Here is a 72,089-nt window from a genome sequence, read left to right on the forward strand (position 1 = left end):
CCGGGCCCCGGGCCACGCCGAGTGCGGCTCTCGGGCCACGGGCAACGCCGAGTGCGGCTCCCGTGCCCCGGGCCACGCCGAGTGCGGCTCTGTTGCCCTGAGTCAGAGCCACCGGGTCCGGCACCAGCAACCCCGGGGGCAGACCCTCCCCCACACCAGGAAAACAACAACTTGCATTTGTACGGCAGACCCAGCAATTCCCAGCCGCTCTGTATCAGGGTGGTCGCTGGATTGTGGAAGTGGCTCACTGGCCTCCTGTGTGGGTCTGTTTGTTACATCAGTTTGAGCTCGATGGAGAGGGGGGGAGAAGCTGGAGGGTTTCACCCCCAGTACTTCTGGGCCCAGTGGGACCAACAATTTCCCATATGGGCCTGTCGAGAGAGGTGGGTTCCCTTCCCTGAAGGACAGCAGTGACTCAGATGTGTTCTTATGACAATCTGGCAGCTTTCATGGTCACTTTTTTCTAGTGCCAGCGAGTTCACACTGGGGAGAAGGCGTTCACCTGCTCAGAGTGTGGGAAGGGATTCACTCGATCATCCCACCTGCTGACACACCAGCGAGTTCACACTGGGGAGAGACCATTCACCTGCTCCGACTGTGGGAATTAATTCACTACATTATCCAGCCTGCTGACACACCAGCGAGTTCACACTGGGGAGAGACCGTTCATCTGCTCCGAAAGTAGGAAGAAATTCACTACATCATCCGACCTGCGGACACACCAGCGAGTTCACACTGGTGAGAGGCCATTCACCTGCTCCGACTGTGGGAAGGGATTCACTGCCTCATCCAGCCTGTGGACACACCAGCGAGTTCACACCGAGAAGAGACCTTTTAAATGTTCAGACTGTGAGAAGAGTTTTAAAGGAAAACAGCACCAGCTGATACATCAGCGAGTACACACTGGGGAGAGACCATTTAAATGTTCTGACTTTGAGAAGAGTTTTAAACGAAAACAGCAGCTGCTGAGACACGAGCGAGTTCACACTGGGGAGAGGCCGTTCACCTGCTCTGACTGTCGGAAGGGATTCACTCTGTCATACCGCCTGCAGAGACACCAGCGAGTTTACACTGGGGAGTGGCCGTTCACCTGCTCCTACTGTGGGAAGGGATTCACTACTTCATACCACCTGCTGAGACACCAACGAGTTCATGAGAGGCCGTTCACCTGTTCTGATGTGGGAAGGGATTCACGCAGTTATCCAACTTGCTAACACACCAGCGAATTCACACTGGGGAGAGACCGTTCACCTGCTCTGAGTGTCGGAAGGGATTCATTCGGTCATCCCACCTGCTGAGACACCAGCGAGTTCACATGTGACTGCAGGGTTAGGATTCTGTTGTTATTGCTGCTGTTAATCACATCCCGGACTGAATCGTGTTCATTCTGATAGTTGGAGTTTGTAACTCCTGTAACGCTGATGGTAATAACTCCTGTAACTGGACTGGAGTTTAATTTTGGGATATAGACACATAAATTAGTGATACTTTCAACACATTGCTGTGGATTTTTGTCTTTCCCACCTGAGTGTTTAGCATCACCTGGCTGGAGCTGAGAAAGGACAATCTGTGCGGAGGATCTTACAGGGGGAACAGAACATCAGCCTGGACACAGTCCTTCAGGGCCACACAGAGATCACCTCATTCTTCTGAACTCCAATGTGTATAGGCCCAACCTACTCAACCTATCGTCATATGTCAAACCCCACATCTCTGGAATCTACTCCAGAATCTGCAACAGACATGAGCAAGGACCTGAGGCTTATTAAATGACACATATTTAATTACAGACAAGGTTACACTGGGAGAAATGTTCAGTTACAACATAAGAACATAAGAAATAGTAGCAGGAGTAGGCCATTTGGCCCCTCGGGCCTGCTCCGCCATTCAATAAGATCATGGCTGATCTGATCATGGACTCAGTTTCACGTCCCTGCCCGCCCCCCATAATCCTTTACTCCCTTAATCGCTCAACAATCTGTCGATCTCCGCCTTAAAAATATTCAAAGACCCAGCCTCCACAGCTCTTTTGGGCAGAGAATTCCACAGATTTAGAACCCTCAGAGAAGAAATTCCACGTGCAGTTTTAAATGAGTGGCCCCTTATTCTAAGACTATGCCCCTCGTTTTAGTTACCCGTATAAGTGGAAATATCCTCTCTGCATCCACCTTGTCGAGCCCCTCATTATCGTATGTTTCAATAAAATCACCTCTAATTCTTCTGAACTCCATTGTGTTTAGACCCAATCTACTCGACCTATCTTCATAAGTCAACCCCCTCATCTCCGGAATCAACCTAGTGAACCTTCTCTGAACAGCTTCCAATGCAAGTATATCCTTTCGTAATTATGGAGACCAAAATACGGAGTCCATTACAGGCCAAATGCCAATCAAACCAGCAGCACACTGGCACCTTAACAGTGTCTTATCGGCCTACAGGCTTTTCGTAAATAGATTTGCTGAGTGGATATAAACTTAAACCAGGTTTACAAGCGTGATGCTCTATTCACATATTGAAGGTAGAAGAGATGCTGTGGGGCACATGCTAAGTCCAGTAGCTGAAAGTGATTAATAGACTGGGTTTTGTGTTTACTGATCCCAGGCGTGTTACCAATACCAGCAAAATCGTAACCCGTGGAATAACGGGGAGTGGCAGCATGGATATGAAAGTGGCTAAGTGATACAAACAGAGTAGTGGTGAACGGCTGTTTTTCAGACTGGATGAAGTGGTGTTCCCCACGGGTCGGTACTGGGACCACTGCTTTTCCTGATCTATATTAATGACTTCGACTTGGGTGTACAGGGCACAATTTCCAAATTTGCAGATGATACAAAACTTGGAAGTACAGTGAACAGTGAGGAGGTAGTGATAGACTTCAGAAAGACATAGACACGCTGCTGGAATTGGCGGAAATGTGGCAGATGAAACTTAACGTAGAAAAGTTTAAAAGTGATACATTTTGGTAGGAAGAAAGAGTAGCGGAAATATAAACTGTAGGGTACAATTGTAAAGGGGTGCGTGAACAGAGAGACCCAGGAGTGTATGTGCACCATTTGCTGAAGGTGGCAGCGCTGGTTGAGTAAGTAGTTACAAAGAATTAGCGGATCCTAGGCTTCATGAATAGAGGTATAGAGTACAGAAGTGTGGATATTAGGATGAACCTGCATAAATTACTGGTTCGGCCTCAACTGGAGTATTGTGTCCAAATCTGGGTCACCATCATCATCATAGAAACAAGGAAACATAGAAAATAGGTGCAGGACTAGGCCATTCGGCCCCTTGAGCATTCAATAAGATCATGGCTGATCATGCAACTTCAGCACCTCATTCCTGCTATCTCTCCATACACTTTGATCCGTTTAGCTATAAGGGCCACATCTAACTCCCTTTTGAATATAATCTAACGAATTGACATCAACAACTTTCTGTGGAAGAGAATTCCACATGTTCACAACTCTCTGAGTGAAGAGGTTTCGCCTCATCTCGGTCCTAAATGTCCTACCCTTTTTCCATAGACTATGACCCCTGGATCGGGACTTCCTCAACGTCGGGAATATGCTTCCTGCATCTAACCTGTCCAATTCCATCAGAATTTTACATGTTTCTCTGAGATCCCCTCTCATTCTTCTAAATTCCAGTGAATATAAGCCCAGTCAATCCAATCTCTCCTCATATGTAAGTCATGCCATCTCGGAAATCAGTCTGGTGAACCTTCGCTGCATTGCCTCAATAGCAAGAATGACCTTCCTCAGACTAGGAGACCAAAACTGCACCCAACATTCAAGGTGTGGCCTCCCCAAGGCCCTGTACAACAGCAGCAAGACCTCCTGCTCCTATACTCAAGTCCTCTCACTAAAAATGCCAACATGCAATTTGCCTTCTTCACCACCTGCTGTACCTGCATACCAAATTTCAGTGACTGATGTACCATGACACCCAGGTCTCGATGCACCTCTCTTTTGCCTGATCTGTCACCATTCAGATAATATTCTGACTCCCTGTTTTTGCCACCAAAGTGGATAATCTCACATTTATCCATATTACACTGCATCCGCCATGCATTTGGCCACTCACCAAACCTGTCCAAGTCACCCTGCAGCCTCTTAGCATCCTCCTCAAGGCACACACTGCCATCCAGCTTAGTGTCATCTACAAACTTGGAGATATTACATTCAATTCCTTCGTCCAAATCATTAATGTATATTGTAAATAACTGGGATCCCAGCACTAAACCTTGCGGCACCCCACTAGTCACTGCCTGCCATTCTGAAAAGGACCCGTTTAGTCCTACTCTTTGCTTCCTGTCTGCCAACCAGTTCTCTATCCACGTCAATATTTTACCCCCAATACCATGTGCTTTTATTTTGCACACTAATCTCTTGTGTGGGACCTTGTCAAAAGCCTTTTGAAAGACCAAATACACCCCATCCACTGGTTCTCCCTTGTCCACTCTACTCGTTACATCCTCAAAAACTTCGAGAAGGTTTGTCAAGCTTGATTTCCTTTTCAGATATCCATGCTGACTTGGACCGATCCTGTCACTGCTTTCCAAATGCGCTGCTATTAAGTATTTTATAATTGATTCCAACATTTTCCCCACTGCCGCTGTCAGGCCAACTGGTCCAAAATTCCCGGCTTTCTCTCCCACCTTTTTTAAAAAGTGGAGTTACATTCTCTACACTCCAATCCATAGGAACTGATTCCGAGCCTATAGAATGTAGGAAAATGACCACTAATACATCCACTATTTCGAGAGCCACTACCGTAAGTACTATGGCATGCACACTATCAGGCCCAGGAGATTTATCAGCCTTCCATCCCATCAATTTCCATAACTCAATTCCCAGACTAATAAGGATTTCCTTCAGTTCCTCCTTCTTGCTAGACCCTCGGTCCCATAGTATTTCCTGAAGGTTATTTGTGTCTTCCTTAGTGAAGAAAGAACCAAAGTATTTGTTCAATTGGTCTGCCATTTCTTTGTTCTCCATTATAAATTCACCTGATTCTGGCTGCGAGGGACCTATAGAAGCTTTTGCAATCCGCTTTTATGTTCCCTCCAAGCTTACTCTCATACTCTATTTTCCCCCTCCTAATTAAACCCTTTGTCCTCCTCTGCTGAATTCTAAATTTCTCCCAGTCCTCAGGTTTGCTGCTTTTTCTGGCCACTTTATATGCCTCTTCCGTGGATTTAACACTATCCCTAATTTCCCTTGTTCATGACAGTTGAACCAACTTCACCGTTTTATTTTTACGCCAGACAGAGATGTACAATTATTGAAATTCATCCAGGCGATCTTTTAATGCCTGCCATTGCTTATCTACCGTCAACCCTTTAAGTATCATTTTCCACTCTATCCTAGCCAATTCACGTCTCATACCATCGAAGTTACCTTTCTTTAATTTCGGGACCCTAGTCTCTGAATTAACTGTGTCACTCTCCATCTTAATGAAGAATTCTACCATATTATGGTCACTCTTGCCCAAGGTGCCTCGCACAATAAGATTGCTAATTAATCCTCTCTCATTACACAAGACCCAGTCGAGAATGGCCGGCTCTCTAGTGCATTCGTCGACATGTTGGTCCAGAAAACCATCCCTTATACACTCCAAAAAATCCACCGTTTTGTAACAAGTTAGGTTAGCACAATGTATATGTAGATTAAAGTCTCTCATGATAACTGCTGTACCTTTATTGCACACATCCCTAATTTCCTGGTTGATGCCATCCCCAACCTCACTACTACAGTGGTGGTCTGTACACAAATCCCACTAGCGTTTTCTGCCCTTTGGTGTTCCGCAGCTCTACCCATACAGTTTCAACATCCAAGCTAATGTCCTTCCTTACTGTTGCATTAGTCTCCTCTTTAACCAGCAACGGTACCCCACCTCCTGTTCCTTTCTGTCTATCCTTCCTGAATATTGATTAACCCTGGATGTTGAGTTCACAGTCTTGGTCGCTTTAGAGCTGTGTCTTAGTAATCCCATTTACAATATATCCGTTAACAGCTATCTGCGCATATATTCATTACCATATTATGAATGCTCCTCGCATTGAGACACAGAGCCTTCAGGCTTGATTTTTGAACACTCTTTTTCCTTTAAGAATTATGTTCTAATGTGGCCCTTTATGATTTTTACCTTTGATTTCTCTGGCCTCCTCCTTTCCTTATCTCCTTTTTACCTTTTGCTTCTGTCCCCATTTTTCTTCCATCTGTCTCCCTTAATAGATTCCCATCCCCCTGCCATATTAGTTTAAAACCTCCCCAATAGCACGAGCAAACATTCCCCTTAGGTCATTGGTTCCAGTCCTGCCCAGGTGCAGACTGTCTGGTTTGGGCTGGTCCTACCTCCCCCAGAACCGGTTCCAATGTCCCAGGAAGTTGAATTCCTCCCTCTTGTACCATTCATCAAGCCACATATTCTTCTTAACTCTCCGGCTATTTCTACTCTGAATAGCACGTGGCATTTGTAGCAATCCTGAGATTACTACCTTTGAGTTCCTACTTTTTAATTTAACTCCTAGCTCCCTAAATTCATCTTGTAGGACCTCATCCCATTCTTTACCTTTATCATTGGTACCTATATGCACCACGACAACTGGCTGTTCTCCCTCCCCCTCCAAAATGACCTGAAGCCGCTCTGAGACATCCTTGACCCTTGCACCAAGGAGGCAACATATCATCCTGGAGTCTCGGTTGCAGCCGCAGAAACGCCAATCTCTTCCCCTTACAATTGAATCCCCTACCACTATAGCTCTCCAATTCTTTTTCCTGCCCTCCTGTGCAGCACAGCCACCCATGGTGCCATGAACTTGGCTGCTGCTGCACTCCCCTGATGAGCCATCGCCCCCAACCGTACCCAATACGGTGTATCTGTTTTGGAGGGAGATTACCACCGGGGGCCCCTGCACTACCTTCCTTCCACTGCTCTGCCTGATGGTCACCCATTCCCTATCTGCCTGATTAACCTTTACCTGTGGTGTGACCAACTCACTAAACATGCTATTCACGACATCCTCAGCATCGCGGATGCTCCAGAGTGAATCCATTTGCAGCTTCAGTGCTGCAATGCGGGCTGTCAGGAGCTGCAGCTGGATACTCTTCCTGCACACATAGTAGTCAGGGACACTGGAAACGTCCACATAGCACAGGAGGAGCATGACACTGGTCTGTGCTCCCCTGTTGTTACTTAACCTCTGAATTAATTTAATTTGTCAACAATTGCAAGGTTTCTTACTGCTAAGGATATAAAAAGCAAAAGAAAGATTAAATACTTACCAGTCAACCAGACAATCACTTACCCGCTTGACTGTGACGTCATACTTCGATTTCTTTTTGCTTCTTTGTTTATCTTCTGCCCCTGCACCAGCTGGCCTCCTCCGATCTGTCACCGCTCCCACTCGCTGTCACCGCTCCCACTCGCTGTCACCGCTCCCACTCGCTGCCACCGCCCTTTATCCTCCTGCATTGCCCGCTCTCGCGATGCTGGCCTCCTCCGATCCGCCACCGCTCCCACTCGCTGTCACCGCTCCCACTCGCTGCCAACGCCCTTTATCCTCCTGCGCCGCCTGCTCTTGTGATGCTGGCCTCCTCCGATCTACCGCTGCTCCCATTCGCTACCACCATCCTTTTTCCTCCTGTGCCGCCCGCTCTCTCGATGCTGGCCTCCTCACCATAGGCAGTCCCTCAGAATCGATAAAGACTTGCTTCCACTCTAAAAATGAGTCGTTAGGTAGCTGAACACTCCAATATGAGAGCCACAGACCCTGTCACAGGTGTGACAGATAGTCATTGAGGGAAAGGGTGTGTGGGACTGGTTTGCCGCACGCCCCTTCCGCTGCCTGCGCTTGATATATGCATGCTCTTGGCGGTGAGACTCGAGGTGCTCAGCTCCCTCCGGATACACTTCCTCCACTTAGGGCATTCTTTGGCCAGGGACTCCCAGGTGTCAGGGCGGATATTGCACTTTATCAGAGAGGCTTTGTGAGTGTCCTTGTAACGTTTCCTGTGCCCATCTTTGGCTCATTTGTCGAGCAGGTGTTCCGACCAGAGCACTTGCTTTGGGAGTCTCGTATCTGGCAAACAATGTGCCCTTCCCAGCAGAGCTGATCAAGCCTGGACTGTGCTTCAATGCTGGGGATGTTGGCCTGTTCAACGACGCTAATGTTGGCGCGTCTGTCCTCCCAGGGGATTTGTAGGATCTCGTGGAGGCATTGATAAAAATTGATTCTTTTCCCTCAATCTGGTTCAGCGAAATTACTGAGTCGAATACCATTTCTGCCTTAAACAAAACAAGCTTTTATTTCAAAGCAAGTCTCGATCGGGGTCGGGGTCAGCCATGATCTTATTGAATGGTGGTGCAGGCTCGATGGGCTAAATGGCCTACTCCTGCACCTATTTTCTCTGTGTCTATGAACCCAGCCAGATTCAGCACCTTTAGGGGAGCGGAACCAGTGAGTGTAGGACTGAACCCAGCCAGAGTCAGCACCTTAATGAGAGGGGAACCAGTGAGTGTAGAACAGAACCCAGTCAGTCAGCACCTTCAGGGGAGGAGCGGGAGGGGAACCAGTGAGTGTAGAATTTTAACCGAACCAGAGTCAGCACCTTTAGGGGAGGGGAACCAGTGAGTATAGAACTGAACCCAGCCGAGTCAGACCTTCAGGGGAGGGGAACCAGTGAGTGTAGAACTGAACCCAGCCAGAGTCAGCATCTTAATGAGAGGGGAATCAGTGAGTGTAGAACTGAACCCAGTCAGTCAGCACCTTCAGGGGAGGAAAGGGAGGGGAACCAGTGAGTGTACAAATGAACCCAGCCAGAGTTGGTGATGATAATTGGGAGCGGAGGACAAGCTGCCTTCAAACGTGCGAAATGTTTGAATTTCAAGACAGGCAGAGGGAAGTGTATGGGACGGGGATTTACTGCTTTGGGACGAACAAGAGAGCAAAGAATGTTCCATAGAATCTAGAATTGTCTGTTCCGAATTTCTGTCCTGAACTTGCAGTAATAATTTTAGTAAACTCCTTTTCCAGAGCATTCAATGAGCAGGATTTGCAGACGGGAATCTCAAACCAACCACCACTTCAAGATCTGACAGAATCACTCGACTCCTCAGGGCAAGAATATCATCGGTGTTTGAATGTGAAGGAAAGAAGTTTGTCTCTGTTATCTGTGGGAACAGATTTCAAACATCAGTGATACTGGAAAACTACCGAGACACACACACCCGAGTGAGAGTGTTCCAGTGCACTGACTGTGGAACGAACTTTAACCAGTTACACAGCCTGAAACAAACATTGCACCATTGAAAGCAGGGAGAAAATGTACACGTGTTCTGTGTGTGGACCAGGCTTCAAGTGATCGTCCAACCTGTAGAGACACGAGGACATCCGCACCACTGAGAAACCGTGGGAATGTGGGGACTGTGGGAATGGATTAAATTACCTGTCTGATCTGGAAATTCATCGCCGCAGTCACACTAGGGAGAGGACGTTCACCTTCTCCAACTGTGGGAAGAGATTCACTGCATCATCGATCCTGCTGAGACACCAGCGATTCCACACAGGGGAGAGGCCATTTAACTGCTCCGAATGTGTGAAGGGATTCACTACATCATCGATCCTCCTGAGACACCTCCGATTTCACACTAGGGAGAGGCTGTTCACCTGCTCCGAGTGCGAGAAGTGATTCACTCAATCATCCCGCCTGCTGCAACACCAGCGAGTTCACACAGGGGAGAGACCGTATATCTGCTTCGAGTGTGGGAAGGGATTAACTACATCATTGACCCTGCTGACACACCAGCGAATTCACACTGGGGAGAGACCGTTCACTTGCTCCGAGTGTGGGAAGTGATTGACTACATCATCGATTCTGCTGAGACAACAGCGAGTTCACACTGGGGAGAGGCCGTTCACCTACTCTGTGTGTGTGAAAGGAATCACACAGTTATCCTACCTGCTGACACACCAGCAAGTTCACACTGGGGAGAGGCCATTCATCTGCTCCGAGAGTGGGAAGGGATACACTTAATCATCCAGCCTGCTGAGACACCAGCGAGTTCACAAGTGACTGCAGGGTTTGGATTCTGCTGCTGTCCCAGGCTGAATAGTTTCCATTCTCACAGTTGGGCTTTCTGTCCGCTGATACTGCTTGGCCCTATAACTGGGCTGGAGTTTAATATTCGGGATATTTGACAAATTAATCAATGGAAAAATAGTCAGATAAAAATATTATGCTGATTATGTTTGCATCTATACTTCACACTTTAAAAAACACAAGAAATAGGAGCAGCAGCAGACCATTGGCTACTCAAACCTACTCTTCCATTTAATAAGATCATGGCTGATCTGACCTTGGGCACAGCTCCACTTCCCCGCACACTCTCCACAAGCCTTCATTCCATTATCGCTCAAAAATCTTTCTATCTCCACATTAAATATATTCAATGACCCAATCTCCACAGCTCGCTGCGGTAGAGAATCCAAAAATTTAAGACATTTCGAGAGAGGAAAATTCTCCTCATCAAAGTTCTAAATCGGCTACCCCTTATTCTGAAACTATGCCCCTAGTTCTAGATTCCCCCACGAGTGGAAACATCCTCGCTGCATCTATCTTGTCGCGCCCCCACAGCATCATATATTTCAATAAGTTAATCTCTTATTCTTCTAAACTCCAATGAGTATAGGGCCCAACCTGCTCAACCTGCCTTCATAAGTCAACCCATTCATCTCAGAAATTAAACTGATGAAGATTCTCTGAACTGTCTCCAATGCAAATATATCCTGCCTTAAATAAGGAGATCAGAATTGCAAGCAGTGCTCCAGGTGTGGTCTCACCAATACTCTGTACAATCATAGCAGGACTTCCCTGCTTTTATACTCCATTCCCTTTGCAATAAAAGCCAACATTTATTTGCATTCAGAATTACTTGCTGTACTTGCATCCTAACCTTTTTGTGTTTCATGCACAAGGACCCCTAGATCCCTCTGTATTGCAGCATTTTGTAATATTTCTCCATTTCAATAATAAATTGTATTTTTATTTTTCTGCCAAAGTGGATACACTCACACTTTCCCAGATTATACTCAATTTGTTTGTCCACTCAATTAGCCCGTCTACATGCCGTTGCAGATTATTTCTGTCCTCCACACAATGTGCTTTCCCAGCCATCTTTGTATCATCAGCAAACTTGGAAACATTACACTTGTTCCCTTCTTCCAAGTTATTAATATATATTGCAAATAGTTGGGGCACCAGCAATACTCCCGGTGACACCCTACTAGTTGCCATTTGACAACCGGAAACTGACCCATTTATCCTGACTCTCTGTCTTCCGTTAGTTAGCCCACCCTCCATCGATGAGAATATATTACTCCCAACACCGTGAACTTTTATCTTGTGCAGCAACCTGTTATGTGGCACCTTATTCAGTGCCTTCTGGAAATCCAAATACACCACATCCACTGGTTCCCCCGTATCGCCCTTGCACATTACTTCCTCAAAGAACTCCAGCAAATTTGTCAAACATGATTTCCCTTTCTTTAAACCATGCTGACTCTGCTTATCAGTGTTATGCTTTTCGAAATGTCCTGGCACTGCTTCCTTAATAATGGACTCAAGCTTTTTCCTAATGACAGAAGTTAGGCTATTTTCTGTCTCCCTCATTTTTTAAATAGGGTGTTGCATTTGTGGTTTTCCAATCTTCTGGGACCTCCCCAGAATCCAATGAATTTTAGTAGACTACAACCATGCATCCACTATTTCTGCACCACTTCTTTAAAGACCCGAGGATGCAAACCATTAGTTCCAGGGGACTTGTCCACCTTTAGTCCCATTATTTTACCAAATACTATTTCTTTTTGTGATAGTGATTGTTTTTAGTTCCTCCCTCTATAGCCTCTTGATTATCTACTATTGAGATGTTTTTAGTATCCTCTACTCTGAGGAACGATACAAAATAGTTATTCAATGTCTCTGCCATTTCCCTGTACCCCATTATTAGTTCATCAGTCTCATCCTCCAGGGGACCAACATTTACCTTAGCCAGTCTTTTTCCATTTTTTCCTGGTATCAGTCATAATATAATGAGCTGGATTGTGAGTGAGCTGGCAGTGCCTAGGCAGCAAGCTGTTATAGATGGATATGGGTTGGTTTGGATACCGGTCAGCAGTGAGGTTGCGTAGAAGTTGGTGTTGAGCAGGATGGCAGTGTGTAGGCATCAAGCTGTTATAGATGGATTTGGGTTGGTTTGGATACCAGTCAGCAGTGAGGTCCTGCAGGAATTGGTGTTGAGCGGGCTGGCAGTGCATCGGCAGCAAACTGTTGTAGATGGATATGGATTGGGTTCGAGGTCCCGCAGGAGTTGTTGGGTCCGTTGCTCTTCACTAATTTTATTAATGAACCGTATGTAGGTGATGGCACAATCTGCAAATTTGCAAAGGATATAGAGATTTGTGCGAGTATTTGGGACTCGTCTGCTTCAGGCAGATCTTACTCTTTTGGGAGATTGGTCTCATTACTGGCAAATTGTGTGCAACTTATATAAGTGCACGTGGGCAGGGTTCATGTGTCATTCATATGTCAGGGATAAGCACTAAAGAAAGTGGAGACAGAGAGAGATTTGGGCATTCAAGCACATATATCTTTAAAGGTTCGCAGGCTGTGGGCGGCTCAGCCATCGGAGCAGGTTCGGGATTGGAAAGAGCAGCGTGGAGGCCTTTCCCAGCACTCCATGGCCTGCGAGCATCATCGGTGCTACAAAATGGCTTTCTCTGATCCAGATGGAAATTCTCACACTTTCCGACTTGAAGTCCATCTGACACAGTTTCCCCGCATTTTTTCAGCCAAACCCACAGATATTGAAGACCAGGAAGTAAAAGCACAATCCCTCGGTGGTTTCGAACCATCACCCTGTCAGCTAACATTCCGTTAATAAACGAACGTGCTACCCGATTGCACAACAGACACGTGTGGAATTTCTGGCTGCACCACAGAGATGTGCGGACTGATTGGCTACAACATATGAGATTACCGAGCCAAAACTTCAGATGTTGAGGATTCGCAGGCCATTTGTCAGCTCTGAATTCATGCAGTGTTTGATGCAATTCACTGTGTCTTCAACACAGTGAGATCTAGCCTGGTGTACAAGCTTTGTATCTTTATGAACATTTCATTACACTAGCCTGGTTTGCAAGCTTTGTATCTTTATGAACATTTCAGCAGTACATTAAATCAACAGATGGAACTAGAATTGCTAATTGACACTGTAATTTTGCCAACATTTAACTACAGTGTGAGAACAATCACAATTATCATTATGCTTCCATGTACGTTCTGGAGCTGCATCACCCTAACAAACCTAGCTCATCACAGCACAGATATCAGGCAATTCATTGCCAGTGTGCAAACATGCACTTTTTGAAATTGGCAACGTGGGCAAGAATGGAATCAGAAAGAGCCTGGGCCGTGGGCAGCGATAACTTAATTTGAGCGTTAAGATTTTCATTCTCATTATACATTACATTAACACAATCTGATCTCCGAGATCTGTTTGGGACCCATTGCCCCGAAGTGAGGACTGCGTGGGCGAGATAATTCCTTCCGGGGTTAGGTTTTCTTTTAAAAAGGTGTGAGAAAGTTCTGGTTCACTTCCTGGCGGACCAATATCGCTCAGTTTGGAGAGCGTTCACTTTAAAACTCAAACAGAATCTGGTTCAATTCTGGGTTTTGGCAATTTTTGATTATTTTGTTTACGGGGAGAGGCTGGTTTTGCATGGGGACAGTGCTTGTGGGATGGGCTGTTTAGCGGTTCCATGATAATTTTCTAAACGAATTTTGTTAGATGCAGCGCTCTTTTTCTGTTACTTTCTATGTACACACTGCCCAGTTTTGAATCTGAATAGTGAAAAATGTTTAAGCGATGTGATGTGTTCAATGGTTGTGCCGTAACTCTGTCACCCAGTGTCGAGCCGGAAGCACGAACCTTTGATATACTTTTTAGTCAGTTAGCTTCGTTGTTTTGTGCATGATGTTCATAACGCGAAGGTCGTTAATTCGATTCCTGTACGGGCCACTGGAATACAATTGATATTTTTTTCGGTTTTTTATAACATTTAAAATCCAATCTTTATAATGAATCAAATCTATACTGTATCCCAAGGGTTGGGAATTATTTGGAATAACAGCTATTGCTTCTTTGCCGCCGGGGTGGAGAGGCACATCTTTCTGTTTATTTGTGTTTCTTGGTCTACTGATAAACAATAAAGTGGCGGCCTCTTCCCGTAAATGGTAACAAGCAGGAATGGACAGACAGAACGGTTCTGTCCCCCGAGATAAGCAAAAGGCTTCAGTTCAGGACAAATACACCAAATGAAATGTTTACCCGGCACCGAGAGTGAACAACCCAGAGAAAAAGGCAGAATGAAATAGATTTCAGTGGATGCCTACCAGCATTTAATGCTGTGGTTGTGCGGACATGCCTTTCGTGTTCTCAGCAAAAATGCCATTCGTACCAACGGTTTTACCTGGCACGAATGTGATGTGAAAATTCGAAGGAGCAAGGAGGAAAGACTGCGTTGGTCTGCTTGCTGGCAAAGTCACTTGCAGCAGCTTCCCTGGTAGTCTATTGGCTAGGATTGGCACTTTCACTGTTCGTGCTCAGGGTTTGCTACCCGGTCAGGGAACAGTGTATTTTGGACTATTTGAACTGTAAGGTAAACGGCTGCTCCTGAACAAATTTGCAGCTCACCACAGTGCTGCTGCCCCAACCTTCAGCACCGCATCATTCGTTGCAACGATTCAAAATACTTCTGTGCTTGCTATTTCAACTTCAGCAGTAAATGACTAGATCTCTCTCAACAAATGGAACTAGAATTGCTGATCGACGCTGTAAATGTTTCTAATCATGGCTATCATTCGTCTTCCATGTACCGTTTTGCACCACATCATCCTCACTTATCACAGCACGGCTATTAATCAATGCATTGCCAGTGTGGAAAAATTAAACATTGTAATCTTAATAACTTGTGCAACACTGTAATCAGAGAATGCCTGGGCCATGGGCTTATCCTGAACATTAAGATAGTCATTTGGCCTGGCCCTTCCTGTATTGCAGATTGGCTCACTCTATGTCTATGTTTAATTTCACAGGCGATTTCGCAGATCTGAATTCCCCAGCAGAGAATTCATGGAATGTTTGATCGAAAGAAGATTCAACATCAGTATCGTTAACTCTCTCCTTGTTTCACGACTCTTATCTCTCTTCAGCATCTCATTGCTCAGGAATGAACCTGTTATAATTTCACCTTGGCTCGCATTCAGTGCGGCTCAGTTTGACTTCGACCCATCTCCCTTTCACAACCCATCAGTGTCTTCAAAAGAACGGGGAATTTTACTTAAATTATATATTCTGAAATTTGAATAAACACACCAGCATAATTCACCGTGTCTTCAAAACTGTGAGATATAGCCTGGTGAGCTTTGCATCTTTATGAACACTTCAGCAGAACATTACATAACATATGGAACGAGAATTACTGTTTTGCCAACATTTAACTGCAGTGTGAGAACAATCACAATTATCATTAGGCTTCCATGTACGTTCTGGCGCGGCATCACCCCAACAAACCCAGCTGCTCACAGCACGAGAATTCATTGCCAGTGTGAAAAAATACTCATTTTGAACTTAGCGACGTGTCAGAGACTGCCTGGGCCGTGGGCAATGATAACCTAACCTGAACTTTAAGATTTTCATTATCGTTATACATTATATTAACACAACCTGAGCTCCGAGCACAGTTTGGGATCCATTGCCCCCAGGTGAGGCCTGCGTGGGATGGGGCAATTCCTCCCGGGGTTTGGTTTTCTTTCAAAAAAGTATGAGAAAGTTTTGCTTCATTTGCTTTCGGATCGAAAAAGATCAGTTGGGAGAACATTATGCTAAAGATCTAAAGGTCCCTGGCAGGAGCCAAATCTTGGGTTTTGGCAATTTCTGGTTATTTTGTGTTCTCTTAAAATTTAAGGGGAGAGGCTGGTTTTATATGTGGACAATACTTGAGGGACAGCTGTTCAGCGGTTGCGTGATAATTTTCAAAATGAATTCTGTTAGATTCAGTGCTCTTTTTCTATTACTTTACACTCTGCCCAGTTTTGTATATGAACAGTGAACAATGTGTACGCGATGTGATGTGTTCAATGTTTGTGCAGTAAATCTATCAGCCAGTGTGTACCGGAAACTCTTTACATGTTGTGGCCGGTTAGCTCCGTTGGTTTGAGTATGGGGCTATTAGCGCCAAGATAGCGGGTTTGGTCCCTGTTCGAATGCTGTTCATATTTTTCCGGTTTTTCATAACATTTCATCCAATATTTATAATGAAACAAATTCATACAGAATCCCAAGGATTGCGAATTATTTGGAATAACTTCCATTGCTTCTTTGCCGCTGTGGCGGTGAGGCACATCTTTCAGTTTATTTCTATTTCTTGGTCTGCTGATAAATGACGAACTGGCGGCCTGTTCCCGTTAATGGTCATAAGCAGCAATGGGTAGACAGAACGCCTCTGTCCCCTAGAGATGGACAAATGGCTTCAGTTCAGGACAAATACATCAAATGAAATGTTCACCCGGCACCGAGAGTGAACAAACCGAGAAAAGGACAGGCAGAAAAAGATGTCAGTGAATGCCTACCCACAATAAATACTGTGGTTGTGCGGACGTTTCTTTCGTTGTCTCAACAAAAATGCCATTTGCTTCAAACAGTTTTACGTGGCACGAATGCGACCTGAATTTCGAAGGAACAAGTAGGATAGACTGCGTTGGTCTGACATCTAGGTAGACACTCTTTTAATGACTCCACGAGGCAGGGGTATGGTACTTAAACTGTGAAGACTGTCGTCCTTTATTGCAACTCCAGAGTGAGGACACCAAGAGGTGAGCTCCCTTTTATATTGGGTTATCTGCAGTCTGCAGCTGACCCTTCGGTCTCCAGCAGCAGCACCCTCTGGTGTACAGGTAAGGTCTGTCCAGGGTGAAGGTGGTGACATGATCAGTTGTGAGCTGTGGGAGCTTTTGGTGAGGGTTGTGTGGGTGCCAGGTGTGATCGCTGTGCATGAGGCTGGCCTCATACATTCAGTGTTACAGTATATCATAACATTGTAGGCATGCATACATAACAATACTCCCCCCTAAGCATTTTTCAAGTCCTTATTGCCATGGCGTGTGGACGTGATCAGTCGTCGGCTTTGGGAGCCTTTGGTGAGGGCTGCGTTGGTGCCAGATGTGATCCCTGTGCATGAAGCTGGCCTCATACATTTCCCCCTCACGCACAGACCATGTGGGTGTCACTTTTGTGGGATCCCTCAGTGGGGGTGCCAGTGCAGCAGGGGGTAGGGTACATACTCTGCACAGTGGGTAGTGTATGGTGGTAGGCAGGGATAAGCAGCGAGGGGTGCATGTTGTTGGGACTGTAATGCATTAATGCAGGCTGAGCGGCCCGCAGCCTGCGACCATCATCGGAACAGGCTGGGGAGCGGTCGGAGCAGTGTGGCGGCCTGGCCCAGCAGTCTGAGTGGCCCCGGTTTGAAAGCACCATCGGACCAGGCCGGGAAGTGGAATGAGCAGTGTGGCGGCCTGGACCAGCAGTCTGAGTGGCCCCCGGCTTGAGAGCACCATCGGAGCTGGCCGGGGAGCGGACGGAGCAGTGTGGCGGCCTGGCCCAGCAGTCTGAGTGGCCCCGGCTTGAAAGCACCATCGGATCAGGCCGGGGAGTGGAATGGGCAGTGTGGCGGCCTGGCCCAGCAGTCTGAGTGGCCCCCGGCTTGAGAGCACCATCGGAGCAGGCCGGGGAGCGGAATGAGCAGTGTGGCAGCCTGGCGCAGCAGTCTGAACGGCCCTCGGCATGAGAGCCCCATCGGAGCAGGCCGGGGAGCGGTAGGAGCAGAGTAGCGGCCTGGCACAATAGGCTGAGCGGCCCCCGGCCTGCGATTACCAGCGGAGCAGGCCGGGGAGCGGAAGAAGCAGTGTGGAGGCCTACCAGTCCAGGGAGCAGGAGAGCCACGGCAGTGCAGGGCGACGTCACCAATGTCCAGGTCGATGATTAGATTATGGACTGTTACTGCAGGACCGCCTAGGTCGGGGTGAAGGAGTGGCGAGAGATTGCAAAGTGACATGATCGGGCCCCAGGAGAGGCGTGAGTTCGGGGCCCAGAAGAAGTGAGGGCCCAGGGGCAGCATGGCCCAGCCCACACTGCGATATGTGTGCGCACTACGTCCGTGCAGCAGAGCTGGTCTCCAGTTAGTCTTCGTTAACCCTTGCCACTGGACCAAGACCGAGCTCTGTCAAACCCGTGTGGTGACTGGTGTGGAAGGGCCACCTCACGTTAAAAAAAGTCCACGCACAGGCATCGTCCAAAATTCAAGGTTTTGTTTGGACCTGGAATTTTAGGTGCTTCATTGAAACACCTATGAAATGTTTTAGATGGAAGCAAGTCATCCTGGATTCGAGGAACTAGCGATGATGATAGATAGTGATGGTGGTGTGCAGGGCCATAGGGCTGTGTGGGCTCCTATCCTCCGTTTGTGATGAAAGTCTGGTCATTCCAGGGTCCGGCAGGAAAGCTGAAGGGTACTGACCTCTCGCTCCTGGTGTTGGCCCTGGTGACCAGGGGGTGTAGGGCCGATCTGGGGCAGGTTGCCAATATTGGTGGCTGTGCTGCCCATTGACCGCTGTCCCTGTCCTGGCAGTGGGTCTGTACCCACTGTGAGTGTGTGAGCCCTCCCTGGGCATCACATTTGTCCCAAAAGTCCAGGCCACATGGTCAGGTAGCCCGCTGGACCTGGGGGTCTCCCACTGGGGGATTCCTCTGGCATAAACATTGTCCCTGTTGAACCCGGTGTCCTTTAACAGTATACTTCTTGTACACCTGACACATTGGCTCCATTCATACATAGTCCAATCGACACTGCTTTCTCTCTTTACATTGCCACTTACAGCATTTACATCAATTTCTTGTATCTTGGTCTCTCCATACATGTTTACATTTGGCATTTTTAAATTTCTATCTTCATCATTAAGCGTTACAAACTTGTTCTCAACATCACTTATACAAGCATTCATTACATTTTCTCATCAGTTACTCCGGCATCACAATTCAACGGTACCTGCATTTGAAAACGGCATTTTAACTTTAAAGTCCTTGTCATCTTTACAGTGAAACTGTCCCTTTAAATTCTTTCGGTTGCCGGTCTCCTTTAAGGGGGCCTCCAATTCGCTTCGCCGCTCGTTGCCACGTGTCACTCCTCCAGCGCTGCCCCTTGTGGTCAGGTCGTGGCCATTCTGATTTTAGGTTCTTCGCCTCGTGGTGCGGCCGCCATCTTCTCGCTCTCCTCCAGTTAGGCTGTGCTGATCTTTCATTCTCAGGTACAGCCACAGACGCCGGGAATCCACTTTAATCGAAGATTTGCTTCACTTCCAGTTCCGCCACGGCCCGGAAGGTGAGGTCTGGACGTTTGGTTCTGGTGATCTCGCCATGGTATTGTGAAGTTGTCGCCACGCAGTTGAGCTGGACTGTAGGATTTCTAGGTGCAGCCATGGATCCAAGTTCTGGACTGAATGGGATTTGGATTGCTGGAGGCCGGAGGCCGTCATCACTTCAACTGACTTGGACCTGCTTCATCCAACATCTTCCCAGCAGTGTTGGACCATCGATGGCAGTGATCCACAGTGGGAGATTGATTTATCACACCGCCCTGGGAGACCTGGACATCCCCACTGCCAACGACTGTGGTTTGCCTTTGCTGTAGGTGAGAAGATTCACTTGGACAGGAGACAGATTTGCTCGTTTGGCGGGATTGATCCAACGTTTTTCAAAGGTCAGCTGGCTCATCAAAGACTGGCTCGCCTCTGTTTCGATCTCCATCTAAACTGGAACTCCTATCATGTCGACTTCCATCTTCCATGGGGAACTTTCAGTGCAGCGGGTATAAATTCCAAACTCTTCTTCTAGGGGTTGAGCAGATTCGTCTTCAACTATGTCGGAGCCCAAGTGATCAGAAAATTCTTCAGCGACGTGGTGAGTAAATCTTTTTCTGTACATTCTCTGAAGGTGCCCTTTCGCTTTGCAGCCTTTGCATCTATAATCTTTGTAGCGGCACTGCTGGGCACTGTGGTTTCCTCCACAGTGCCAGCATGGGGCTAGCCGATTTGCCCTATGTGGTGGACTCAGGGCTGCGTGACTCGGGGCAACATTTCTGCCTTTAGAAGTAGCCATTCGGTTCACTGCATTCGTTAGTTTAGAGTTCTGGTTGTGGGTCATTATTCGCTTGGAGTCGCTGACTGAAATCACGTAGGCCTGGCTCAATTTAATTGCTTTCTGCTGGGTGACTGTGATGTCCGCAGAGAGCAGTTTGTGGAGGAAGCCCTTGTGGCCGATTCCACTAAAAAATATATCCCTTAGTGCTTCGTTAAGGTGATCGCCAAAATTACATGGTGATCTTCTTAAATTTGCAGCATACTTTGCAATTTCTTGGCCTTTGGGTCGCCGGTGACTGTAGAACCGGTGCCTGGCTGTGAGGATGCTGTTTTTGGGTTTTAGTTACTCCTGTATTAAGCTTACAAGTTCCACATAGCTCTTGGATGTTGACTTCGCTGGGGCAAGCAAGTCCCTGACAAGGCCCTGGATAGTGGGCCCACAGCTACTAAGCAGGACGGCCCTGCACTTGTGCGGCAGTGTAGCTGGTGTGTCCCCATCCAGGTCGTTGACTATGAAGAAGTGTTCTAACCTTTCTACGAAGGCGTCCCTATCTTCCCCATCGGTGAATAGTTGAAAGTTGCTGAAAGTCGAAATGTTGTGCGTGTAGTTCGTGACCTCGTCGCCAGTTATTGTGTCGGTAGAAATTCTGTTAATGACTCCACGAGGCAGGTGTATGATACTTAAACTGTGAAGACTGTAGTTCTTTATTGCAGCACCTACAGTGATGACACCAAGAGGTGTGCTCCCTTTTATACAGCGTTACCTGCAGTGTGCAAGTGACTCTTAGGTCTCCAGCAGCAGCAGCCTCTGGTGTTCAGGTCAGGTGTGTACAGGGTGAAGGTACATTCAGTGTTACAGTACATCATAACATTACATCTTAACATTGTCGGCATGCACACATAACAGACTATTTGCTGGCAAATATATTTGCAGTAGCTTCCCCGGTGGACTAGTGGTGAGGATTTGGTGATTTTACCGCTGCAGTCTGCGTTTGATTTCCGGTCAGAGAACAGTGTATTTTCGGCTCTTTACAGTGGTACTCCTGAACAAATTTACAGCTCACCACACTGTTGCTGCTCCAGCTATGAGCAGCGCATCATTTGTTGCAGCGATACTACATACACTTCTGTGCCTGCTGTTTTAAAGTCAGCAGTAAATGACAAGACCTCTCTCAACAACTGAAACTAGAATTGTTGATTGACACTGTAAATATTGTCAATCATGTCCATCATTAGTCTTCAGTATACCTTTTTGCACCACATCACACTTGCTTATCACAGCACGGATTCAAGTCAAAGCACTGCCAGTGTGGAAAATTCAACGTTTTAAAGTTAGCAACATATGCAAGATTGGAATCAGATTATGCCTGTTCTATGGGCACTGGTAACTTATCCTGAGCATTAAGATGTTCATTATGATTATACATTACATTAGCACAACCCGAACTCCGAGATCTGTTTGGGACCCGAAGTGAGGACTGAGTGGGCGGGACAAATCCTCCCGGGGTTAGCTTTTCTTTCAAAAAGCTGTTAGAAAGTTTTGCTTCATTTGCTGTCGGGCCGAAAACGTTCAGTTTGGAGAGCGTTAGACGGAAGATTTAAAGTTCCCGGGTTTCGGCAATTGCTGGTTATTTTGTATTCCCTTTATTTTATGGGGAGATGTGTGAGCCAGAAAGACAATCCCCTCAGGCTGGGATGGCACCTACCTTTAACGCACTTTGTGGCTGGTTAGCTCAATTGGTACTAATAACGCTGATATCCCCTTACGCGCCACTCAAATACTTCTCATAATATTTTCGGTTCTTCTTAACATTTAAAATCCACACAGTATCTCAAGGGTTGGGAATTATTTGGAATAACATCCATTTCTTATTTGCCGCTGGGGCGGAGAGGCAAACCTTCTGTTTATTTGTGTTGCTGGGATGCTGATAAAAGGTGAAGCAGCGGCGTGGTCCCGTAAATGGTCAGAAGCAGGAAGAGACAGACAGAACAGCTCTATCCCCGAGACGGGCAAACCAAATCAAATGTTCAACGGCACCAAGAGTGAAAAAACCAGAGAAAAGGAAAGAATGAAATAGATTTCATTGGATGCCTAGCCGCACTGTGGCTGCTCCTGAACAAACTTGCAGCTCACCACACTGCTGCTGCCCCTAACACCAGCAGTGCATCATTCGTTGCAGCCATACAAAATACTTCCCCGATTATTGTTTTAAGTTCAGCAGTAAACAACTCGACCTCTCTCAACATTGCTGATTGACAGTGTAAATGTTACCAACATTTAACTGCAGTGTGAGAACAATCACAATTAACATTAGTCTTCCATGTACATTCTGGCGCTGCATCACCTTAAAAATACCTAGCTCATCACAGCACGGCTATCAGGCAATTCATTGCCAGTGTGGAGACATGCATCATTTTGAACTTAGCAACGTGTACAAGACTGTAATCAGAGAGTGCCTGCGCCATAGGCAGTGATAACTTAACCTGAGCATAGAGATTTTCAATATAATTTTACATTACAGTAACACAAGCTGAGATCCGAGATTTGTTTGGGACCAAATGCTTCGAAGTGAGGATTGAGTGAGCGGGACACTTCCTCCCGGGGTTAGATTTTCTTTCAGAAATGTGTGAGAAAGTTTTCGTATGGCGGCTGTCGGGCTGTAATAGCTCAGTTGAAGAGCAGTCGACTGGAAATTTCAAATCCATGGTTCAATCCTGGGTTTTGGCAATTTCTCGTCATTTTGTGTTCCCCTCATTTTAAAGAGAGAGGCTGGATTTATATCCGAACAGTGCTCCTCTCTGTTTTAAATGGGTGGCCCCTTATTCTAAGATCATGCCCTCTCGTTCAAGTCTCTCCCAGCAGTGGAAAGATCCTCTCTGCATTTACTTTGTCAAGCTCCCTCATAATCTTGTATTTTTCAATAAGATCACCTCTCATTCTTCTGAATTACAAAATAAAGAGGCCCAGCCAGCTCAAACTTTCCTCATAAGTCAACCGCCTCATCCCCGGGATCAACCCAATGAAGTTTCTCTGAACTGCCTCCAAAGAAAGTATATCCTTTCGTTAATATGGAAAACAAAACTGCACGCAGTATTCCTGGTGTGGCTTCACCCATAACTTATCTCGCTGCAGCAAGACTTCCCTGCTTTTATACTCCATCCCCTTTGCAATAAAAGCCAAGATACCATTGGCCTAAATGATCAATTGTTGTACCTGCATGCTATCCTTTTGAGTTTCCTGCAAGAACCCTCAGTTCCCGCTGTACTTAATCACTTTGCAATCTTTCTTCATTTAAATAAGAAGTTGCTCTTGAATTTTCTGAAAAATTGCATTATCTCACATTTTGAAACATTATACTCTATTTGCCAAATTGCTTTCCACTCACTTAGCCTGCCTTTGTCCTTTTGCAGATTTTTTGTGTCCTCCTTACACATTGCTTTTCCTCCCATTTTGTATCGTCAGCAAACTTGGCTACGTTATGTAATTTGCTTACTTTCAGTTGTGGAATAGCAAAATCCCACAGCAGATTCTTCTCCTGTCAGGCAGTCCTCGAATGCGTGTTCAATCAAATCAGCATGGCTTCAAGCTGCATGTAATGCCTTTTTTCTCACATGATATGAAATGCACAGTAAGATCGCGCAACACGTTTGCACGGACTCTCTCGCTTATACAAACACACAAACAGACTAAAACTTCTGCACCCCCCAAAGGCAGTTTTTAAAATTTGAAATTGGAACTCTAGGACAGACAGCACATCCCTTTAAAACAGACACAGAATGAACCCGGTCGAATAGCATACCAGTTTAGAGAGACAGAGAAAGTCGCCAACCATCAGCACATCACCTTAAAAGGGATACGGAAACAATTTGAACAAAAACAGAGAATTCTTTAAAGTTAATAGGTCGTGCAGATTCTGTGGATGAAGATCCCGCGTTCACGTTCAGTCAGATGATCATCCCGATATTTTAGGAAAAAGGTAAAGTTTACACATTTTTTTCAACAAAATTAGCGCCTGGAAAAAAATAGGCAGCGAGAAGGACAAAAGGGAATGTCTGTGATACAGTGGAGCGTAGCAGTGATTAAATAATAAATGACACAATCCGAAAAGGCAAAGTGGGTGGTAAGCGGACAATAAAGTAACAAAGAATGGTATAGAGGAGGTGTTCTTGGGAACAGCAGAACCATTACCAGACAATGGGAGCGGTGCTTTTGATCCGATACGCTGAACCTAATGTTGAGGCCAGAAGACTATTACTTGCCGGAATTATAGGGTGTGAACGCATTTTAATCAGACCAGGCAGCTTGGCCACCCCGGATTGATTTCCTGCACGGTTTGAATTCGGCAGCCAAGGGACTAATTGAAAAGCCACCTTCTCACATCTTTTCAGTGCAAGAGAAACAGGACGCAATCATATTCAGGGCAGAGTGTGTTTGACGTTGACGTGGACATTGACGCTGAATGTATGCTTATCCCAATCGAGGTGAGCTCGTGCGTGCAGAAAGGAAGATATACTGATCAAGTATTGGCCGGAATCAAACCCGGGTTTCGGTTGTCAAATGGGACACAGAGCTGAGTATATCTGAGATACTTTAACTTTACTCAGTTAGGAAACTGGTGAACTCCACGATTTGGACGCTGTGGAAACAACGGAGCGAAATCGCACATTAATTTGGAATATGTCTGTTTTCTCACATGCCGACAGGCTGAGAAGCGGTTCTTTGATCAAATGTTGGAAGGCATCATCGGGGATTTGAATCCGGGACCGCTCGCATTTCAATTATGAAAATCCCGAAGCTAAAAAATATCACAGTCCTCGACCAACGAGCTGCCAACAGGAAGGAATGAGTCCCCCTCGCCATAGTCCTCCTGATGTATTCTCTTTGATGAATATATTATTAATTTGAGACATTACATTACGAAAGAGCTGCATCCTTGTCAGTAAATGATGAATTTGCCAATGAGGTTAAATGTAATTGACAAAAAAACAAGAGGGGTCAAATGTTTAACACAATAACGACGAAGGTCGGAGCACAATGGATGAGCAGTCTATCGCCTGAACCTCTCGGCCACCTCGTCTCCTATTTACAGCAACGTCAGACATCCATTCCCGACTTTTTGCATCCAAACAGAAATAATGCGCAAGGAAGACTACTTCACCGCTTCCTCTGCCCATGCAACCAGATCGGCAGTGATGAAAATGTGCCATTAGCTTCTTAAAGCAAACAGCCTTCCTTTACTTCAGGTGAGTGACTGTACGAGATGGTTGGTTATGAGGCAGAATCAAAATAAAGCATATAACATTTCATGTGGCGAGTTAGTTGACAGCGATAGGACTCGAACCTAATTTTCTGATAATATCGCGGTTACAATCGAAGTCAGACGCCTTATCCATTCGGCAACGCGGCTGCTGCCGACGGCAAAACATTTGTTGTTGTTTATATTGAGAGCAAATTTGGGACAAGGGTTTTCTCAAGGTGTGGATTTTGGAAAATATTAGCATATTCCGAGTAATGAATAGATACGCTGCGATATGGGTGCGCACGGCCTCAGGCAACTTCATTGTAGCTTGAAACACAACAATTTAACGATTCGGTTATCGCAGCTGAAATCACACTCCTTTTAAAACTATACAGGATGATCCGGTTTTTGAGAAAATACGGCATAAAGGGGCAAATTATGAACCGGAACCGACAACCATCCCACTTAAAAAATACACCAAATGATCCGGGACTGCAAGCACATCCCTCTTACACAGATGAAGAATGAGCCTTGACTGACAGCAGTTCCCTTTTAAAAGAATAAAGTGGATATCTATCATTCCTGATGGCAATCGTGCTGTGCGTGAGTGAGCGCGGGGCTCAGGACCACGCGCGGCTGGGACAGTTGTTGAAGCCACAGGTGACAGACAGGCAGAAAGGAGGGAGTAAAGTGAAACCAACACAGACAAAAAGCCAATTTAAAATATATATATATATATTTATCATAACAAGAAGAAAAATAAATTTACAATTTTATTGCTGAAAATTAAATTTTACATGATTTAAATAACTATATAATTGTTTCAAAATCTATATATTTTTAATTGAACGAAGGCTGTGTGACTGCATGAATTGCACTGGAAATCAGGGGGTGCAGCAGTAAATACCCAAACACAGTAAGCCCATGGTGGAATACAAGCCACGAGGGAAGATGTGGGCAACAATGGCGATCTTTTAAATTCGCGCATGTCTTTCTGCTGGATCTGACAGCAGCTGCGTGTGCTCTGAAAGAAGTCAAATGTAATAGAGCACGGTACAGGCAGACAAGAAAAAGCACATTTAATGTGAAAGTTAAAAAGTAGGAAATGTTTATAAATATAAGTATTTAAAAATAATTATATATAGATATATATATAAAAACAAAGTCAGTCAGTCAGTCATGTCTTCCCTTGTCTTGATTTGACTTGAATTTGAAAATAAGGGGGAAGGAGTTCATCATGTCACACAGCCCAAACGCAAACTCTCGCTAAAATCGCTATGTTTCTAACTTATGTAATTTGCCTTCTTTCAGAAGTGGAACAGCAAAATCCCACAGCCGTTTCTTCTCCTGTCAGGCAGTCCCCGAATGCGTGTTCAATCAATTCAGTATGGCTTCAAGTTGCATGTACAGTATTTTATCTCATATGACATCAAATGCACAGTAAGATCGCGCAGCACGTTTGCACGCACTCTCTCGATTACTCAAACACACAAACAAACTAAAATTCCTGCACCCTCCAAAGGCAGTTTTTGAAATTTGAAATTTGAAATCCGAGACAGACTGCATATCCCTTTCAAACAGACAAAGAATGATTCGGGACTGATAGCACAGCATTTTCGAGAGACAGAGAATGACACTGGCCGTCAGCACATCACCTTAACAGGGAACAGAATGAAAAAAAAGAGAGAATTCTGTAAAACTCAGCAGGTCGTGCACATTCTGTGGATGAAGATCCCGGGTTCACGTTCAGTCAGATGATAATTCCGATATCTGTGGAAACATTTAAAGATTACAGATTTTTTGAAGATGTCCCTGATTTCAAATGTCAAATTTCAAAAACTGCCTTTGGAGGGTGCAGGAATTTTAGTTTGTTTGTGTGTAAGTGTAAGCCAGAGAGTGCGAGCAAACGTGCTGCGCAATCTTACTGTGCATTTCATGTCATGTGAGCTAAAAGGCATCACATGGAACTTGAAGCCATACTGATTTGATTGAACACGCATTGGAGGACTCTCCTGACAGGAGAAGAAACTGCTCTGGGATTTTGCTATTCCACATCTGAAAGAAGGCAAATTACATTAAGTTAGAAACATAGCTATTTTAGCGAGAGCTAGCGTGTGGACTGTTTGACATGATGAGCTCCTTCCCCATTATTATCTAATCAAGACAAGTCAAGACAAGACAAGACATAACTGACTGACTGACTTTGTTTATATATATATTTATATATATGTATATTTATATACATTTCCTACTTTTTAACTTTCACAATAAAAGTACTTTTTCCGTTCTGCCTGCACTGGGCTCTATTACATTTGACCTCTTTCACAGCACAAGCAGCTGCTGTCGGATCCTGCAGAAAGGCATTCGCGACTTCAAAAATCGCCTTTGTTGCCCACATTTTCCCTCGTGGCTTGCCCTCCATCATGGGCTTACTGTGTTTGGTATTTACTGCGTCACCCCCTGATTTCCAGTGGAATTCATGTAGTCACACAGCCTTCGTTCAATCAAAAATATATAGATTATGACACAATTATTTATTTACTTATATCAAAACAAATTCAATTTTTTGCAATAAAATTATAAATTTATTTATTTTCTTATTATGATAAATATATATATTTTTTTTAAAAATTGGCTTTTTGTCGGGGTTGGTTTTACTTCCCTCCTTCCTTTCTGCCTGTCGATCACCTGTGACCTCAACAACCGTCCCACCCCCGCGTGGTCCTGAGCCCCACGCTCACTCACTCACAGCACAATTGTCTTCAAGAATGATAGAATTCCCACTTTATTATTTTAAAAGGGAACTGCTGTCGGTCAAGGCTCATTCTACATCTGTGTAAGAGGGATGTGTTTGCCGTCCAGGAACATTCGGTGTCTATTTAAATGGGATAGTTGTCAGTTCCGGTTCATAATTTGCCCCTTTAAGACGTATTTTCTGATAATCCGGATCATGCTGTATAGTTTTAAAAGCAGTGTGATTTAAGCTGCAATGACCGAATTGTTAAACTGTTGTGTTTCAAGCTACATTGATGTTGCCTGTGCCCGTGTGCATCCATATCGCAGCGCATCTATTCATTACTCGAAAGATGCTCATGTTTTCCAACATCCATTCATTGATATAACCCGTGTCCTAAATTTGCTCTCTATATAAAAAATAACAAATTTTGTGCTGACAGCAGTGGCTGCGTGGCCTAATGGATAAGGCGTCTGACTTCGATTGTAACCGCGATGTTATCAGAAGATTGCAGGTTCAAGTGCTACCGCCGTCAACTATACTCGCCGCGTGAAATTTTAATATTCTTCATTTTGATTCTGCCTCAAAACCAACCATCTCAGACAGTCTCTCACCTGATATAAAGGAAGGCTGTTTGCTTTAAAAAGCTAATGGCACATTCTCATTACTGCCGATCGGGATGCACGGGCAGAACAGGCAGTGAAGTAAACTTTCTTGCACATTATTTCTGTTTGGAGGCAAAAAGGAGGGGATGGATGTCTGACGTTGCTGTAAATAGGAGACGAGGTGGTCGAGAGGTTCAGGCGATGGACTGCTAATTCAGTGTGCTCCCAGCCTCGTCGTTACTGTGTTAAACTTTTGAACCCTCTTTTTTTTTGTCAATCACATTTAACCTCATTGCCAAATTCACCTTTCACTGAAAAGGATGCAGCTCTTTGGTAATGTAATGTATCAAATTTTAATGTATTCATCAAAGCGAAAACATGATCAGGACTATGGAGAGGGGGATTCATTCGATTGGTCTCTGAGAATCAGCACAGGAACGATGGGCCGAATAGCAAACAACCGTCAGAATCTGAGAGCGATGCTGTTCATTGTCGGCGGCTCGTTGGTCTCGGGGTACGATTCTCGAAAAAGGTTTTTCATTATTGAAATGCGAGACGCCTGTCAACTTTTTGTTAAAGAACCGCTTCTCAGCCGCTCAACATGTAAGAAAACAGACATATTTCAAATTAATACGTGTGATTTCGCTCCGTTGTTCCCACAGCGTCCAAATCCTAGAGATTCCCAGGAGCAAAGTGAAAATGACCTAACTTAGTCAGGTGAAAGTATCTCAGATGTTCTCGGCTCTGTGCCTCATTGGACAACCTAAACCCGTGTTTGGTTCCGGCCAATACTTGATCAGTATATCTTCATTTCTTCACGCATGAGCTCACCTCCATTGGGATAAGCATACATTCGGCGTCAATCTCCACGTCAACGTGAAGCATACTCTGCCCTGAATATAAGTGTGTCCTGTTTCTCGAGCACCGAAAAGATGTGAGAAGCTGGCTTATCAATTCGTCCCTTGTCTGCCGAATTCAAACCGTAAAGGTAATCAATCCGGGGTGGCCAAGCTGCCTGGTCTGATTAAAAGGCGTTCACACCCTATATTTCAGGCATGTTATAGTCTTCTCGCCTCATCTTTAGGTTCAATGTATCGGATCATAAGCACCGCTCCCATTGTCTGATAATGGTTTTGCTGTTCCAACCTACAGCTCCTCTGGACCATCCTTTGGTACTTTATTGCCCGCTTACCACCCACTTTGCCTTTTCGCATTGTGCCATTTATTATTCAATCACTTCTACGCTCCACTGTTACACAGACATTCCCTTTTGTCCTTCCTCGCTGCCTATTTTTTTCCAGGCGTTATTTTCGTGGAAAAAATCTGTAAACTTTACATTTTTCTTAAAATATCGGATGATCAACTGACTGAACGTGAACCCGGGTTCTTCGTCCACAGAATGTGCACGACCTGCTGAGTTTTACAGGATTCTTTGTTTTTGTTAATTCTGTTTCCGTATCCCTTTTAAGTTGATTTGCTCATGGCCGGGGTCATTCTCTGTCTCTCTAAAATGGTGTGTCATCAGTCCCAGTTAATTTTGTGTCTGTTTAAAAGTGATGTGCTGTCTGTCCCGGATTTCAAATTTCAAATTTCAAAAACTGCCTTTGGAGGGTGCAGGAATTTTAGTTTGTTTGTGTGTTTGATTAAGCGAGAGAGTGCGTGCAAACGTGCTGCGTGATCTTACTGTGCATTGCATATCATGTGAGAAAACATGCATTACATGCAACTTGAAGCCATGCTGATTTGATTGAACACGCATTCCAGGACTGCCTGACAGGAGAATAAACTGCTGTGGGGTTTTGCTATTCCACATCTGAAAGAAGGCAAATTACATAAGTTTGAAACATTGCGATTTTAGCGACAGCTTGCGTATGGGCTGTGTGATATGATGAGCTCTTTACCCCTTATTTTCAAATACAAATCAAATCACGAAAAGACAAGGAATCACTGACTGACTGACTTTGTTTAAATATATATATATATATATATGTATATACATATTTAAAAATACGTATATTTACATACATTCCCTACTTTATAACTTTTACAATAAATATACTTTTTCTGTTCTGCTGCACTGGGTTCTATTACATTTGAACTCTTTCACAGCACACGCAGCTGCTGTTCGATCCAGCAGAAATGCACTCGCAACTTTAAAATCGCCGTTGTTGCCCATATCTTCCCTCGTGGCTTGTCTTCCACCATGGGTTTACTGAGTTTGGGTATTTACTGACTGCACCCCCTGAATTCCAGTGTAATTCATTCAGTCACACAGCTTTCGTTCAATCAAAAATATATAGATTATTAAGCAATTATTTAGTTCTTTAAATCAAATCAAATTCAATTTTTTGCAATAAAATTGTAAAATTATTTATTGACTTATTATGATAGATATATATATATATTTTAAATTGGCTTTTTGTCTGGGTTGGTTTTACTTCCCTCCCTCCTTCCTGCCTGTCTATCACCTGTGGCTTCAACAACCATCCCAGCCCCGCGTGGTCCGAAGCCCCACGCTCCCTCAAGCACAGCACATTTGCCTTCAAGAATGATAGAATTCCCACTTTATTCTTTTAAAAGCGAACTGCTGTCAGTCAAGGTTCATTCTACATCTTTTTAAGAGGGATGTGCTTGCTGCTAAGGATCATTCTGTGTCTGCTGAAACGGGATGGTTGTCAGTTCCGGTTCATAATTTGCCCCTTTATGACGTAATTGCTCATAATCCGGATCATGCTGTATAGTTTTGAAAGGAGTGTGATTTCAGCTGCGAAGACCGAATTGTTGAACTGTTGTGTTTCAAGCTACATTGATATTGCTTGTGCTGGTGCGCTTCCATATCGCAGCACATCTATTCATTTCTCGAAATAAGCTCATGTTTTCTGAAATCCACTCATTGATACAACCCATGTCCAAAATTTGCTCTCAATATAAAATATAACATATTTTGTGCCGACGGAACGGCCGCATGGCCGAATGAATAAGGCTCCTGACTCCGATTGTAACCTCGATATTATCAGAAAATTGCCGGTTCAAGTCTTGCAGCGGTCAACTAACTAGCTGCGTGAAATTTTATGGTCTTCATTTTGATTTTGCCTCAAAACCAACCATCTCGGACAGACACTCACCTGAATAAATGAAGGATGTTTGCTGTAAAAAGCTAATGGCACATTTTCATCACTGCCGATCGGGTTGCACAGGCAGAACAGGCGGTGAAGTAAACTTTCTTGCGCATTATTTCTGTTTGGATGCAAAAAGGAGGGGGTGGATGTCTGACGTTGCTGTAAATAGGAGACGAGATGGTCGAGAAGTTCAGGCGATGGACTGCTAATGCAGTGTGCTCGCAGCCTCGTCGTTACTGTGTTAAACATTTGAACCCTCTGTTATTTTTGTCAATCACATTTAACCTCATTGCCAAATTCACATTTCACTGACAAGGATGCAGCTCTTTGGTAATGTAATGTCTCAAAATTTAATGTATTCATCAAAGCGAAAACATGATCAGGACTATGGAGAGGGGGACCCATTCGATTGGTCCAGAGAATCAGCACAAAAACGATGGGCCGAATAGCAAACTACCGTCAGAATCTGAGAGCGATGCTGTTCACTGTCGGCGGCTCGTTGGTCTCGGGGTACGATTCTCGAATAGGGTTTTTCATTATTGGAATGCGAGACGCCTGTCAACTTTTTGTTAAAGAACAGCTTCTCAGCCGGTCGACATGTAAGAAAACAGACACATTTCAAATTAAAACGTGTGATTTCGCTCCGTTGTTCCCACAGCGTCCAAATCCGAGAGATTCCCAGGAGCAAAGTGAAAATCACCTAACTTAGTCACGTGAAAGTATCTCAGATGTTTTCGGCTCTGTGCCTCTGAACCCGTGTTTGGTTCCGGCCAATACTTGATCAGTATATCTTCCTTTCTTCATGCATGAGCTCACCTCCATTGGGATAAGCATACATTCGGCGTCAATCTCCACTTTAACGTGAAGCATACTCTGCCCTGAATATAAGTGTGTCCTGTTTCTCGAGCGCCGAAAAGATGTGCGAAGCTGGCTTATCAATTCGTCCCTTGTCTGCCGAATTCAAACCGTACAGGAAATCAATCCGGGGTAGCCAAGCTGCCTGGTCAGATAAAAAGGCGTTCACACCCTATATTTCAGGCATGTTATAGTCTTCTGGGCTCATCTTTAGGTTCAACGTATCGGATCATAAGCACCGCTCCCATTGTCTGGTAATGGTTTTGCTGTTCCAACTAACACCTCCTCTGGACCATCCTTTGTACTTTATTGCCCACTTACCACCCACTTTGCCTTTTCGCATTGTGCCATTTATTATTCAATCACTCCTAAGCTCCACTGTATCACAGACATTCCCTCTTGTCCATCCTCGCTGCCTATTTTTTTCCAGGCGCATTTTTAGTGTAAAAAATCCGTAAGCATTACATTTTTCTTAAAATATCGGAATGATCAACTGACTGAACGTGAACCCGGGTTTTTCGTCCACAGAATGTGCACGGCCTGCTGAGTTTTACAGGATTCTTTGTTTTTGTCAATTCTCTTTCCGTGTCCCTTTTAAGTTGATTTGCTGATTGCCGGGGTCATTCTCTGTCTCTCTAAAATGGTGCGTTATCAGTCCCAGATCATTCTGTGTCTGTTTAAAATGGATGTGCTGCCTGGCCCGGATTTCAAATTTCAAATTTCAAAAACTGCCTTTGGAGGGTGCAGGAATTTTAGTTTGTTTGTGTGTTTGTGTAAGCGAGAAAGTGCTTGCAAACGTGCTGCGTGATCTTACTGTTTATTTCATGTCATGTGAGAAAAAAGGCATGACATGCAACTTGAAGCCATTCTGATTTGATTGAACATGCATTAAAGGACTGCCTGACAGGAGAGTAAACTGCTGTGGGATTTTGCTATTCCACATCTGAAAGAAGGCAAATTACATAAGTTAGAAAGATAGCGATTTTAGCGAGAGCTTGCATATGGGCTGTGTGACATGATGAGCTCCTTACCCCTTATTTTCAAATACAAATCAAATCAAGACAAGACATGACTGACTGTCTGACTTTGTTTCGACATATATATATAAATATTTATATATACGTATATTTACATACATTCCCAACTCTTTAACATTCACAATACATGTACGGTTTACGTTCTGCCTGCACTGGGTTCGATTACATTTGACCTCTTTCGCAGCACACGCAGCTGCTGTCAGATCCAGCAGAAAGGCTTTGGTGACTTTAAAAGATCGCCTTTGTTGCCCTCGTGACTTGCCTTCTACCATGGCCTGACTGAGTTTGGGTATTTGCTGACTGCAACGACTCATTTCCAATGCAATTCTTCCAGTCACACAGCCTTCGTTTAATCAAAAATATATAGAATATGAAACAATTATTTATTTATTTAAATCAAATCAAATTCAATCTTTTGCAATAAAATTGCAAATTTATTTATTTTCTTATTATGAAAGAATATATATTTTTAATTTGCTTTTTGTCTGGGTTGGTTTTACTTCCCTCCCTCCTTCCTGCCTGTCTATCACCTGTGGCTTCAACAACCGTCCCAGCCGCGCGTGGCCCTGAGCCGCACTCTCACTCACGCACAGGACAATATCCTTTAGGAATGTTAGAAATCCCACTTTATTCTTTTCAAAGGGAACTGCTGTCAATCAAGGATCATTCTTCATCTGTGTAAGAGGGAAGTGCCTGCAGTCCCGCATCATTCTGTGTCTGTTTAAACGGAACGTATGTCAGTTCCGATTCATAATTTGCCCCTTTCAGACGTATTTTCTCATAATCCGGATCATTCTGTATAGTTTTAAAAGGAGTGTGATTTCAGCTGCGATGACCGAATTGTTAAGTTACAAGCTACATTCACGTTTCCTGTGCCCGTGCGCATCCCTATTGCAGCGCATCAATTCATTACTCGAAATATGCTCATGTTTTACGACATCCACTCCTTGATTTCACCCTTCTCCCAAATTTGCTCTCAAAAAAAACAACACATTTCGTGCCGACGGCAGCAGCCGCGTGGCGCAATGGATAAAGCGTCTGAATTCCATTATAACCGCGATGTTGTCAGAAGATTGCAGATTCAAGTCATTCTGTGGTCAACTAACTTGCCGCGTGAAATTTTTTATTCATTGTTTTGTTTCTGCCTCAAAACCAACCATCTCGGACAGTCACTCACCTGAAGTAAAGGAAGGCTGTTTGCTTTAATGAGCTAATGGCACATTTTCATCACTGTCGATGTGGTTGCACGGGCAGAACAGGCGGTGAAGTAGACTTCCTTGCACATTATTTCTGTTTGGATGCAAAAAGTAGAGGATGGATGTCTGACGTTGCTGTAAATAGAGACAAGCTGGCCGAGAGGTTCAGGCGATGGACTGCTAATCCAGTGTGCTCCCACCCGCGTCGTTATTGTATTTAACATTTGACCTCTCTGTTTTTTTGGTCAATCACATTTAACCTCAATGCCCAATTCACCTTTTACTGACAAGGATTCAGCTATTTGGTAATGTAATGTCTCAAATTAATAATATATTCATCAAAGGGAAAACATGAGCAGAGCTATGGAAAGGGGGACTCATTCGATAGGTCTCTGAGAGTCAGCACAGGCACGATGGGCCGAAAAGTAAACTACGGTCAGGATGTGAGAGCTACGTTTCTCACTGTCGGCGGCTCGTTGGTCTCAGGGTATGATTCTCGCTTTAGATTTTCATAATTAAAATGGGAGAGTTCCCGGGTTTAAGTCCCGGACGAGCCCTGCCAACTTTTAGTCCAAGAACCGCTTCTGAGCCGTCGACATGTGGGAAAACGGACATATTTCAAATTAAAACATGTGATTTCGCTCCGTTCTTCCCACAGCATCCAAATCCTGGAGTTTGCCAGCAGCAATTTGAAACTCACCCAACTGAGTGAAGTTAAAGTATCTCAGATGTAGTCGGCTCCGTGCCTCATTGGACAATCTAAACCCATGTTTGGTTCCGGCCAATACTTGATCAGTATATCTTCATTTCTGCACGCATGAGCTCACCTCCATTGGGATAAGCATACATTCAGCGTCAATCTCCACTTCAACGTGAAACAGACTCTGCCCTGAATATGAGTGCGTCCTGTTTCTCTAGCGCCGAAAAGATGTCAGAAGCTGGCTTTTCAATTAGTCCCTTGTTTGCCGAATTCAACAGGAAATCAATCCGGGGTGGCCAAGCTGCCTGGTCTGATTAAAAGGCGTTGACACCCTACATTCCAGGCATGTTATAGTGTTCTGGCCTCAACATTCGGTGCAACGTATCGGATCATAAGCACCGCTCCCATTTTCTGGTAATGGTTCTGCTGTTCCCACTAACACCTCCTCTGGTCCATCCTTTGTTTCTTTATTGCCCGCTTAACACCCACTTTGCCTTTTCGCATTGTGCCACTTATTATTCAATCACTCCTACGCTCCACTGTATCACAGACATTCCCTTTTGTCCTTCCTCGCTGCCTATTTTTTTCCAGGCGCTATTTTTGTTGAAAAAATCTGTAAACTTTACATTTTTCCTAAAATATCAGAATGATCATCTGACTGAACGAGAACCCGGGATCTTCATCCACAGAATGGCACGACCTGCTGAGTTTTACAGAATTCTCTGTTTTTGTTCATTCTGTTTCAGTTTACCTTTTAAGGTGATGTGCTGATCTGTCCGGGATCATTCTCTGTCTTGCTAAATTGGTGTGCGATCAGTTCCGTAACATTCTGTGTCTGTATAAAATGGATGTGCTGTCTTTCCCCGATTTTAAATTTCAAATTTCAAAAGCTGCCTTTGGAGGGTGCAGAAATTTTAGTTTGTTTCTTTGTTTGTGTCAGCGAGGGAGTGCGTGCAAACGTTATGTGCGATCTTCCTGTGCATTTCATGTCATGTGAGTAAAAAGGCATTACATGCAACTTGAAGCCATACTGATTTGATTGAACACGCATTCGAGGATTGCCTGACAGGAGAAGAATCTGCTGTGGGAGTTTGCTATTCCACATCTAATTGAATGCAAATTACACAAGCTAGAAACGTAGCGATTTTAGCGAGAGCCTGTGTATGGACTGTGTATCATGATGACTTCCTTTTCCCTTATTTTCAAATAGAAATCAAATCAAATCAAGACCAGACATGGCTGATTGACTGTATTTGTTTATATTTATATACATATATATGCATTTTTATATACATTTCTTAGTTTTAAATTTCACATAAATGTGCTTTTTCTGTTCTACCTGCACTGGGTTCTATTACCTTTTACCTCTTTCACAGCACAAGAAGCTGCTGTCAGATGCAGCAGAAAGACATGCGCGACTTTAAAAGATCGCCTTTGTAACCCAAATCTTCCCCCGTGGCTTGTCTTCCACCATGGGCTTACTGTGTTTGGGTATTTATTGACTGCACCCCGTGATTTCCAATGGAATTCTTCCTGTCACACAGCCTTCGTTCAACCAAAACTATATAGATTATGAAACAATTATGTATTTATTTAAATCAAATCAAATTCCGTTTTTGCAATAACATTGTAAATGTATTTATTTTTTTATTATGACAAATATTTATACATTTTAACTTAGCTTTTTGTCTGGGTTGGTTTTACTTCCCTCCCTTCTTCCTGCCTGTCTATCACCTGTGGCTTCAATCACCGTCCCAGCCCCGCGTGGTCCTGAGACCCACGCTCACTCACGCACAGCACAATTGCCTTCAGGGATGATAGAAATCCGACTTTGTTTTTTACACTGGGTACTGCTGTCAATCAAGGGTCATTCTGCATCTGTGAAAAAGGGATGTAATTGCAGTCCCGGATCATTTGGTGTCTGTTTAAACGGGACGGTTGTCAGTTCCAGTTTATAATCTGCCCCTTTAAGACGTATTTTCTCCCAATGCCGGATCATCCTGTATAGTTTTAAAAGTAGTGTGATTTCAGCTGCGATGACCGAATTGTTAAACTGTTGTGTTTCAAGCTACATTGGGTTTGCCTGAGCCGGTGAGCACCCAGATCGCATCGCATCTATTCATTACTCGAAATTTGCTCATATTGTTCCTAATTCCACTCTTTGATATAACTCTTTCCCCGAATTTGCTCCAAATATACACAAAAAAGAATGCTCTGAAAGAAGCTGCCGCGTGGCCTAATGGATAAGGCGTCAAATTTCGAATCAATGTGTGGCGTTGTCAATAGTTTGCAGATTCGGCTATTGCCGCGGTCAATTCAGTCGCTGCACGAAATTTTATATTGTCTGTTGGGAATCTGTCTGAAAACCAAACATGTCGTACAGTCACTCACCTGAAATAAATTTGCTTTAAGAAGATGATGGCTTATTTTCAACAGTGTCGATCTGGTTGCACGGGCATGACAAGCGCCGAAGGGAACATTCTTGCAGATTATTCCTGTTTGGATGCCAAAAGCAAGAGATTGAATACCAGACATTGGTTCGACGGGAAGACGATGTGGACGAGAGGTTAAGGCGATTAATACTTATTCGTTGTGCTTTGCACGCGTGGGATCGAATCCCATTCTCGTCCTTATTGTGTTAAACATTTGACGCTTTTGGTTGTTTTGTCAATCAGCTTGCACGTCATGGTCAAATTCACCGCTTCCTGACTAGGATGCTGCACTTTGGTCATGTGATGTCTCTAATTAATAATATATTCGTCGAAGGTAAAACATTATTGGGACTATGGAGAGGGGGACTAATTAGATAGCTCCCTCAGAGTCATAGCACAGGCACGATGGACCAAATAGATTTATTTATTACCACCAGAATCTGAGAGCTGTGCACTTTACTGTCAGCGGCTCGTGGTTCGAGGGGTATTTTCACCGTTGATTTCCGAGAGATACTCGGTTCAAATCCAGGACGAACCCCGCAATCTTTTAGTCGAAGATTAGCTTCTCAGAGCAGACCTTCGTGACAGAAAGTAGAAATATTTCGAATTGAAACGTGTGATTTTGCGCCGTTGTTCCCATAGCGTCCAGATCCCGGAGTATTACAGGAGCAAAGTGAAATTCACCTCACTGAGTAAAGTTAAAGAAACTCAGATGTACTCGGCTCTGTGTCGCATTCGATAACTAAACCCGTGTTTGGTTCCGGCGAATAGATGATCAGTATATCTTCCTTTCTGCACGCACGAGCTCACCTCAATTGGGATCAGCATACATTCAGCGTCTGTCTCCACATCATCGTGAGGAACACTCTTCCCTGAATATGAGTACGTTCTGCTTCCTCTAGCGCTGAAAGATGTAAGAAACTGACTTTTCAATCAGTCCCTTGGCTGCCGAATTCAAACCGTACAGGAATTCAATCCGGGGAGTTTAAGCTTATTAAAAGATGTTGACACCCTATCTTGATGAAGTACTTTATAGTTTTTGGCCTCAACAAATCGGATCATAAGCACCGCTCCCATTGTCTGGTAATGGTTCACCTGTTCCCACTCACATCCTCTGGAGCATCCTTTGCTACTTTATTGCTTGATTACCACCCACTTTGCAGTTTTCCAATGTGCCATTTGTTCTTGAATCTCCCCTGTACTCCATTGTATCACAGACCTTCCATTTTGTCTTTTCTCGCTTTCTCGCTGCCTATATTTTCCAGATGCTGTCCATGTTGATAAAAGCTGAAATCTTTAACTTTTTCTTAAAAGATCGGAATGATCAGCCGACTGAACGTGAAAACGGGTTCTTCATCCACAGAAACTGGACGTCCTGTTAATTCTCCGTTTTTATTCATTCAATTTCCGTATCCCTATTAAGGGGATGTGCTTTCGCTGTTTTTTTAAAATGATATTCTCTCAGTCCCGGATTATTTTGTGTTCATTTAATAGGCTTGTGCTGTCTGTCCCGGATTTCCAATTTCAACTTTCAAAAACGACCTTTGGAGGGGGGAGTGGATTTAATTGTTTTTGTGAGTTTGAGCAAGAAAGAGAGAGAGAGTACGAACGTGCTGTGCGATCTTATTGTGGATTTCATGTCATGTGGGAAAAATGCATTCCATGCAATATGATGCCATACTGATTTGATTGAACACTCCTTCGTGGACTGTTTGATAGTCGAAGGATTTGCTGTGCGATTTTGCTATTCCACATCTGAAAGAAGGCAATATACAAAAGTAAGAAATATAGCGATTATAGCCAGGACTTGCGTGTGGGCTGTGTAACATGATGACCTCCTCCACCCTTTTTTCAAATTCAAGTCAAGACAAGACAAAACAAGACATGACTGACTGACTGACTGACTCTGTTTATATATATGTGCATATTTACATACAAAATATACATCCCTGCCTTTTAACTTTCACAGTAAATGTGCTTTTTCTTTTCTGCCTGTACAGGGATCTATTAATCTTGACCACTTTCAAAGCGCACGTAGCTGCTGTCAGATCCCGCCGTTGCATATCTGAAAAACAGCAGAAAGACTCACGCCACATTAAAAGATCGCCAATGTAGCTTACATCTTCCTTCCTGGCTAGTCTTCCACCATGGGCTTACAGTGCGTCTGATTATTTACTGTTTTCTCCCTCTGATTTCCAATGCTATCCATCCAGACACACAGGATAACTTCAATCAAGAAATATGTAGGTTAATAACTAATTATTTATTTAATTATTATTTTATTTCTACGAAAACATTTCTTTTTTAAAATTAAATTTAAATGTATTACTATTACAAACTTATAAATATGTATTCATTCTGAATTCGCTTTTTCTCAGAGTTGGTTTTACGTCCCTCCCTCCTTCCTGCCTGTCGAACACCCATGGCTTCAATAACCATCCCAGCCCCGCGTAATCATGACCCCCTCGCTCACTCACTGCACAATTGCCTTCAGGGATGATAGAAATCTCACTTTATTCTTTTAAAATGGAACTGCCGTCAATTAAGGGTCATTATGCATCTGTGTAAATGGGATGTGCTTGCAGTCCCGGTTCTTTCGGTGCCTGTTTGAAAAGGATGGTTGTCAGGTCAGGTTCATAATCTTTCCCTTAAAAAGTATTTTTCTCTTTATCCCGGATCATCCTATGTATTTTTAAAAGGAGCGCGATTTCAGCTGTGATGGCCGAGTTGTTAAACTGTTGTGTTCCAAGTTGCATTGGAGTTGGCTGCGCCGGTGCTTACCCAGATTGCAGTGCATCTGTTCACTTACTCGAAATATGCTCATCTTTTCCTGAATCCACCACTGATGTCGCAGTTGCCCAGAATTTGCTCCCAATATACACAACAACACATTACATGCAGACGGCAGCGGCCGCGTAGCCTTAATGGATAAGGCTTCTGAATTCGGTTCTATTTATGATGTTATCAGAAAGATGCAGGTTTGAGTCCTACTGCGGTCAATTAATTCGCTACAAGAAATGTTATATTCTCTGTTGTGACTCTGTCTCAAAACCAAGCATCTCGTACAGTCACTCACCTGAAGTAACGTTTGCTTTAAGTAGTTAATGGCATATTTTCAACATTGTCGATCAGGTGGCACAAGCGGCGAAGGGAACATTCCTGCAGATTATTTCTGCTTGGATGCCAAAAGAAGAAGATTGAATGGCCGAAATTGATTCAAACTGGAGATGTGGTGGCCAAGAGGTTAGGGAGATGGACTGTTAATTCATTGTGCTGTGTACGTGTAGGTTCAAATCTCGTTATTATGTTAAGCATTTGATGCTTCTTGTTGTTTTTCAATCAGCTGACATGTCATGGCCAAATTCACTTTTTCCTGAGAAGGATACTGCACTTTGCTCACGACGATGGAGAGGGGGATTAATTGAATAGCTCCCTCAGTGACATACACAGGCACGATTTGCCGAATAGATGTCTTCACTACAGTCTGAATGTGAGAGCTATGCGCTTAGTTTTCGGCGCCTCGTTGGGCTATGGGAATGATTTTCGCTTTTGGATTTTCACAGTTAAATTGTGAGAGGTCCCGGGTTCAAATCTCGGATTAGCCCCGCCATCTTTTAGTCGAAGATTAGCTTTTCACCGTCGGTCGACATGGCAGAAAGCAAAAATATTTCAAAGTAAAACGTGTGATTTCGTGCCGTTGTTTGCACAGCATCCAAATTTCAGAGCTTCACAGGAGCAAAGTAAAATTCACCCAACTGAGTAAAGTTATATTAACTCAGATGTGCTGGGCTCTGTATCTTCTTGCACACCTAAACCTGTGTTTATTTCCAGCCAATACTTGATCAGTATATCTTCCTCAGTATGATAAACCTATATTCAGCGTCTATCTCCACTTCATCGTGCAAAGCACTCTGCCCTGAATATGAGTGCGTTCTGCTTTCTCTAGCGCTGTAAATATGTAACAAACTGGCTTTTCAATGAGTCCCTTGGTTGCCGCATTCAAATCATACAGGAAATCAATCCGGGGTGGCTAAGCTGATTAAAATCTGATTAAAAGGCGTTGACACCCTTAATTCATTCGGCATTTTATAGTCTTCTGTCCTCAACATTACATTCAACAAATCGGATCATAAGCAGCGCTCCCATTGTATGGGCATCAGATGCTGGCAATGGTTCTGTTGCTCCCATTACACCGCCTCTGGACCATCTTACGTTTTTGCCGGATTACCACCCACTTTCCCGTTTCCCATTGTGCTGTTTATTATTTAATCACTCCTGTGCTCCACTGTATCACAGACCTTCCCTTTTGCCCTTTCTCGCTGTCTGTATTTTCCAGGCGCTGTCTTGGTTGACAAAATCGGAAATGTTTAACATTTTACTAAAAGATCGGAGTGGTCATCCGACTGAAAGTGAAACCGGTTCTACATCCAAGGAATCTGCAGAACCTGCTGAGTTTTACAATTTGTTTGTATTTATTCATTCTGTTTCCGTATCCCTTTTGAGGGGCAAACGAAACTGGTAGCAATGCGGTGGAGGAAGATTTCCTTCAGTGCCTTCGGGATGGTTTTCTTGACCAATGTGTCGAGGAACCAACCAGAGAGCTGGCCATCCGAGACTGGGTGACGTGTAATGAGAAGGGACTAATTAGCAATCTTGTAGTGCAAGGCACACTGGGGAAGAGTGACCATAATATGGTAGAATTCCTTATTAAGATGGAGAGTGACAAAGTTAATTCGGAAACTAGGGTCCTGAACTTAAGGAAAGGTAACTTCGACGGTATGAGGTGTGAATTGGCGAGAATAGACTGGCAAAGGATACTTAAAGAGTTGTTGGTGGATAGGCAATGGCAAACATTTAAAGATCACATGGATGAAATTCAACAATTGTACATCCCTGTCTGGAGTAAAAATAAAACGGTGGCTCAACTGTGGCTAACAAGGAAAATTAACGATAGTGTTAAATCCAAGGAAGAGGCATGTAAATTGGACAGAGAAAGCAGCAAACCTGAGGACTGGCAGAACTTTGTAATAGTGCAGAGGAGGACAAAGGCTTTAATTAGGAGGGAGAAATATAGTATGAGAGGAAGCTTGCTGGCAACATAAAAACTGATTGCAAAAACTTCGATATATATGTGAAGAGAAAAAGATTAGTGAAAACAAACGTAGGTCCCTTGCAGTCGTATTGACGCGAATTTATAACGGGCAACAAATAAATGGGGGAACAGTTAAACAAATACTTTGGTATTCTGTCTTCGCGAAGGAAGACACATATAACCTTCTGAAAATACTAGGGGACCGAGGCTGTAGTGAGAGGGAGGAACTGAAGGAAATCCTTTTAGGTGGGAAATTGTGTTAGGTAGATTTATGGGATTGAAGGCCGATAAATCCCCCAGGGCCTTATAGTCTGCACCCAGAATACTTAAGGAAGTAACCCTAGAAATAGTGGATGCATTGGTGATCATTCTCCAACAGTGTATCGAATGTGGATCAGTTCCTATGGACTGGAGGGGAGCTAATATAAAACCACTTTTAAAAAAAGGAGGGAGAGAGAAAACGGGCAATTATAGACCGGTTAGCCTGACATCAGCAGTGGGGAAAATGTTGGAATCAATTAATAAAGATGAAATAGCAGCACATTTGGAAAGCAGTGACGGGATCGGTCCAAATCAGCATGGATTATGAAAGGGAAATCTTGCTTGACAAATCTTCTAGAATTTTTTGCGGATATAACTAGTAGAATGGACAAGAGAGAACCAGTGGATGTGGTGTACTTGGCCTTTAAAAAGGCTTGTGACTAGGTCACACACAAGAGATTGTTGTGCAAAATTAAAGCACATGGTATTGGGGGTAATGTACTGAAGTGGATAGAGAATTGGCTGGCAGACAGGATCAGAGTGTCGGCATAAACGGGTCCTTTTCAGAATAGCAGACAGTGACTAGTGGGGTGCTGCAGGGCTCAGTACTGGGACCCCATCTATTTACAAAATATATTCATGATTTGGATGAGGGAATTGAGAGTAATATATCCAAGTTTGCAGATGATACTAAGCTGGGTGGCGAGGTGAGCTGCGAGGAGGAGGCTAAAAAGGCTGCACGGTGACTTGGACAGAATTGGTGAGTGGGCAAATGCATGGCAGATGCAGTATAATGTTGATAAATGTGAGGTTATCCACTTTGGTGGCAAAAACACAAAGGCAGCATATTATCTGAATAGTGGCAGATTAGGAAAAGGGGAGGTGCAACGAGACCTGGGTGTCATGGTTCATCAGTCATTGAAAGTTGGCATGCAGGTGCAGCAGGCGGTGAAGAAGGCACATGGTGTGTTGGCCTTCATAGGTAGGGGATTTGAATGTAGGAACAGGGAGGTCTTACTGCAGTTTGACAGGGTGTTAATGAGGCCTCACCTGGAACATTGTGCTCAGTTTTGGAGCCTTAACCTGAGGAAGGACGTTCTTACTATTGATGGAGTGCAGCGAAGGTTCACCAGACTGATTCCTGGGATAGCAGGACTGACATATGAGGAGAGATTGGATCGACAGGGCCTGTATTCACTGCAGTTTAGAAGATTGAGAGGGGATTTCATAGAAACAGAAAAAAAATCTGACGGGACTGGACAGGTTAGATGCAGGAAGAATGTTCCCGATGTTGGGGAAGCCCAGACCCAGGGGTCACAGTCTAAGAATAAGGGGTAAGCCATTTAGAAACGAGATGAGGAGACACCTCTTCACACAGAGAGTTGTTAACCTGTGGAATTTCCGAATGCGGAGATATGTTGATGTCACTTCATTGGATATATTCAAGAGGGAGTTAGATATGGCCCTTACGGCTAAAGTGCTATGGAGAGAAAGCAGGAAAGTGGTACTGAGGTGAATGATTAGCCATGATCTTATTGAATGGCGGTGCAGGCTCAAAGACCGGATTTGCCTACTTCTGCACCTATTTTCTATGTTTCTATGTGCTGCTGGTCCGGGATCAAACACTGTCGGTTTAAAATGGTGTGCTGTCAGTCCCGGATCTGTCTTCGTTGAAAATGGATGAGCTGTCCGTCGCGAATTTCAAATTTCAAATTTCAAAAACTGCCTTGGAGCGTGCAGGAACTTTAGTTTGTTTGCGAGTTTGACTTAGAGAGTAAGAGAGAGTGTGAAAGTGCTGTGCGATCTAACTGTGCCTTACATGTCATTTGTGAAAAAAGGCATTGTATGCAACTTGAAACCATACTGATTTGATGGAGCACTCCTTCGAGGACTGTCTGACAGTAGAAGGATCTGCTGTCGGATTTTTTTCTTCCACATCTGAAAGAAGGCAACATATACAAGTTAGTAACATTGCGATTCCAGCCAGGGCTTGCGTGTGCGCTGTGTGACATGATAATCTCCGCCCTCCATTTTTTCAGGTAAAATAAACTCAAATTAAATAGATACAAGACATGATTGACCGACTGAGTTTATACATTTATTATATATGTATATTAATATACAATGTATATATCCTTACTTTTTAACTTTCACAATAAATGTGCTTTTTCTGTTCTGCCAGCATTGGGCTCTATTACTTTTGACGTCTTTCACAGCACAAGCAGCTGCTGTCGGATCCTGCCATTGCATATATGAAAAACAGCAGAAAGAAGCACGCCACTTTAAAAGTTCGCCAATGCAGCCCAAATCTTCCCTCGTGGCTTCTCTTCCACCATGGACTTATTGTGTGTGTTGGTATTTACTGCGTGCTCCCCATGATTTCCAAGGCTATCCATCCAGTCACACATGCTAGGTTCAATCAAAAAATTTAGAGGTTTTTGATTTATTATGTATTTTTTTTAAACAAAACACTTTCAATTGTTTTTAAAATAAAATTTATATTTCTTTCCTTTTAAAAGCTTTCAACTATATATATATTTTGAATTGTCTTTTTCCTGGGTTGGTTTTAATGCGCTCCATCCTTCCTGGCTGTCTCTCACCTGGGGCTTCAACAACCGTCTGAGCCCCGCGTGGTCCTGAGCCCCACGCTCACTCACAGCACAATTACCTTCAGGTATGATGGAAATCTCACTTTATTCTTTTAAAAGGGAACTGCTGTCAGTCAAGTCTGTGTAAAAGGGATGTGCTTGCATTTATGGATCATTCTGTATCTGTGTCTGTGTCTGTTTAAATAGATTGGTTGACGATTCCTGTTCAAAATCTGTCCCTTTAAGACGGATTGTGTCATAATGCCGGATCATCCTGTATAGTTTTAAAAGGAGCGTGATTTCAGTTGCGATGACCTAATTGTTAAGCTGTTATATTCCAAGTTATATTGGGGTTGCCTGACCCAGATCGCAGCACATTTCCTAAAAATATGCTCAACTTTTCTAAATCAACTGCTTGATATAGCCGTTGCCCTGTATTTTCTCCCAATATACACAACTACACAGGTGGTCTTGACAGCAGCGGCCGCGTAGCCGAATGGATAAGGCTTCTGAATTCGATTTTAACCGCGCTGTTATCAGGAGATTGCAGTTTTGAGTACGGCTGGGAGCAATTAACTCGCTCTGCCAAATTTTATGTTCTTTATTTTGATTCTGCCTCAAACCCAGCTATCTCGGAGAGTCACTCAGCTGAAGTAAAGGAAGGCTGTTTGCTGTAAGAATCTAATGGCACATTTTCTTCATTGTCGATCTGCTTGCACGGATCGAACAAGCCGTGAAGTGGACTTTCTTGCACATTATTTCTGTTTGGATGCAAAAAGTAGGACAATGAATGGCTGAGGTTGCTATAAATAGGAGACGAGGTGGCCGTGAGGTTCAGGCCACAGACAGCCAATCAAATGTGCTCCCACCCTTGTTGTTATTTTGTTGAACATTTTACCCCTCTGGTTGTTTTGTTAATGACAGTTAACCTCATGGTCAAATTCACCTTTTAACTTTTACAAGGATGCTGCATTTTGGTCATGTCTAGTCTCAAATTAATAATATATTCATCAATGGGAAATCATTAGCAGGACGATGGAGAGGGGGACTAATTAGATAGGTCTCTGAGAGACAACACAGGCATGATGGGGCGACTAGTAAATTCCGTCGGAATCTGAGAGTTACGCTGTTCACTGTTCGACGCTCGTTGGTCCAGGGCTATGAATTGCGCTTCGGGCTTTTCAAAATTACCATGCGAGTGTTCCCGGGTTCAAATCACGGGCGAGCCATGCCATGTTTTAGTTAAGTAACCGCCACTCACAGCTGGTCGACATTTGAGCAAACAAAAATATTTCAAATTGAAACGTGTGAATTCGCGCCATTGTTCCCACTGCGTCCACATCCTAGAGTTTCACAGGAGCAAAGTGAAACTCACCTAACTGAGTAAAGTTAAAATATCTCAGATGTACTGGGCTCCGTGTCTCATTGGTCAACCTAAACCCTTGTTTGTTTCCAGCCAGTACTTGATCAGTATATCTTCCTTTCCGCAAGCATGGGCTTTCTTCAATTGGGATTAGCGTCATTCATCACGTCATCGTGAAACACACTCAGCCCTGAATATGCGTAGGTCCTGTTCCTCTAGCGCTGAAAAAATGTGAGAAGCTGCCTTTTGAATTAGTCACTTGGCTGCTGAATGCAAACCGTAGAGAAAACGTTTCTATAGATATGTGAAGAGATAAAGATTGGTGAAAACAAACGTAGGTTCTTTGCAGTTGACCCCAGGTGAATTACTATTTGGGAACAAAGAAATGGGAGACGAATTGAACAAATACTTTGGTTCTGTATTCAAGAAGGAAGACACAAATGACCTTCCAGATGCAACAGGGGACAGAGGGTCTAATGAGAAGGAGGCACTGAAGGATATCCTTATTAGGCGGGAACTTATGTTGTGGACATTGATGGGATTTAAGGCAGATAAATCCCCAGGGCCTGATTGTCTGCATCCCACAGTACTTAAGGACATGGCCCTAGAAATAGTGGATGCATTGGTAATCATTTACCAACAGTCTATCGACTCTGGATCAGTTCTTATGGACTGGAGGGTAGCTAATGTAACGCCATATTTGAAAAAATGAGGGAGAGAGTTAACAGGTAATTATACATCAGTTTGCCTGACATCAGTAGTGAGGAAAATGTTGGAATCTATTATTAAGGATGAAATAGCATCGCATTTGGAAAGCGGTGACAAGATCGGTCCAAGTCAGCATGGATTTATGAAAGGGGAATCAAGCTTGACCAATCTTCTGGAATAGTTTGCTGATGTAACTAGTAGAGTGGACAAGGGAGAACCAGTGGATGTCGTATAATTGGACTTTCAAAAGGCCTTGATAAGGTACCACATAAGAGATTGGTGTACACGATCAAGGCACATGCTATTGGGGGTAACATGGATAGAGAATTGGTTCGCAGGCAGAAAGCAGAGAGTCGGGATAAAAGGTTCCTTTTCGGAATGGGAGGCAGTAACTAATGGAGTATTGCTGGGATCCCAGCTCTTCACAATATAGCTTAATGATTTAGATGAAGGAATTGAGTGTAATATCTCCAAGTTTGCAGCTGTCACTAAACTGGGTGGCGGTGTAAGCTGTGAGGGTTAGGCTAAGAGGCTGCAGGGTGATATGGACAGGTTAGGAGAGATGGAAATTGCATGGCAGATGCAGTATAATGTGGATAAATGTGAGATTATCCACTTTGGTAGCAAAAACACGAAGGCAGAATATTATCTGAATGGCGGAAGATTAGGAAAAGGGGAGTTGCAACGAAAAATTTTTGTCATGGTTCATCAATCATTGAAAGTTGGCATGCAGGTACAGCAGGCGGTGAAGAAGCCAAATGGCATGTTGGCTTTCATAGCGAGGGGATTTGAGTATAGGAGCAGGGAGGTCTTACAGCTGCTGTACAGGGCCTTCGTGAGGCTTCACCTGGAATATTGTGTTCAGTTTTGATCTCCGAATCTGAGGAAGGACCTTCTTGCTATTGAGGGCGTGCAGCGAAGATTCTCCACACTGATTCCAGGGATGGCTGGACTGACATATGAGGACAGACTGGTTCAACTGGGCCTTTAAACACGAGGAGTTTAGAAGGATGAGAGGGGATCTCATAGAAACGAATAAGATTCTGACGGGACTGGATAGGTTAGATGCGGGAAGAATGTTTCCGATGTTGGGGAAGTCCTGAACCAGGGGACACAGTCTTAGGATAAGGGTAGGCCATTTAGGACTGAGATGAGGAGAAACTTCTTCACTCAGAGAGTTGTTAACCTGTGGAATTCCCTGCCGTAGAGAGTCGTTGATGCCAGTTCATTGGATATATTCAAGAGGGAGTGAGATGTGGCCCTTACGGCTAAAGGGATCAAGGGGTATGGAGAGAAACCTGGAAAAGGGAACTGAGGTGAATGATCAGCCATGATCTTATTGATTGGCGGTGCAGGCTCGAAGTATGAATGGTCTACTCCTGCACCTATTTTCTATGTTTCTCTGTTTCTAAGTTTAAACGGGATGGTTGTCAGCTCTCGTTCGTAATCTGTCCGTTTCAAAGGAATTTTCTGATAATCCCTGATCATCCTGTATAATTTGAGAAAGAGTGTGATTTTTGTTGCAATGAAGGAATTGTTCAGATGTTGCGTTTCAAGTTACATTAGGTTGCATGCGCCGGTGCGGACCCAGATCGCTGAGCATTGTTCATTTACCCGAAATCCGCTCCTCTTTTCCTGAATCCACTACTTGATATCGCAGTTGCACGAATTTGCGCCCAATATAAACGAGAACACATTAAACGCTGATGGACGAGACCGCGTGGCCTAATGGAAAAGGCGATCAGTTTCAATTACATTGCTGCCATTATCAGGTGATTGTCGGTTCGCGTCCTGCTGCCGTCATGTAGTTTGCTTTGTGGAATTTTATATTATTTGTTTTTATTCTGCCGAAAAACCAACCATCTCTGACAGTCACTCACCTGAAGTAAAGGAAAGCTGTTTGTTTAAGAATCTAACAGCAGGTTTTCATCATTGTCGATCTGGTTGCAAGGGCAGATCAAGCTGTTGAGTGGATTTTCTTGCACATGTTTTCTATTTGGATACAAAAAGCAGGAGATTTAATGGCTGACACTGCGCTAAATAAAAGACGAGGCGGCCGAGTGGCTAAGGCGATAGATTGCTAAATTTGTTGTGCATGACTCAAGGGTTCGAATCCCATTTTCGCACTTATTGTGTTACAGCTTTGACCCCCATGATCGTTTTGTCATTCACATTTATCCAAATCGCCAAATTCCTCTTTTACTGACAAGGATGCTGCACTTTGTTCATGTCATGTCTCAAATTAATAATATATTCGATAAAAGGGATTACATTTGTAGGACTATGGCGAGGTGGACTAATTAGATTGGACTCTGAGGGACAGCACAAGCACGATAGGCCGAATATCTTATCTCACTAGCGTCAGAATCTGAGATCGACACACTTTGATCTAGGGGTATGATAGTCGCTTCAGGATGATCATATTTGTAATGCGAGAGGTCCCGGGTCCACATCCCGGGCGTGCCCCGCCATTTTTTACTCAAAGTTCCGCATCTTACCAGCCGCTCGACATGTGAGAAAACCGACATATTTCACGTTCAAACGTATGATTTTGCGCCGATGTTCCAACAGCATCCAAATCCCAGAACAAAGTGAAATCCGCCCAACTGAGTAAAGTTAAAGTATCTCAGAGGTACTCATCTCTGTCTCGTTAAACAACCTGAACCCTTGTTTGGTTCTGGCCAATACTTGATCAGTATATCTTCCTGTCTGTAAGCATAAGCTCACCTCGATTGGGGTAAGCATTAATTCAGCTTCAATCTCCACCTCTGCCCTGAATATGTGTGCGTCCTGTTTCTCTAGCGCTAAAAAGATGTGAGAAGCTGGATTTTGAATTAGTCCCTTGGCTGCCGAATTCAAACGGGACAGGAAATCAGTCCGGGGTGACCAAGCTGCCTGATCTGATTAAAAGGCGATGACACGCTATATTGTCGGAATGTTATCGTCTTCTGGCCTCAACATTGGGTTCAACATATCGGATCATAAGCACAACCACCATTGGCTGGTTATGGTTCTGCAGTTCCCACCAACAGATCTTCTGGACCATCCTTTGTTACCTCATTTTCCGCTTACCACGCACTTTGCCGTTTCCCATTGTGCCATTTATTATTTAATCACTCCTGTGTTCCACTGTATCACAGACGTTCCCTTTTGACCTTTCTCGTCGCGTATTTATTCCATGCGCTATTTTTGTAGAAAAAATCTGCAGTCTTGAAATTTTCCCTAAAATATCAAAATGATTATGCCACAGAACGTGAAAGCGGGTTCTCCATCCACAGAATCTGCATGACCTGCTGAGTTTTACGGAATTATCAGTTTTTATTCATTCTCTTTCCGTATCCCTTTTAAGGAGATGTGCTGTCTGTCCGGGGTCATTCTCTGTCTGTTTAAAATGTTGCGCTATCTGTCACGGATCATACTGTGCCTGTTTAAAAGGGATATACTGTTTGTCCCGGATTTCACATTTCAAATTTCAAAAACTGCCTTGGAGTGTGCAGGAATGTTCGTTTGTTTGTACGTTTGTATAAGCCAAAGTGTGTGCAAACGTGCTGTGCGATCTTACTGTGCATTTCATGTCATGTGAGAAAAATGCATTACATGCAACTTGATGCCATACTGATTTGATTGAACACTCCTTCGTGGACTCGTTGACGATAGAATAATCAGCTGTGGGATTTTGCTATTCCACATCTGAAAGAACGGAAAATACACGTTCGACATATAGCGATTTTAGCCAGGGCTTGTGTGTGGGCTGTGTGTCACATAATTACATCATCCACCCTGATTTTCAAATTCAAATCAAACGAAATCCAGACAAGGCATTCTGAATGATTGACTTTGTTGATACATGTATATATAATATATATGCATTTTTACATACAATCCCAACTTTTTAACTTTCACAATGAATGTGCTTTTTCTGGTCTGCCTGTACCGGGCTCTATTCCATTTGACCTCTTTCACAGCACACGCAGCTGCTGTCAGATCCAGCAGAAAGACATACGCGACTTAAAAATATCGCATTTGTAGCCCACATCTTCCCTTATGGCTTGTCTTCCACCATGGGCTTTCTGTGTTTGGGTATTTACTGATAGGGCCCCCTCATTTCCAATGGAAATCTTCCAGTCACACAGCCCTCGTTCAATCAATAAATATCTAGATAATGAATCAATTATTTATTTATGTATAACAAATCAATTTCAATTTTTAAAAAATAAAATATAAATTTATTTATTTTCTTAAAATGTTAAATATATATATATATTTGTAAATTGGCTTTTTTTCTTGGTTGGTTTTACGACCCTCCCTCCTTCCTGCCTGTCCATCACATGTGGTTTCAATAACCATCCCAGTCCCACGTGGTCCTGACCCCCACGCTCACTCACTGCACAATTGCATTCAGGAATGATAGAAATCTCACTTTATTCTTTTAAAAGTGAACGGCTGTCAGTCAATGGTCATTCTGCATCTGGGTAAAAGGGATGTGCTTGCAGTCGCGGATCATTCTGCGACTGTTTATACGGGATGGTTGTCAGTTCCGGCTCATAATCTGTCCCTTTGAAACGAATTTTCTCATAATCCAGGATCATGCTGTATACTTTGCGAAGGAGTATGATTTCAGCTGCAATGACCGAATTGTTAAACTGTAAAGTTCCAAGTTACCTTGAGGTTGCCTGCGTTGGTGTGCACCCAGATGGCAGTGCAGTTGTGCATTTACTGGAAATATGCTCATCGTTTCCTAAATCTATTCCTTGATTGAGCAGCTGTCCCGAATTTGCTCCCAATATTTAGAACAACTAGTTTGACGCTGTTGGCATTGGCTGCAATGCCTAATGGGTAAGGCGTCTAACTTCGATTGCAATGCGTGACGTTATCGCAAGTTTGCAGATTCGGGTCCTGCCGTGGTCAATTAGCTCGTTGCATGAGACTTTATATTCTTTGTTGTGATTCTGCCGAAAAAACAACCATCTCTTGCAGTCACTCACCTGAAGTGAAGGAAGGATGTTTTCTTTTAGAATCTAATGACACGTTTGGATCATTGTCGATCTGTTTGCACGGGCAGAGCAAGCTGTGAAGTGGATTTTCTCGCGTATTATTTCTCTTTGGATACATAAACATAAGAACATAAGAATTAGGAACAGGAGTAGGCCATTTAGCCCCTCGAGCCTGCTCCGCAATTCAACAAGATCATGGCCGATCTGGCCGTGGATGCTGCTCCACCTACCCGCCCGCTCCCTGTAATGATTAATTACCTTATTGGTTAAAAATCTATCTATCTGTGATTTCAATTCATTCAATGAGCTAGCCTCAACTGCTTCCTTGGGCAGAGAATTCCACAGAATCACAAGCCTCTGGGAGAAGAAATTCCTTCTCAACTCGGTTTTAAATTGGCTCCCCCGTATTTTGAGGCTGTGCACCCGAGTTCTAGCAGCCCCGACCAGTGGAAACAATCACTCTGCCTCTATCTTGTCGATGCCTTTCATTATTTTAAATGTTTCTATCAGATCACCGCTCATCTTTCTGAACTCCAACCAGTAAAGACCCAGTCTACTCAATCTATCCTCATAAGGTAACCCCCTCATCTCCAGAATCAGTCGAGTGAATCGTCTCTTTACTCGCTCCAAAGCTAGTATATCCTTCCTTAAGAAAGGTGACCAATTATGCAGGCAGTTCTCCAGGTGCGGCGTCACAAATACACTGTACAGTTGGAGCAGGGCGTCCCTGCTTTTGTACTCCATCCCTCTCGCAATGAAGGCCAACATTCCATTCGCCTTCCTGATTACCTGCTGCACTTGCAAACTAACATTTTGGGATTCATGCACAAGGACCCCAGGTCCCTCTGCACCGCAGCATGTTGTAATTTCTCCCCATTCAAATAATATTCCCTTTTACTGTTTTTTTTCCAAGGTGGATGACCTCAAATTTTCCAACATCGTATTCCATCTGCCAAGCCTTAGCCCATTCGCTTAACCTATCTAAATCTCTTTGCAGCCTCTCTACGCAACCCGCTTTCCCCTTAATCTTTGTGTCATCTGCAAATTTTGATACACTACACTCTGTCCCCTCTTCCAGGTCATCTATGTATATTGTAAACCGTTATGGTCCAAGCACCGAAAACTGTGGCACACCAATAACCACCGATTTCCAACCCGAAAAGGACTCATTTATCCCGAATCTCTGCTTTCTGTTAGCTTGCCAATTCTCTATCCATGCTAATACATTTCCTCTGACTCCGCGTACCTTTATCTTCTGCAGTTACCTTTTGTGTGGCACCTTATTGAAAGCCTTTTGGAAATCTAAATACACCACATCCATCGGTACACCTCTACCCACCATGCTCGTTATATCCTCAAAGAATTCTAGTAAAATATTTCAACATGATTTCCCCTTCATGAATCCATGTTGCGTCTACTTGATTGCACTATTCCTATCTAGATGTCCCGCTATTTCTTCCTTAATGATAGCTTCAAGCAGTTTCCCCACTACAGATGTTAAACTAACCGGCCTATAGTTACCTGCCTTTTGTCTGCCCCCTTTTTAAAACAGAGGCGTTACATTAGCTGCTTTCCATTCCGCTGGTACCTCCCCAGAATCCAGAGAATTTTGCTAGATTATAACGGAGGCATCTGCTTTAACTTCCGCCATCTCTTTTAATACCCTGGGATTCATTTCATCAGGACCAGGGGATTGTCTACCTTGAGTCCCATTAGCCTGTCCAGTACTACCCCGCTAGTGATAGTGATTATCGCAAGGTCCTCCCTTCCCACATTCCCGTGACCAGCAATTTTTGGCATGGTTTTTGTGTCTTCTACTGCGACGACCGAAGAAACATAATTGTTTAATATCTCATTCATTTCCACATTTCCCGTTATTAAATCCCCCTTCTCATCTTCCAAAGGACCAACATTTACTTATTCACTCTTTTCCATTTTATATATCGGTAAAAGCTTTTACTATCTGTTTTAATGCCTTGCGTACGTTTACTTTCATAACCTATCTTTCCTTTTTTATTGCTTTCCTAGTCATTCTTTGCTCTCGTTTAACATTTTCCCAATCTGCTAGTTTCCCACAAACCTTGGCCACCTTATACACTTTGGTTTTTAATTTGATACTCTCCTCTATTTCCTTGGTTATCCACGGCTGGTTATCCCTTCTCTTACCGCCTTCTTTTTCACTGGAATATATATTTTGTTGAGCACTATGAAAGAGCTCCTTAAAAGTCCTCCACTGTTCCTCAATTGTTCCACCGTTTCGTCTGTGTTTCCAGTCTACTTTAGCCAACTCTGTCCTCATCCCACTGTAGTCCCCTTTGTTTAAGCATAGTACGCTCGTTTGAGACACTACTTCCTCACCCTCAATCTGTATTACAAATTCAACCATACTGTGATGACTCAACCCTAGAGGATATTTTACCAGGAGTTCTTTATTATTCCTGTCTCATTACACAGCACCAGATGTAAGATAAATCAGCAGATTGAATTGCAGATGCCGCGTTAAAAAAAAATGAGGTGGCCGAGAGGTTAAGGCGATGTACTGCTAATCCATTGTCATCCTCATGCAGGGGTTCGAATCCTGTCCACGTTGTTATTGTGTTACAGCTTTGAACCTGTTGGTCGTTTTGTCAATCACATTAACTTGATCGCCAAATTCCTCTTTTACTGACAAGGATGCTGCACTTTGCGCATGTCGGGTCTCAAATTAATAATATATTCCTCAAATGAAGATCATTTGTAGGATTGTGGAGAGGAGGAGTAATTAGATAAATCTCTGAGGGACAGCACAAACACGATGGGCCGAATATCTTTTCTCACTGCCGTCAGAATCTGAGAGCTGCACTCTTCACTGTCGGCGGCTCGTTGGTCTAGGGGCATGATTCTCGCTTAGAGATGATCACATTTGAAATGCGAGCGGTTCCGGGTCCAAATCCCGGACGAGCCCCGCCACTTTTTGCTCAAAGTTCCGCTTCTCACAGCCGGTGGACATGTGAGAAAACAGACATATCTCACATTAAAACGTGTGATTTTGCGCCGAAGTTCCCACAACGTCCAAATCCCAGAGCAAAGTGAAAATCATCCAACTGATTAAAGTTAATGAATCTCAGAGGTACTCGGCTCTGTGTATTGTTGGATAACCTGAAACGGTGTTTGCTTCTGACCAATCCTTGATCAGTATAGCTTCCTGTCTGTACGCACGCATGAGCTCACCTCAATTGGGACAAGCATACATTCAGCATCAATCTCCACATCTGCCCTGAATATGATTGTGTCCTGTTTCTCTCGAGCTGAAAAGATGTGAGAAGCTGGCTTTTGAATTAGTCCCTTGGCTGCCGAATTCAAACCAGACAGGAAATCAATGCTATGTGGCCAATCTGCCTGGTCTGATTAAAATGCGTTCACAACCTATATTGTTGCCATGTTATTGTCTTCTGGCCTCAACATTAGGTTCAACATATCGGATCATAAGCACCGCTCCCATTGTCCAATAATGGTTCTGCTTTTCCCACGAACACCTCCTCGGGACCATCCTTTATTAATTCATTGACCGATTGCTATCCATGTTGCCGTTTCCCATTGTCTCATTTATTATTTAATCACTCCTGCGTTCCACTGTATCACAGACATTTCCTTTTTACCTTTCCAGCTGCATATGTTTTCCAGGCGCTATTTCTGTTGAAAATATCTGTAATCTTTAACATTTTCCTAAAATATCGAATGATTATCCGACGGAACGTGAAAACGGGTTCTTCGTCCACAGAATGTGCACGACCTGCTGAGTTTTACATAATGATCTGTTTTTATTCATTTTGCTTCCGTATCCCTTTTAAGGGCTTGTGCTGTCTGTCTGGGATCATTCGCTGTCTGTTTAAAATGGTGTGCTATTACTCCTGGATCATTCTTTGCCTGGTTAAAAGGGATGTGCTGTCCGTCCCGGATTTCAAATTTCAAATTTCAAAAACTGCCATTGGAGAGTGGAGGAATTTTAGTTTGCTTCTTTGTTTGTGTAAGCCAGAGTGTGTGCACACGTGCTATGCGATCTTACTTTGCATTTCATGTCATGTGAGGAAAATTCATTATATGCAACTTGAAGTCAAACTGATTTGTTTGAACACACCTTCATGGGCTTGCTGACGGTAGAAGAATCTGCTGTGGGATTTTGCTATTCCACAACTGAAAGAAGGGAAAATACACAAGTTAGAAATGTAGCGATTGCAGCCAGGGCTTGTGTGTGGGCGGTGTGAAATGATGACATCCTCCACCCATATTTTCAAATTCAAATCAAATCAAACCAAGACAAGACAAGACAAGACATGCTTGACTGGCATTGTTTATACATGTATATATAAAATAATAAGTATATTTATAAACAATCACAACTTTTCAACTTTCACAATAAATGTGCTTTTTCTGTTCTGCCTGCACTGAGCTCCATTACATTTGACCTCTTTCACAGCACAAACAGCTGCTGTCATATCCAGCAGAAAGACACACGCGAATTTAAAAGATCGCTTTTGTAGCCCACATCTTCCCTTGGGGCTTGTCTTCCACCATGGGCTTACTGTGCTTGTGTATTTACTGACTGTAGCCCCTCATTTCCAATGGAATTCTTCCAGTCACACAGCCTTCTTTCAATCAAAAAATATATAGATTATAAATCAATTATTTATTGATTTTAAACAAATCAAGTTAAACATTTTTATATAAAATTTAAAGTTATTTATTTTCTTAAAATGTTAAATATATATATATTTGTAAATTGGCTTTCTGTCTGCGGTTTTACATCCCTCCCTCCTTCCTGTCTGTCTACCACATGTGGTTTTAATAACCGTCCCAGCCGCGCGTGTTCCTGACTCCCACGCTCACTCACTGCACAATTGCATTCAGGGATGATAGAAATCTCACTTTATTCTTTTCAAAGGGAACTGCTATCGGTCAAGGGTCATTCTGCATCTGTGTAAAAGGGATGTGCTTGCCGTCCCGGATCATTCTGTGTCTGTTTAAACGGGATGGCTGTCACTTCCGGTTCATAATCTTTCCCTTAAAAACGGATTTTCTCATAAAGCTGGATCATCGTGTATAGTTTGATAAGGAGTATGATTTCAGCTGCAATGACCGAATTGTTAAACTGTTGTGTTCCAATTAACAAAGGGGTTGCCTGCGCCGGTGCGCACCCAGATCGCAGTGGATTTGTTCATTTCCGCGAAATATGCTCATGTTTTCTTAATCCACTCCTTATGCACTCCAAATTTACGCAACAACAAATTTGCGGTCATGGGAAAGGCCGCATCGCCTAATGGATAAGGCATCTGACTTCCATTGCAAATGTGATGTTATCAAATATTGCAGGTTCCAGTCGTGCCGCGGTCAATTAATTTGTTGCGTTAACTAATATTTTCTTTGTTGTGATTCCACCGAAAAATCAACCTTCTCTTCCAGTCAGTCATCTGAAATAAAGGAAGGCTATTTGATTTAAAAATCTAAAGCACGTTTTCATCATTGTCGATCTGTTTACAAGGAAACATAGAAAATAGGTGCAAGAAAAAGGCATTCGTCCCTTTGAGCCTGCATCGCCATTCAATAAGGTCATGGCTCAATATTCCCTCAGTATCACTTTCCTACTTTCTCTGCATACCCCTTGATCCCCTTAGCCGTAAGGGCCATATCGAACTCCCTCTTGAATATATCTAATTAACAGGCATCAACAACTCTCTGCGGCAGGGAATTCCACAGGATAACAACTCGATGAGTGAAGAAGTTTCTCCTCCTCTCAGTCCTAAATGGCCTCGCCCTTATCCTAACACTATGTCCTCTCGTTCTGGACTTTCCCTACATCGGGAACATACTTCCCGCATCTAACCTGTCCAGTCCCGTCAGAATCTTACACGTTTCTACGAGATCCCCTCTTATCCTTGTGAACTCCAGTGTATAACGGCCCAGTTGATCCAGTCTCTCCTCATATGACAGTGCAGCCATCCCTGGAATGAGTCTGGTGAACCTTCGCTGCACTCCCTCAATAGCAAGAAAGTCCTTCCTCAGATTAGGAGACCAAAACTAAACACAGTATTCCAGATGAGGCCTCACTAACGCCCTGTACAACTACAAGAGAGTTCCCTGCTCCTGTATTCAAATCCCCTAGCTATGAACGGCAACATACCATTTGCCGTCTTCACCACCTGCTGTAGGTGCATGCCGACTTTCACTGACTGATGAAACATGACTCCAAGTCTCGTTGTACCTCCCTTTTGCCTAATCTATCGCCATTGAGATATTATTGTGCCTTCGAGTTTTTGCCCCCCAAGTGGCTAACCTCATATTTATCCACATTATACTGCATCTGCCATGTATTTGCCCACGCGCCTAATCTGTCCAATCATCCTGCAGCCTCGTAGTGTCCTCCTAACATCTCACACCGCCACCCAGCTTAGTGTCATCTGCAAACGTGGTGATATTACACTCAATTCCATCCTCTAAATCATTAATATATATTGTAAAGAGCTGTGGTCCCAGCACTGAGCCCTGCGGCATTCCACTAGTCACTGCCTGCCATTCTGAAAAGTGCCCGATTATCCCGACTCTCTGCTTCCTATCTGCCAACCAATTCTCTATCCACGTCAGTAAATTACCCCCAATACACTGTGCTTTGATTTTGCACACCAAACTCATGTGTGGGACGTTGTCAAAAGCCTTTTCAACGTACAAATCCACCAAATCCACTGATTCTACCTTGTCCACTAAACTAGTTACATTCTCAGAAAATTCCAGAAGATTTCTCAAGCATGATTTCCCTTTCATAAATCATGCTGACTTGGAGCAATCCTGTCACTGCTTTCCAAATGCGCTGCACTTTCATCGTTAATGATTGATTCCAACATTTCCCCCACTACCGATGTCAGGCTAACCGGCCTATAATTGCCTGTTTTCTCTCTTCCTCATTTTAAAAAAATTGGTGGTACATTAGCAACCCTTCAGTCCATAGGAACTGATACAGAGTCGATAGACTGCTGAAAAATTATCACCAATGCATCCACTATTTCGAGGGCTACTTCCTTTCGTACTCTGGGATGTAGACTATCAGGCCCTAGGGATTTATCGGCCTTCAATCCCGTCAATTTCCCAAACACAATTTTCCGCCTAATAATGATATACTTCAGTTCCTCCTCCTTACTAGACCCTCGGTCCCCTCGTACATCCGGAAGGTTATTTGTGTCTTACTTGTGAAGACAGAACCTAATTGCTTGTTGAATTGATCTGCAATTTCTTTGTTCCCCATTATAAATTAACCTGAATCTGAATGCAAGGGACCTACGTTTCTTTTCACTAATCTTTTTCTCTTCACTTATCTATAAAAGCTTTTGCAGTCAGTTTTTATGTTCGCAGCAAACTACTTCTCGTACTCTATTTTCCCCCTCTTAATTACATCCTTTGTCCTCCTCTGCTGAATTCTAAATTTCTCCCGGTCCTCAGGTTCGTTGTTTCTTCCAGCCAATTTAAAGGCCTCTTCCTTGGATTTAACACTATCCTTAATTTCCCTTGTTAGCCACTGTTGAGCCACCTTCCCAGTTTTATTTTTACTCCAGACAGGGATGTACAATTGCTGAAGTTCATCCGTGTGATCGTCAAATGTTTGCAATTGCCTATCCACCTTCAACCCTTTAAGTATCATTTGCCAGTCTATTCTAGCCAATTGACGCCTCAAACCATCGAAGTTACCTTTCCTTAAGTTCATGACCCTAGTGTCACTCTCCATCTTAATAAAGAATTCTACTATGTTATGGTCACTCTTTCCCAAATGGGCCTCGCACAATAAGATTGCTAATTAGTCCTTTCTCATTACACATCACGCAGTCCACGATGGCCAGTTCCCAATTGGTTCCTCGGCATATTGGTCGAGAAAACCATCCCTAATGAGGTCCAGGAAATCGTCCTCCACCGCATTGCTACAAGTTTGGTTAGCCCAATCAATATGTAGATGAAAGTCACCCGTGATAACTGCTGCACCTTTATTGCATGCATCCCTAATTTCTTGTGTGATGCTGTCCCCAATCTTACTATTATTGTTTGGTAGTCTGCACACAACTCCCAGTAGCGTTTTTTGCACCTTGGTATTCCGTAGCTCCATCCATACCAATTCCACATCATCCAAGCTAATGTCCTTCCTTACTATTTCATTAATTTCATCTTTAACCTGCATTGCCACTCCGCCTCCTTTTCCTTTCTACCTTTTCTTCCTAAATGGTGAATACCCCTGGATGTTGAGTTCCCAGCCTTGGTCACCCTCGAGCCATATCTCCGTGATGCCAATTTCTTCATACCCTTTAACTGCTATCTGCGCAGTTAATTCGTCCACTTTATTCGGAATACTCCACGCATTGAGGCACAGAACCAGTCTTTCTAACACACTTTGCCCCTTCAGAATGTTGCTGTAATGTGTCCCTTTTTCCTTTTTGCCTTGGATTTTGCTGCCTTCCAATTTTACTGTTCTTCTTTCTATTTTATGTTTCTATGTCCATTCTAATTCCCTATGTCTGCCTGCATTGGTTTCCACCCCCCTGTCATATTAGTTTAACTCCTCCCCAACAGCGCTAGCGAACACTCCCTCTCGGACATTGGTTCCGGTCCAGCCCAGGTGCAGACCGTCCTGTTTGTAATGGTCGCACCTCCCCCAGAACCGGTTCCAATGTCCCAGGAATTTGAATCCATCCCTTCTGCACCACTCCTCAAGCCACGGATTCATCTGAGCTATCCTGCGATTCCGACTCTGACAAGTACGTGTCAATGGTAGCAATCCTGAGATTACTACTTTTGAGATTCTACTTTTTAATTTAGCTCTTAGCTCCCTAATTTCGACGAGTTGGACCTAATCCCGTTTTTTTACCTATATCGTTGGTACCTATATGCACCACGACAACTGGCTGTTCACCCACGGAGCCTCGGTTGCGGTCGCAAACAGGTCTATCTATTCCCCTTACAATTAAATTCCCTATCAGTATAGCTTTCCCAATCTTTTTCCTGCCCTTCTGTGCAACAGAGCCATCCACGATGCCATGAACTTCGCTGCAGTTGCCCGCGCCTGATGAGTCATCCCCCTCAAAAGTACCCAAAGCGGTGTATCTGTTTTGCCAGCGGATGACCGCAGGGGACCGCTGCATTACCTTCCTTGCACTGCTCTTTCTGTTGGTCACCCATTTACTATCTGGCTGTGTAGCTTTTACCTGCGGTAAGACCAACTCACTAAACGTGCTTTTCACTTCATTTTTCGCATCTTGGATGCTGCAGAGCTCATTCACCCGCAGCTCCAGTGCCGCAATGCGGTCCGTCAGGAGCTGCAGGCGGATGCACTTCCCGTACATTTAGTCATCAGTGACACCGGAGGCGTCCCTGACTTCCCACGTAGCACAGGAGGAGCATAACACGTGTCAGAGTTGTCCTGCCATGCTTAACCCGTAGATACACTTTGCAACAACAATGCTAAAGGTTACTTACTGATATAGAAAAGAAAAAGAAAATCTACTTTTTTGCCTTCTGCCACTGCTGCAGCTGCACCAGCTGGCCTTTTATATGACTCCCCACGCTGCCTCAGCGAAACTGCTGGATCTCCCGCTGCCTCTCCGATTCACCACGCTGGGCCTGTTTATAGGCCGCCTCACGCTGTCTCGCCGACAATGCCCGATCTGCCACTGCCTCTATCCCTATGGCACCCCAATAGTTACAGTTTGCCTAAATTAGAATGACCCATTTATCCCGACACCCTGTTTCCTGTTTGTTAGCCAATCTTCTATGCATGCTAATATATTACCACCAAACCTTGAACTCTTATCTTCTACAATAAACTTTTATGTGGAACCTTATCGAATGCCTTCTGGAAATCCATCCACACCGAATCTACTGGTTCCACTTCATCCACCCTGCTCATGACATCTTCAAAGAACTGTAGCAAATTTGTCCAACCCTTGTATAATACCATGCTGACTCTGCTTGATTTCATTGATTTTCTAAAAGTCCTGCTATTACTTGCGTAACAATGCCCCAACATTTTCCCCATGACGCGTGTAAGGCTAAATGATTATTGGTTTTCTGCTTTCTGTCTCCCTCCTTTCCTGAAGTGGTTTTCTAATCTGCGGGAAACTCTCCAGAAACCAGTGAAATTTGGTAGATTTCAACTAATACATCCACTATCTCTGTAGCCACATTTAAGACTCTAGGATGCAGGCCACCTTTAGTCCCGTTAGTTTGCATTTTACTTTTTCTCTTCTTGTTGTCATTCTTGTAAGTTCCGACCTCCCTATAGCCCTTTGAACATCCATTTTATTGCCAGCTTTTGGTGTGTTCTACCGGGAAGACCGATTCAAAATATTTGTTCCAATTAACTGCCTTTCCCTGGTTCCCAATATTTAATTCCCCAGTCCCAACCTTTAATGGACCGACATTTGCTTGTGCTACTCTCACCGATTTTATATACCTGTTGGAGCTCATATTTTCATATTTCTAGCGAGTTTACTCTCATTACCTATCTTCTCCCTCTTTAACAGTCCTTTCTGGTTCCTAAAACTTTCCAAATCCTCTTGCCTTAAATTAATTTGTAATGCCTTTGTTTTCAGTTTGATACCATGCTTAACTCCCTTAGTTAGCATCGGATGTTTCACGCTTCTCTGAGTCTTTCTTGCTCACTGGAATATATATTTGTTGAGAATTAAGAACTATCTCCGTAAATGTCTGTTACTATTTATCGACCGACTTAAGCTTTAATCTATTTCACCAGTACACTTCAGCTAACTCTGACTCCTACATATATTATTGTCTTTATTTACGTTCAGGACACAATTGTAGGCCCATGTTTCGCACAGTGATGCTGAATTTTAAATTTTAATTGGATATGATAATACTTCCCTCGAGAATCATTTAGTATGTCACCATTATTTAATACTTTCTCATTACACATTACCTGATCTAAAATAACCTGCTCACTGGTTGATTCCACAAAGTATTATTCCATGAAACCATTCAGATTACACTTATGAACTTGTCCACATGTCTACCTTGGCCAATTTGATTTGACCAAACTATACGAACATTAAAATCGCCCATGATTATTGCAGTACCTTTTTTACAAGCAGCAAATATTTTTTGATGTATACACTGTCCTACAATGTGGAAATCTTAGGGGCTCTATAGACTAAACCCACGAGTGACTCTATCACTTATTATTTATTTTCTACATCAAAACTGATTTTACATCTTTGATCTTGTGAGCCAATATCATTTCTCACTACTGCACCGATCTCATCCTTTATTAGCTGAGCTAACCCACCTTTTTTTCCAATCTGGGTATTGTACAAAAATGTCAAATATCCCTGCATGTTCAGTTCCCAGCATTGGTTACCTTGCAATCTCATCCATTCAATGGCTGTCAGATCTTACCTATTTATTTGTATTTGTGCAGTAAACGTTTCTATATTGTTAGGAATGCTGCATGCACTCTTATAAAGAGCTTCACATTTGTCTTTTTATCATTTTCCTTACTATGACTCAACCTTCTGGTGCACTCTTATGTTTGCACACTCAATCGCTTCCTGTCACACTCTGGTTATCATAAAACCGATCGCTAACCTCTGTTTTTACACACACACACACTCACTCTGGGCTGATGTTCATACTGTCAGCAGTACCTCTTTATTTGTCCTAATTATGTCGTTAGTACCTCGGTGGCCCAAGAAAGATACTCCATGCTCTTCTCCAACAGAGAGGAGATGTCCCTAACCCTGGCACGGTGTCGACAACACCAACCCAGGCTCTCAGCAGTGGGGAACAGTGTCTACATCCTAACTATGCTGTACCCTACCATTACTACATTTTTCTTTAATCCACCATCTTGTATGGCTCCCTTTACCACGGTGCTGTGGTAGGTGCACTCATCCCCCGTGCAGTCCCTCGTCATGTCACACTGGCTGGAAGTACTTTGTACCTGTTAAGTACCAGTGCTGAGACTTCTCTAACTGTACCTTACGGATACTCATGCCTGCCTCACTCGTAGTCACACCCTCCTGACTATGTCCACGGATCAAATTTCAAAATGTAACCTAAGAGGTATGACTGACTCTTTGAACAATTTATCCAAGTAGCTCTCGCCCTCCGTGAAGTATCGCAGTGCCTGAAGCTCGAACTTCAGCTCATCAATTCTGAGCCGAAATTCCTCGAGCTGCCAATACATACTGCAGGTGTGGTCGCCGTGAATCACATTGGTGTCGACCAGCTCCCACATGCTACAGCTGAAGCACATCGCCTGCCCTGACATCTCTATTGTATTTTATTTAACGAATTAGGATTTGAAGGTTTGCAATTTCAATTATTTATATATATTTGTTTTCGTTTTGCATTGTAGCCCTGCTGGAGGTATCAAATATAGGGAGGGCTGCAGCCATGGAGGGATTTGAACAGGAGGATGGGAGTTGTAGAGCTCAAGGAAGTAGCAGAGAAAGGGAATGGCGATGGCCATGGAGCGACTTGCAAAAAAAAAGGATGAGAAATTAAAAATTGATGTTTGCTGGAGTGGGAGCCAATGTAAATCATCAAGGCCAGGGTTTGACGCATGAATCGGAGATAATGAGAGATACAATTTGTGCAGCTGAGCTTTAAATGAGCTGAAGATTATGGACGTTACCACATGGGAGACTGTCCAGGAGAACATAAAAAAAGTCAGCTCTTGGGTACACAGGTGTGGATAGGGTATTCATCAGCAGGGAGGTTGAGGGAGAGGCCATGTCTGGCAATGTTACGGAGGTTGATGGAGACGATCTTGGTGATGACGCAGATATGTGGTCAGATGATCATCTCGGGGTCAAAGACAACAGCAAAATTGCGAAATTTCTGGATCCGCCTGAGACCGTTGCCGCGGAGAGGAATGGAATCGGAGTGATTGTAATGGAGCGACTCCGAGCAGAAACCAGTAACGTAAATGGGTGGGATAATGGTGCTGTTATCTACGACTTTAAAACAGTATCTAGAGAAGTTACATTGCAATCTCTCAATGTCGCACAGTGGTGTTTAACCATCTTCAGTACAGATGACATGAGACTGCTGACCGCCAAAATTTTATCGCCAATAGATCCCACGAGGCAGTGACTCCAACTTTAAAGATTTCAACATCCTCATAATTATGTGCTGCCATTGTGAAATTGTACACATTACATCGGCTGCTCATCCTGTAGAAGAGATTCCCTTGGGATGAAAAATTCTCTTCACTTGGTGTCCTGCTGTGACGTTGTGTACTACGACATCGAATACATCCTGTGATATATTGGTTTCAAATAAGAGGTTCATTCTATCGAGAGAACCTTCCTGAGGTTCTGCCCATTTCGCGCAGCTGTTAGTATCTCTGACTGTGCACTTTATAAAAAATATAATTAGAAATAATCCATGGCCATACGACGTATTAATTTTGCTTGATATTAACATCGAAATGTAGGAACAGGAGGAGCTCCTCGGTCGTGTTCTGCTCTTCAATGGGATCATGGCTGATCTTTGACCTAACTCCAAATATCCGCCTTTGCTCCATATGACTGACTACTTTTGGTTGACAGTAAATGTATCAATCGGAGTTTTAAAATAACAGCTAATCTTGCATCAATATCATGTGCAGAAGGCATTTCAAAACTTCTACCATCATTTATGTGCGAAAGTGTTTCCTAATTTCACTCCTGAAATGTCGGCCTCAAATTTGTAGACCATGGCCCCGAGTCATAGACTATTCAACCAGCAGAATTAGCACATATATATTCGAGCTGTTCACATTTATATCGTGAAAAATTCGATCAGATCATAATTTACCATTCGAAATTCTAGGGATTACACACTAATTTGTGTAATCTCTCCTGAACATCACCCTTGAATTCTGCATATAGTTCTGGTAAACGTAGGCTGCCCTACTTGCAGGACCAATATATCCTTCCTAAAGAATAGGAGTAAATTGATACTTTTCAGAATGGCAGGCAGTGAATAGTGGGGTACCGCAAGATTCTGTCCTGGGGCCCCAGCTGCTTACATTGTACATTAATGATTTACACGAGGGGATTAAATATAGTATCTCCAAATTGGCGGATGACACGAAGTTGGGTGGCAGTGTGAGCTGCGTGGAGGAGGCTATGAGGCTGCAGAGTGACTTGGATAGGTTAGCTGAGTGGGCAAATGCATGGCAGATAAAGTATAATGTGGATAAATGTGAGGTTATCCACTTTGGTGGTAAAAACAGAGAGACAGACTATTATCTGAATGGTGACAGTTGAGGAAAAGGGGAGGTACAACGAGACCTGGGATCATGGTACATCAGTCATTGAAGGTTGGCATGCAGATACAGCAGGCGATTAAGAAAGCAAATGGCATGTTGGCCTCCATAGTGAGGGGATTTGAGTACAGGGGCAGGGAGGTGTTACGGCAGTTGTACAGGGCCTTGGTGAGGCCACACCTGGAGTATTGTGTACAGTTTTGCTCTCCTAATTTGAGGAAGGGCATTCTTGCTATTGAGGGAGTGCAGCGAAGGTTCACCAGACTGATACCGGGGATGGTGGGAGTGAAAAATCAAGAAAAACTAGATCAATTGGCTTGTATTCACTGGAGTTCAGAAGAATGAGAGGGGATCTGGGAGAAACGTTTAAAATTCTGACGGGTTTCGACAGGTTAGATGCAGGAAGAATGTTCCCAATGCTGGGGAAGTCCAGAACCAAGGATCACAGTCTAAGGATAAGGGGTAGGCGATTTAGGACCAAGATGAGTCGAAACTTCTTCACCCAGAGAGTGGTGAACCTGTGGAATTCTCTGCCACAGGATGTTGTTGAGGCCAATTCACTAAATATATTTAAAAAATGAGTTAGATATAGTCTTTTTACTAGGGGGATCAAGGGGTATGGCGAGTAAGCAGGAATGGGGTACGGAAGTTGCATGTTCAGCCATGAACTTATTGAATGGCGGTGCAGGCTCGAAGGGCTGAATGGCCTATTCCTGCAACTATTTTCTATGTATCTATGTGAAGTATGTTGCCGAAAACTGCTGACAGCAAGCCATGTGTGACCTAACCAGGGTTTTGTATCACTGCGGCATAAAATCTGCTCAATTGTATTTTAATCCCTTGGATATAAATACCAGCATTCCCTTAACATGTTTTGTTTAATTTCTGTAGCTATTCATGGAATTTTAACTGCCTATGCACCGGTATACCAAGCCTCTTTGGAAATGCTCTGTTTTCGTTTTTTACCATTTAGAAAGTTCCCTGATCTGTCATTTAGGTCCAAAATGGATAACCTCACATTTGTGAACATTGAAATCCATTTGCTCATTTACTTAATCTATCAGTATCACCTTATAATGTTAGGCATTTGTCCACATAGCATACAATGCTGCCTATTACTTTATATGCCATTAATTACGTAGTAAATCGATATTATTAGATATTTGAGGTCCCGACAAAAATCCCGACGGCACAACTCGTCATATTCTGCAAATTCGAGTATCTGCACATTATAACCACTCTGTCTTCTGCCGCCCAGCTAATTGCCGAACCAGCTCAATAATCTGACCTCAATGCCGTGTGCGTGGGCCTTGGATAAGTTTCCCTTATATGGGATGTTATCAAATGCCGTCTAAAGGTCCATATAAATAACATCCACAGACATTCGTCGGTCACCAATTTAGTCACCTCTTTAAAAAATCCAATCTGGTTTGTCAGGCATCACATACCATTCACAAATCCTTGCCCTCTCTTATCAACTAAATAGTTTCTCGGTTTTCAGTCACACTTAAATTATTGACCCGAGCAATTTTCCAACACACATGTGAGGGTAACTTATCTATAATTCCACAGTTTCCCTCTTCGCCATTCTTAAGAAATGGGGTGACATGCTTCATTTTCAAATCTATAGGAACGGTTTCTGAATCTAGTGAACTTTGGAAGATAATAGGTTGGGCCACTGCATTGTGATCACCAACTTTCATTAAAACCCAGGGATGGAAACATCTGGTCCTCGGGATGTGTCAGTCTGTAGTGCCATTAGTTTCTTAATTAAAGTTTAGTTTTACTTTCGTTAATTTATTGTGTCTCTGTCCCCAATTCAATATTATTTCCTTCATATTTTTGGCATGCTACCCTATTCCCCAGCCCTAAATTGCAGTTCATCTTCAGGACAGGAACATCTGTGCATCCTGGGATAAGTATGCAGATTACTGCCTTGTTTCGAGATCTGAAGGTTACTAAGATAATTCTCTTCGTGTCTGTTCCATAATCTATAGTTTTCAGTTACATGATTGCGTTCCTTCTCATCATATGTTGAAGCCCTAAACACTGGAAGTATCGTTGGACGTCTCCTCAACATTGTCCATTGCATCATTGCTCCGATGGTGACCAGAACACGACGTAAACACCAAATGCGTCACTAGAGTTATAACTAAAGTTCGAATATCGCTATTCCAACATATATCTTTGAGATAAATCCCATACTTGAGTAAATCTGCCCCTGTTACATCACTGCCTCAGTAACGGGGCAGAGAGTCCTGTGGATGTAACAGCTCCAGTTGGCTTCTTATCCTCATGTAACTGGGCTTCTTATTCACATTGTCACAGGCAAAAGCTGTAGGGAACTTTAGACCAAATGGAACACTGAAGAGGAGGCTTTCGACTCAGGCTTCATCGAAACCAGAAAGTGAGAAGAGCTACATTGTAATTACATAGCGCGAAGGTTCAATTGAAAACACGGGGAGAGGCGCTAATAACCGTGGGAGGAGTGCTAATAACCGCAGGGGGGCGGGAATTTTAACAGGGTGCGGGGGTGGGGGAAGGACTGATACCTGCAGGAGGCGAAGCTGTTATCCACGGGGGAATGGCTGATACCCACAAAAGGCGGGGCTGTTACCCGCGGAGAGGTTTTCTACCCGCAGGGGGGGAGTTTGTTACTGGCTGGGGAAGGAATCATACCAGGAGGGGACGGGGCTATTACCCACGGGGGAAGAGCTCGCAGCTGCAGTAAGGTAGGCGAGCAAATACCTGTGGCACACAAGGGCCATGACACGTCGGGGAGCAGGGTGAGGATAACTGAGGGAGGGACGAGTGACTGATAATCAGGGTACAAATGGCTGTTAACCGAGGTAGTTTACTAATGGACTTGGTTGGTGGAGCTGATCTCAGTGTTGGAAAATGAGCATATCCCAGGGAGCTCTGATACATGCCAGGGTAGGTGGGCTCATTCCCTAGGCGTCGTGGCTGAATGATGCGGTTGGAGGGGCGAATTCCCTCGGGGGGCGGGGATTTCTCACGCGGGGGCGGGGGCGGGGCTGAGGGGAGGGGCTAATGCAGTCTGATGTCCGGATAATAAGTTGCAGGAAAGAGCAGCTGATATATGGGAGAAGTGGAGTCGGTATCCGCGTATAGGGGATGACTGAGTCTACGCGTGGGGCGGAAGGTGAAGAGGAGAGGGGCGTTTCTGATTCCTAGAGATGTTCATGGTCTGCAGTTCGTGTTCTATCCGAATTGCAATGTTCTATTTGTTTCAGTTTATGACCGAGTTGTTTGGATTACTGCGGGGGAAGAACTTGTTTGCGGAATCCTGATCGACCTCTGGTCTAACTCCCTTGCTATTTCACACAAATGGATGCCTGAAGGCTGGCAATCATCAATGCGCTTCGAATACCCACTGGTTCGCGGCCCCCATATCTCAAAGCAACAGTGACATCAAAACAAAGGCGCCAGTCCAGTATATCTTAGTCCGCATCCGGACTCAAGTCCTCCACACCCGTATTTCGTACCAACCACCTCCGAGCTGCCTTCTCCAGGGAAGTTCAGGCGTTGTACAATGTCTGCCCTTTCACCGTCTGACCATTATCTCTGCTATCATCAAATCGGCTCTCCTTTTTCCGGTTTTGCTTGTGCCCATGCACAAATCGCCCAGAACCAAGGCATGTGAGTGTTACACCCACTGCTCGCAGTTCACTAAAGTGACTGCGGTCCTACAACTGCTGAATCCATTTCCTAATTCGCGCAGTCCTGTAAGTATTTGCTCCAACACCAACTCCCTTTGTAGCGCTCTGGTAGAATATGCACCAGGCTCACAGCTGAGATCGTGCAGTCGGCCGACCCATGAACCTCTGCGATTTTTCTTCCTGCATTTTCTCGTCTGATCGCGGTCACCACGCCCCCATAATCTACATTCTCTAAGTCAAGACCCACAATATGTTTGGCGTACCCAAAGTTTTCAGAGAAATGGTTGATAAAGAGGCTACGTGACCTACAATTTCTGGAACTGCCGAGGATTCCCGGGGCGCAGCTTCATTTGACGCAGTTGTCTCCTGGACCTGCTCTGATGGGCCTCTCTCCCTCGTGGTGTCACCCACCGATCCACAGCTATCAGTGGAGCGCATAATGGCATTCCAGGCAGGAAACTATAAGGCTGTAAGGCGGTCTGTTTCGGGCAGAAATCCATCTTATTTTGGATCGCACATTGCGCCTTCTCCCCACCACACCCGACACCGTGGTTCTTTGTGTATTAAATGCTGTGTGCAATTTCAAGAGACACTGCCATGCTATTCGAAGACATGAGTACGTTTCCTTCTGGTACATGGCAAGTTATCCACTTTGGTAGCAAAAATAGGACAGCAGACTGTTAGTTAAATGGTGTGAGATTTGGAAATGGTGTTCAGAGGGACTTGGGTGTTCCACTGACAGTTATCATTGCCAGTAATGCAACCAATAAGAAAGCAAATAGTATGTTTGACTTTATTACAGGAGGATTCGAGTGTCAGATTAAAGAAGTATTTCTGTCATTACGTAGGGTACTGATGAGCCCACGCTTGGAGTATTGTGTACAGTTGTGGTCTCCTTACCTACGGAAGAATACACTTGCGATTGAGAGATTGCAACGAACGGTGCCCAGACTGAATCCTG

This window comes from Pristiophorus japonicus, unplaced genomic scaffold, assembly GCF_044704955.1.
Source record: "Pristiophorus japonicus isolate sPriJap1 unplaced genomic scaffold, sPriJap1.hap1 HAP1_SCAFFOLD_43, whole genome shotgun sequence".
Taxonomy (NCBI): Eukaryota; Metazoa; Chordata; class Chondrichthyes; family Pristiophoridae; genus Pristiophorus; species Pristiophorus japonicus.